General features: G+C 49.9%; 1 protein-coding gene across 1 annotated transcript; it reads right to left on the bottom strand.

Annotated features, from left to right (window-relative positions):
- Positions 1–11,598: 11,598 nt before the first annotated feature.
- On the bottom strand, positions 11,599–54,725 carry FAM167A (family with sequence similarity 167 member A). The gene is made up of 4 exons (XM_025873751.2): positions 54,409–54,725; positions 47,918–48,019; positions 34,450–35,244; positions 11,599–14,882 (listed from the first exon to the last, which is right to left on the bottom strand). The coding sequence occupies exons 3-4, from the start codon at positions 34,816–34,818 to the stop codon at positions 14,619–14,621; spliced, it is 633 nt and encodes a 210-aa protein (XP_025729536.1). The 5' UTR covers positions 34,819–35,244; positions 47,918–48,019; positions 54,409–54,725; the 3' UTR covers positions 11,599–14,618.
- Between the last annotated feature and the right edge of the window lie 16,157 nt (positions 54,726–70,882).

Below are 70,882 nucleotides of genomic sequence, written 5' to 3'. Positions count from 1 at the left end.
GTTTGTGATTCGAGGTATATGTGATCATACGTAAAAGAGGTGTTTTAAAATTTGTAGGGGAAGACATAAGGAGACCCGTGGACTGTTTCCTTGACGTATCAGATTTGGCAGTTATGTTGACAAACCACCCCAAATGTAACGTTAGCAATTCTCAAGTAGCTTGAGGATGTCGGGCTCAAGGCTTACAGCCCCGTACAGAGCAGCACTCTGTTCTGGATTCTGCATGCTCTGTCTGATTTAAATTACTCTTTCCTTTGTGAGTACCACTGCTCTTTTACTTGTCAGATCCTGCCTCCATTTGGTTTTGGAAAACACCATGGTACTTCTTGGAAAACAGAAAATCTGGACACGGATCCTTATCTTCCCCATTCTGTGAGTCACTGGGAGTGAGCTCATGGGATTTCAGTAGGAAGTAATAGTTGGTGTTAGGACCACACACAGGAGAAAACAGGCCTAAGCTGCTCAGGAGGGTCTAGTACTGACTGGTGAGATCCTGGGAGGCAAAGACCGTGTCTTATTCCTTGCCGTTGCCAAATGCCCAGCTTCTAATGATGCCTCACCCACAGAATATTTGTTGAGTTGAACTACTAAGTAAAGCAAACAAAGTGATAGTCACTCCCTTCTTTGAGAAATACATGTGGAATCGCCTGAGCAAGAAAGTGAATGTTATATCACAGTGTACTTCTTAGATCTGTTATCAGTCTGTGATTGCTATGTTTTTGTTGCTGGTGAGTCTAACTAATTACGTGACAACCAAGTTACTTTTCCCAGGGACACAAAGATGGGGGCGTGAGAGAATATGGAAAACCAAGTTCCTTGGCACTTGGACTTGAATCTGGGGTCTGTTGTTTTCTGTGTGATCTTGGGAAAGTCATTCAGTTCTCTGAGCCTCCCTCAGTCTCCTTTTCTGTAGTAACAGAGATGACCCTATAGTATCTAAGTCAAGAGTGGATGTGAGGGTCGAATAAGAAGCGTATGGGAAGATATCTGGTCATGGACCATCAGATCCAATGCGGCTACGGAAGGCTCCCAGTGTTGGTGATTGTAATTGTGTGTGGGCTCGGCCGGCAACTGCTACAGGATATTCCTATTACCCCCCAAATACCCTGTGTCTCATCCCCAGTTAATCCCTGCCTCTGCCCCAGGTAACCACTGATCTGCTTTCTGTCACCATAAATTGAATTTCTCTTTTGTAAATGGAATTATACAGCAGGTATTCTTTTGTGTTTCACTTCTTTTGCTCAGCATAATGTTTTTCGAGATTCATCTATGTTATTGTATCAGTGGTTTATTCCTTTTATTGCTAAGTAGTATTCTATGGTATACCACTTTTTTTTTTTTTGAGAGAGAGAGAGAGAGAGAGAGAGAGAGAGAGAGCAGGCTTGAGCAGAGGATGGAGGGGCAGAGGGAGAGTGAGAGAGAGAATCCCAAGCAGGCTCCCCAGTGTGGGGCTCAATCTCAGGACCCTGAGATCCTGACCTGAGCCGAAACCAGGAGCCAAACGCTTAACCAACCGAGCCACCCAGGTGCCCACCACAATTTTTTATCCATTCATTTACTAAAGGACATTTTAGATTGTTTCCACTTTTTTTTTACTATTATGAATAAAGATGCTATGAGCATTCACGTACAAGTCTGTGTGGACATCTGTTTTCATATCTCTTGGGCACATACTTAGGAGTAAAACTGCTGAGTCATGTGGTAAGTATATGTTCAACCACATAAGGAATTCCCAAAATGTTTTCTAAAGTGGAAGTGCCATTTACAGTTCCACCTGTGGCATATGAGAGTTTGTTCCACATCATTGATACTTGGTATTGTCTTGGTATTGGTCTTTTTAATTTCAGTCATTCTCATTTTTATGTATGTTGTGAAGGCTAGTGTTCACCTTTCTTTCTATATGAATAATATAAGTGTCCAGTTGTTCCAGTACAATTTATTGAAAAGGTTATACTTTCCCCCACTGAATTGCCTTGGCAAGTTGTTGAAAATCAATTAATCCTATACATGGGGGTCTATTTCTGTACTTCGTCTTCCATCCATTGGTCTATATGTCTATCCTTACACTGATATTACACTGTCTTAATTAGTGTCACTACACAATGTCTTGAAATCAGATAGCGAGAGCCTCTAACTTTGTACTTCTTTCCAAGTTTATTTTAGCAGTTGTAGGTCCTTTGTATTTCCATGTAAATTTTAGAATTAACTTGTCAATTTCCACTAGAAAGCCTTGCTGGAATTTTGTTTGGAGTTGTATCACATCTACAGATTAATTAGGGAGATTAAGTTTTCTAATCCATTAAAATGGTATATGTCTCCATTTATTTTGGGCCTCTTTGGTTTCTCTCAGCAATGTTTTATATGTCTCAGTTATAAGTCTTAGCCATATTTTGTTAAATTTATCTTTAATTATTCATGTTTTGGGATGCTAATTTAAAAAGGTGCAAGTTCTAGTTGCTAATGTATAGAAACACAATTGATTTTTTATATTGACTTTGTAACTTGAGACATTGTTTATCTCATTTATTAGATCTAGTAGTTTTTTTGTAGGTTTCTTAGGGTTCTCTGTACACATGACCATGTAGTCTGTGCAAAAGATAATTTTACTTTCTATTTTCCACTCTTTCTGCTTTTTATTCTTTTTTCTTGCCTGATTACATAGGCTGAAATTCCCAGTTTACTGATGAAGAGATGCCATGAGAGCAAGCATTTTTTGCCTGTTCGCAAACAGAGGATGAAAGCCATTCCAGTCTTTTGCCATTAAGTATGAGGTTAGCTCGTAGTGATCTGAAGAGGTATATGCACCCCAATGTTTATAGTAGCAATGTCCACAACAGCCAAACTATGGAAAGAGCCAAGATGTCCATCAACAGATGAATGGATAAAGAAGATGTGGTATATATACACAATGGAATATTATGCAGCCATCAAAAGGAACGTAATCTTGCCATTTGCAACAACGTGGATGGAACTAAAGAGTATTATGCTAAGCAAAATAAGTCAATCAGAGAAAGACATGTATCATATGATCTCACTGATATGAGGAATTCTTAATCTCAGGAAACAAACTGAGGTTTGCTGTAGTGGTGGGGGGGTGGGAGGGATGGGGTGTCTGGGTGATGGACATTGAGGAGAGTATGTGCTATGGTGAGCGCTGTGAATTGTGTAAGACTGTTGAATCACAGACCGGTACCTCTGAAACAAATAACACATTACATGTTAAAAAAAAAAAAAAGAGAAGGTAGCAGGAAGGGAAGAATGAAGGGGGGGAAATCAGAGGGGAAGACGAACCATGAGAGACTATGGACTCTGAGAAACAAACTGAGGGTTCTAGAGGGAAGGGGGATGGGGGGGTTGGGTTAGCCTGGTGATGGGTATTAAAGAGGGCATGTATTGAATGGAGCACTGGGTGTTATACCCAAACAATGAATCATGGAACACGACATCAAAAACTAATTATGCAATGTATGGTGATTAACATAACATAATAAAATAAAATTAAAAAAAAAGTATGAGGTTAACTCTAGGTTTTTTGTATTTCTTTATCCGTTTGAAGAAGTCTTCTGTTCTTAATTCGCTAAGAGTTTTTTACATCAATGAAAACAGAATCTTTTCAATTTTTCTCCCTACATCTATGAAGATAATCTCTAAAACAAAGTTTATCCTGTTATGGTGAACTGTGATTTTTGAATCTTAACCAATCTTAAATAGCTGGGATAAATCTTATTTCCTGTGTATTGCTATATTGAATTTGCTAGTATTTTTTTTCTCATGAGAGACATTAATCTACTTTTTTCTTTGTTTGGAATGTCTTTGTCTGGTTTTGATATTAAAATAATGAGGATCTCATACAATGAGTGGGAAAGTGTGTTCTCCTTTATTTTCTGAAAGAGTTTCCATAGGACATAGGATAGGGGAGGGGTCTTCTTTTTCTAAGTATTTTTTTTTTAAATATTTTATTTATTTGACAGAAACACAGCAAGAGAGGGAACACAAGCAGGGGAAGTGGGAGAGGGAGAAGCAGGCCTCCCGTGGAGCAGGGAGCCTGATGTGGGACTCGATCCCAGAACCCTGGGATCATGACCTGAGCCGAAGGCAGGCACTTAATGACTGAGCCACCCAGGTGCCCCTCTTTCTAAGTATTTGATAGCATTCACTGATAAGACCGATTAGGCCTGGAGTTTTCTTTGTGGGACGACTTTTCATTATGAATTCAATTTCTGTAGTGGCTATGGAGTTATTTAGATTTTCTGTTTTTACTGTAGTTAGTGTTAATAATCTGTGTGTTTCAAGGAGTTTTTCCATTTGTCTAAGTTGTCAGATTTAGGTAGAAGTCTTTTCACGATGTCCCCTTCTTATCACTTCCATAGGAATCTATGGTACTGTTCCCTTTCACTCCTGCTATTGGTAATTTGTGTGTATTCTCCCACTTTTTCTTTAGTTGATCAGTTTAGCTAGAGGTTTATCAATTTTATTGATCTTTCCAATTAACTTACTTTCAATATCATTGATTTTTTCTCTATTATTTTTCCATTTCTATTTAATTGATTTTTGTATTAATGTTTATTGTTTTCTTTCCACTTATATCACATTTAATTTGCTCTTTTTTTCTCAGTTCTTAAGGTAGACAATTCGAAAATGTATTTAGGAATTTTATTTCTTTCCAATAAAAATATTTAAAACAAATTTCCCTCTAATGATTGCATTAACTGGAATATCATGAAGTTTGATATATCATGTATCCGTTTTGCTTGACTTAAAATACATTTTCTCTTTTTTTGGCTTAGTATATTTTCTGATTTCATCTTTGATTTCTTCTTGGACTCATGGGCTATTCAGTAGTATGTTTCTTAATTTTCCAATTATTTGGGGATTTTTCTCAAATAGATAGGTCTAGGGAAGGACAAATTTGCACAGGTTCATTTGGTTTACCTCTCACACCTTCTGGCTCCTCTAAGACATGGTACGCTCAAGACTTTTCTTTTTATCAGTTATCTCTAATGTGTTCTAAAATGATGTAGATGTCTAATGTTTTCTAAGCCTGATTTTCTTCCGAGAGCCAGGTGTGACGTCTTCATACCAAGGATACTTTGAGGTTGGCCATGGCTGGAAGGCCGTCTTGGTTTGCCTTATTCATGGACAATTGGAAGGAGCACCAGCAGAGGGGGCCAGAGACTCAGGCCAGGGGAATTGATCATCCAGCCTGCTTCTGGCTCAGCTCAATCATAACCATTGGACGATGCTATTCTTTTTCAGGATCCAGATAGCCGCATTCTGCAAACACTTGAGGTAGATGAGACTCATAAAATAATTCTGAACCTATTAATTTTCCTCACGTTTATTCAGGACCCTGAACATTCTGGGTATTGAGTTAGGCACTAGGAGTTTAAAGGGGAAACTTCAGTCTTATTGTGGAGTCAGGATAAGCCCAGGAAAAGAGGATCAAATGCGCAAAGGGGCAGAGATAAAATCACACACACACATATTAATATACATTAATCACTGATCTAGAGAGTAGGTCAGAAATATTCTGATGTTAAGAGTTATTGTACAGTTTTGTTGCTTAGAGTCAAGATGTTCACACTTAACAATTTGACATTTGGTGGCAAACATCAATCTGGAATTTGGGCTGGTCTAGAAAGAGACAACCACACATCTAACACCTGAGGTTATAGAGGTTGTTTGGATGGTTTGGGTTGTTTAAACCTCCCTTTCAATCATTTTTGCATTCAGGTTTTGAGAAAAAATGATAGGAATAAATTGCCTTATTTCTTGAACTCGGGTTCAGAGTAAGTTCCAGAAAGCCCCTCCCCCACACTTGCTTTTAACGAACTCTGTCAGTAATGTATCACGTGGACTTCGCTGTGGTGCTAATTTAGATCTTGGTCGGCTGCCAGGGCCAATTAAGGTGAAAATATGCTGTTTGTTGGAATGGAAAGTGGCCATCTGGAGCAAGGGGTGCAAATCTGAGAGGCCTCTTCTCCTAAAGGTTAAAAAAAACCAAAATAAAGCAAGCAAGACTGTAAAATCAAAATGAATTGAGACACATCCGATGGAGCACAATTAGTCACGAGGAAACACACCATAAGGAAGGAAAAGGGCTTGAGAATGTAATCATTTTTTTTTCTAACTCATGGGAAGAAAGACGGAGCGGGGTGGGGGCTGAGCGGACAGTAGAAAGATGGAAGGGGCAAATTGAATTGCTTGAGTCATTGTCTTAGAAAGTTGTCTCTCTGGGGGAGAAAGCCAGGCTGTAGCTGCAGGCCGAGGAAGACTGCTAGAGCTTTGAAACCGAGTGAAGCCAGTGAGGGGGGAAAACCTGGAGGAGTTTGAGCGTTTGGGGAGAACAAGTGACCGAAAGATGGAAAGCTTTCTCCCTTCTCATCTGTAATCTGGAAAATGGCCCCAACAACTAGAAACTGTAGCTTGGAAAAGTGAGAAGGAAAGCCCCAAATGAAACAATAGATTTAGAAACTTCACATACTGTTTTCAGGTTAGTGGCTAGTTTATTTTCTTTATGAAGGATTGCATTCTGGAACGGAGATAAAACATGAGTTTCACTTTATTTATTTTTAACGATTTTATTTATTTGTCAGAGAGAGGGAGAGAGAGCACAAGCAGGGTGAGAGGCAGGCAGAGGGAGAAGCAGGCTCCCTGATGAGCAAGAAGCCTGAGGCGGGACTCGATCCCAGAACCTTGGGATCGTGACCTGAGCCGAAGGCAGACGACGCTTCACCGACCGAGCCATCCAGGAGTCCTGAGTTTCACTTTAGATAGAATGAAAGAAACCAAAGTGTTTGGAATTGGCGCAGTGCTTGGAACAAACTAGATATTAAAAAATATTAGCAGGTTGAGTACATGGTGACAGAGTGCTCCAACTAGAGATTTTGGGTTTTGAGTGGCGGAAATAGTGTCTGAACTTTGAATTTTTAGCAAACATGGACAGTGATGATGGTCGCACACACCAAGAAAGTCAGCAACTATCAAGGTGTAAGTGCCTGGTGTTGCAGAAGCTCGGGGGGGGGGGTGGGGGTGGGGGTGGGGGCGGGGGTGGGGTGCGGAATCCACGTGTGACTTGATTCCTCAGCTTCTCCAGCAGAGGGCACTTTAGGGTTTCTGCAACACAGTGGGTCGCCAGGGCAAAGTGAAAAAATCGTTTGTTTCCAGAACTTCACAGATTTGTTTTCTCAGACTTCTGCGAGGTTCTGGCAAGGGGAAGAGGTTCTGACAAGCGATGGGGAGGTGGACGAAGGCTGCAGGGAAGAGAGGGTATTAGGAAGCGCCAGGATCAGGAAGCATTTCCAGCTCTGTACCAACTGGCCAGTGACCTTGGCCAGCCCCTTCAGCTCCTGGACCTGCTTCTTTGTTTGCACTAGGAAAAGATCGTGCTCTGATCCCGAAAGCCCTCTGCCCTGACCGCATGTGATGTATCCCACCTCAGCAGCTTGGGGTCGGTATGAGGCCCCTTTTATATTTTGGAGGATTGAATTCTGAGCTCCATTTCATCATGGCAAGTCTGTGTCTCTCCTCTCCATTCTTTCCTTAGACTCGTCCCTCCCCGCAAAGATGTCTTGCAGTTCTGCAGTCTGCGACTGATGACATCCAGCCTCCCCACCCCCGCGCCGGAGGAGTCAGACATCCGGTATTAGAGGTATCAGAGAGGCTTCCATACTTTAGAATCTGTAAAGGTGTCGAGACCTCTTTCTTTGGAAGGCTTCTAGACCCCGACACCATTTGCCCACTCCTTCCTAGCGGTCACAGCGGGAGCTGGGGAGGGTGGTCTTTGTCAGGGCCAAGAGTCCTGGCTCACCCTCCCCGAGAGGAGTGCTTGCTGACTTGCCTTTCATCTACTTCCTGAAAGGGACCACTCAGGAGGTTTTTCTAAGGGAGACTCACTGTCTCTTGCTAGAAATAGAAGTGGCTGGAAACTTCTAACAGAAACTTGCTCTTAGAAAATCTAGTTCCATCTCCTGGGGCGCCCTGAGGCATTTTTATGATGGTTCCTTCAGTCTTGTCTTTCCTTAGAGTTAGCAGAGCTCACTCCAACTTTAGGCTGGGGTGTGGGCGGGAGGGGGGATTCAGCAGATGACATTTTGTGTTCCTCTGTCTCCTGCAGGAAGCAGCAGTGGGGACCTCCTCCCTCCCTGTGGCCGGGCCCCCAGGCTCTCTGGGGTTTCCAGGTGCCCCTCCCTCTGTTGAGCTGAGCTCTGGTCATTGCAGCAGGGCCCTGGGGACCGCTGTGCAGGAGGTGGCCTGTCAAAGGCCTGGCAGACAAGAAGAGCAAGCCCTGAGATCAGCCGCTTTGCTCCAGCTGGGGTGTGGACTCCGAGAGGCTGTGGGGTGCCTGGCAATTCCTCTGGCTGCTGGGCCTTGGATCCACGCCTGCCCCCCAGGACTCAGTCTCCGAAACTGTGATTTCTGGGCCCTGTTCTAAGAATCGACCAGGACCTTATTAAAAAGGTGGGGGATTCAGCACAAGAAGGGGAGGGGATTTCATGTTCTCTGACTGGTGCCAACTCTATGCTTTAGAAAATCCTCCCCTCTTTCGCTTTCTCTTGTGCCTTCTTTCTTGGCCTTCTCCCCCTTTCCCCCCATCTCTTCCTCCTTCTTCTTCCTCTCCCACCTCTGTTTTCTGCTCTGTGGTCAAGGGGCGCAGAGCCCAGAACTAACTGGAAGGAATGCTGTATCATTTACCAAAGGACTCAAGTGCAATGACCAGCTGCTGGTGAGGGACCTCTGTCACAGGACATCCCTGTGCGGCCTCTCAGGAGAAAAGCATTGATCCCTGAGTCCCGTGTGGCCCAGCCTAGTGTTGGGCAGCAGGGTAAGATCCAGGACCAGTGTCTGCAGGCTACGGCCCACACGTTTGATGTTGCGCTCCACTGGTAAGAAGTTTTGTGCATATCCCCTCACCCCCGACAGATTCACGCTTCACAAAATGTTACTGTACCAATGCATTATGCCCGTTTAAAACATACTGAACATAGAAAGAAAGAGATGAAAAATATTCACGGAAGTCCTCATCTTTTCTTCTCGCCCCCCACCGCACCGTCTTGCACACTCCCAGGTGCCTGTCCCACTGCTTCGAGGCTGCTGGCCAAGGTGTCCTTAGGGCTACAGGCCGATGGGGTTTTGCAGGTGGCTCAGGGTGAGGTGGGGAAGAGTGGTGGGTGTGGCCATTCCTACCCTGGTCCAGAACATTCCAGTTCTCCTCCGCACTGGGCATGTGGTAAGCTTGCGCTTCCTCCCCCACTGGAGGATTGGTGGGGCCATGTGACTTGTTCTGGCCAAAGAAATGTGGGCAGGAGTGATGTCAATCACTTCCAGGTGCAAGCTGCAAGGGCCAGGGCTAGAGGAAGAGGGAGAGAAAGAGGAACAGCAAGGGTCTTAGTCTGCTGGAGCCATAGCACGTTCCCCAGACCTGTGGCCTCAGTTACAGCCGTGTGCTGTCTCACAGTGCTGGAGGCAGCAAGTCTGGGACCAGGGTGTCTGCAGGGGTGGGGTCTACTGAGGCCTCTCTCCTCGGCTTGCAGACAGCCGCCTTCTCCCTGTGTTCTCACACGGTCTTCCCTCTGCGTGTGTCTGTGTCCCGATGTCCTCTTCCCGTAAGGACGCCAGTCCTTTTGGACTGGGCCCCAGGCTAGTGACCTCACTTTACCTAAATTACCTCTTTCTTTTTTTTTTTTTTTTAAGATTTTATTTATTTATTTGACAGAGATAGAGAGAGAGCACAAGTAGGCAGAGAGGCAGGCAGAGGGAGAGGGAGAAGCAGACTCCCTGCTGAGCAGGGAGCCCGATGCGGGACTCGATCCCGGGACTCCAGGATCATGACCCGAGCCGAAGGCAGTCGCCTAACCAACTGAGCCACCCAAGTACCCCTAAATTACCTCTTTCAAGGCCCTATGTCTAAATACAGTCAAATTCTGAGCTATGGGGCACCGGGACTTCAACATTTGAATTTTGAGGGGACACAGCCAAGCCCATGACGGCGTGTGAGGCCATTATTTCCCGGCCGAGGGCACCTGCCGAGCCTGCTGAAATCTAGCACACTTTCAGGATGACCTCTCCTAGCCACCACTTCCCAGACCCTTCCGATGATTCTGTAGCCCCCAATTCGCTGTGTCAGGTCCTTCCCCTCCTGGAATGCTGGCCGCCGCTTCCTCCTTCCTGCTCCAACCCTGACTGGTACAGGTGTGACAGGATGGACAGTGTTGTTTGGCCCCCGCCCCATGCCACCCTTCCAGGTGAGGCTCACCGTGTGGCGGGCGGACCCTTCCCTGGGTGCCCAGGCCGGCAGCCTGGGGAGGCGAGGCTCCCCCAGGGGGAGCGGAGGAGGCTGGCTTGTCATTCCCTCACTCAGGTTTGCCTTGGGACCCTGGATGCTCTCTGGCAAGTCATCCTTTCTTAGCATTTTAGCCATCGCTGTGTGGAGAAGCGGGGAGGCAGGGGAGTGATGGGGGGGTGCCCTCCGTGAAGCTGGCCCGGGGAGTTTGCCCGCGCTGCCGGTGCCCATCTGGGTTGCCAGAGAGTCAGGAGGGGGGACAGGCTTCTGCTTCTGCTGAGAAGCCAAAGGGAATGTTGTCAACAGGGTTCAAAAACCCCCTTTCTAAATAAGCTAGATAAGATCTGCAGGAGGTTCGGGCGCCTGGGTGGCTCAGTTGGTTAAGCGACTGCCTTCGGCTCAGGTCATGATCCTGGAGTCCCGGGATCGAGTCCCGCATCGGGCTCCCTGCTCAGCAGGGAGTCTGCTTCTCCCTCTGACCCTCTTCCCTCTCGTGCTTTCTATCTCTCATTCGCTCTCTCTCTCAAATAAATAAATAAAATCTTTAAAAAAAAAAAAAAAGATCTGCAGGAGGTTCTGGAAGCCACTGTGGCGACCGACGTGACCAGTCCCAGAGGAATACCCTTGGCTAGGGCCACCGGGCAGCTAGCGTAGCGTCAGGCTGTGTCCCTGAATGGAGAAGCCGCACCAGCCCTGAAAGGTCACTTCTGCTCCCCTCATAGTCTGCTCATCACCTTCCATTCAGTCTCCAGACCTTTAGATGTCAGAGTCTCAGGATATGGTACTTTGCACCTTTCTCTTATGTCCTCTCTCTCCTCCTTGAGGAATTTATACAGGCATGGCGCTTTTACTATAATCCAAATACCCAAATCCGGAATCCCAAATTTATGCCTCCAACACTGGCCTTTTCCTGAAGTCCAGGTCCCTATAGCCAACCACTTACTCATTCCCCACTGGGATGTCTAATAGACATTTAAATGTATCATGCTTGAGACACAGCTACTGGTCTTGCCCCTCTGCCCCAATCATGCTCCCCTCAAAGCATCTTCATCTCAGTAAATGGCAGCTCCTCCAGTCAGCTGCCAGCCAGAGGGTGGTTCTTCATTCCTCCATTTCCTTCACACTCCACATCCAAGCTATTGGTGTATCTTGTTGGCTTTACCTCCAAAGTCTGTCCCAAAACATGTCCCAAAGTAAACCCCAAACCCATCTTTCCTCCCTTCCTCCCTCTCTTCTCCCTCTCTCTCTTTCTTTCTCTGTGTGCTATAATAGGAATGAGGTAAAAGAAAACAAATTTCTCCCCCTTAGATAGTATCTTCTTTTGAAATATTTTTATTTCACTTCTTCTAACAGCAATATAGAAACAAAGAACCATAAAAAATAAGATTATAAATTGTCCATCGATTATGTAATAGCACTTGATATTGCTACAGGGAGGAGGCCCTGGGGCTGGCCCAGGCCCTCTCAAGCCTCCCCAGGCTCCCCGGGCCTCTGTGATCTCTGCTGAGTCCATGAAGGCACCACACACTGCCGTGCATGGCGGTGTCTATGGAGACCTCGTGGTTTATACCCGCGGTCCTTGGGGGTGACACAGAGATGGGCAGATGATGATTTAAACTACAAACAGTATTGTGTACACGTGGTGAGCCAGAAGGTGGCCCCAGGATGCTGGCAACACAGGTTAGGTTGCAGGGGACCCATAGACATCGCTTGAGCCCCCATAAGGCAGGGACTTTACAACAGGGAGCTGACCTGCGGAGTTATTCGTGTTCCCTGTGGGAATAAGGGAGCTAACAGACACTGGATGATGAGTAAGGAGACGCACCCAGTCTACCCCCCTCCACTCTCATCTCTGGTCCCTTCCCCTTTCTCCTCCATCCTCATCCCCAAATTAAATTCTCTTGGGGGTGAACTAAGCAAAAGAGCTGAGATGTCTAACCTATTCCAAAAAGTGTGCCTCAATCTCGGTTTGCTCTCAGAGAACAAAGAAAGGAAGGGGACATTAGGTGAGCTGGACAACTAAATTGCCAAAGTTGACACCAATTCAATTGGATCGACAAAATCAACTAAAGCCACTTCAGTTGAATCCAATTTTTTCAATTCCTGTAATGACTGATTTCTAGAAAGGAAAAAAAAAAAAAAGCCAGTTTGGCATCATTTTCAGAAGATGGAATGGGCTTTCCTGTGTGGGTGTATGTGTACCTGTGTGCCTCTCCAGAGCGGGTGGCGTGTGCAGGCCACCCTGACCCCTGCCATCTCAAGGACGTATCTCAGAGTAGACTGGCGAGAATACCTCGACAGGACTTGGCAGTGCTCGTGCAGAATCCCTGAGGAGAGACAGCTCGGGGTCGAGAAAATCCCCCTCCCTTCCTGCCTCAGGGGGAGCAGGTCTAAAAGGTCTGGCGTCCCACCCAGGTCTCTTCTGTGGACCAGTCCTCTGGGCCTCGGACTTCAGTCACTGCTCAGAGTCAGGCAGAAAACACCTCTTATCTACGTTGTTATACCTTTTGCGAAGGAAGCATAAAGCCTCTGGCTCTTTGAAATCACAAGAAAGAGACCAAGTTCTTTTCTAACTAGGGACCATTCATTCACGTCCTCGCACTGCCAGCCCACAAAAGAAAAACAACCTTCCCAGTGTGGGTCAGTGTGTGTGTGTGTGTGTGTGTGTGTGTGTGTGTGTGTGTGTGTGTGAAGTGTGCGCGGGCCCCAGTGAGACTATACGACAGGATGAAACATGAAAGAACATCAGGACACCTTACTCCGACCATGGAAGTGTGACTGGTAATACGTGTTCTGTGGGTCCACTTTCCAGGCATTGCTCTGAGTTGGACCCAAATATTCTGAATTGCAAAGTGAGAGGTACGCGTTGGGGCTGCGTGAGGTGGAGAGTAGAGGGCTTGGCAGTTTGTGGGTTTGGCAAAACATTAGGACCGTCTTTGGGGTTCAAGTTCATTGATACGTGATCTGTCTAGGCATTCTTAGTAATGATTTAACCTGTTGATAGTAGCCACTAAGGAGCCGTGTAATCTGAGGGAAGTCATCCTCTTTCCCTGGTTTCACTTGACTCCTTTCTGAACAAGAAGGCTTGAACTAGATGACGTCAAAAGGCACCCCCAGCTGGGCGGAGAACCTGCGCCACATGGCATTCCACGAGGCTAACTTTCCTCACTGTTGAGGTCTCAGTCTTCGCCTTGCTGAGCCTCATGCTTGTTGGTAGGGAGAACCTTTTCAAATCAAATCCTAAACTACTGAACTTGACCTACCCAACTGGCATCACCATGTGGACAAAAATCAAACAGTTGTGAACAAGTTAGCAACAGATTAGTAACCGTCTGATTCAATTAAAATTAGTGATTTAAATCAGGCACAGAATGTCAGAGGAGGCTCAGGGTGAGCTCCTGAGCTCCCTCGAGTCTTTCTGGGGGTGGGGGGGCGGGGCAAGAGGGGGACAAAGGTGATACCACCAGGAGAATTCGGTGATGGGAAATCCACGGACAGATTTGCCTAGTTCACTCGGGCACTCCCCTGGAGGTGCAGGGTGGCACAGGGTGGCCACAAAGGGGCTCTTTGGAGATTTGGATTGGGGTGTGTGGCCAGGGCAGGCAACAGAGAAGGTATCTGTGTTTGCCCCACCCACGCTGCCCGGGTGTGTCCTGGCTCGCGCTGAAAACAATCGATGTAGCACCAGTAGTGCCAAGGTCTAAGAGTGGCCACAGCCTGGACCGGCCGCCCAGCAGAGGCACTCCCAGCAGCTGTAGGGCCTGCGGTCCCGAGATCCACTTTGTCGTTCCTCCTGGTTTTCCTTTCCTGGTGGGTCCCTGTCAGGGCTGCTGAGTCACCTGTCTATGGTGAATTTGAGCCTGTACTTAGAGGACAGCAACAGCAGATGGGTTCACCTGACATACCTAATCACCTGCTTCCTGGATGCTCAGTGCCCTTGGGGAAGCTTTCTGCAAGAATCACAGCGTTTGGGGGCCCCTCTCTGGGATCCCAGATCATAGCACCAGTGATTCCAGGAAACAGGAATGGGGTGTCCGTGAGGGGAGGATGGAGACGTGTCATGCTGGGAGCCAGGTCTCACTGAAGATCTGGATGGAGCGGCCCTTCTGCAGAACACTTTGGGTCACGGACAGTCAGAGGGTCGTGGGGCTCCGCAGTTGGGGCCCCCTGAGAGAGCACCTGCCGTGGGTCTGAGGGCCCACGGTTCACCAGCCACAGGGAAGCCCTGCCTCTGGGGAGACCCATTCAGGGTAACGCAGCCTCAACACCCTTCCCATGCCCCCTCCCTGCCTCCCAGACACTCTGCTCTGGCCCCTCCGCCCCCTTCTAGGGCTTCTCAGCACAGAGAGAACCTCCGGGAGTTGATGTTCATCTTGGTGACTCCAATGAGCTTGAGTGGGGTGGAGAGACTGAAGGAGGAGGCGAGTGGGGAGTCACAGAAGAGATCAGACAGCTCGTCCCGTTCCTCCAGCTCGTAGGTGGCATCGTTGAGCATCCTCCTATGCAGGTCACAGGTCTGCTCGATCTTCAGCTTGTTGATGTCACTGCGCAGGCGCATGAGCTGTCTGGCCAGCTGCTGGTCCTGCAGCCGCATCTCCATCTGGAAGGGAGGAGGGGAGGCATCAGCAAAGAGCTGGGCTGGGGGTTGCAGTTCCATAGTCTCTGACAAACACAGACCCGCTGATAAGAGATCCAATTAATGGCTTGCATCATCAGTTGGTCCACCTGGAGATATTGGCACATTCCCTGCTCAGGAAGGTGAAAAGACACACACAGCAAGATGACGAATGGGGACAGATGGGTTTCCCAAACAATACTTTGTGCTAGGCTAGATACTATGTCTAAATCCTTCTGGAAGAGGCACATGTCAGTCCTGGCTTACAGGTTCAGTCTCATTGTTTACAGATGCATACGGGTGGAGTAAGAGTATAAAGGAATGCACGGCAGTGGTAAGTGCCAAGTTCAGGAGCATGATTACCGCTGGGTGGGAAGGAAAGAAGGTGGTTGGGGAAGGTTTAGGGGGGCTTCAGCTGTATGGGTAATGTTTTATACCTTATGTTGGGTGGTGGGTATACTGTTAGATCATTCTTTAAGGCTTTAAACATTTTAGAATGCCTGCAATATATTTTTTAAAGATTTTATTTATTTGAGAGAGAGAGAGCAAGCAGGAGTAGGGGCAGAGGGAGAGAGAGAGAGAAATCCTCAAGCCGACTCCCTGCTAAGCCCTACTTGGAGCTCATGACAATGAGATCATGATTTGAGCCGAAGCCAAGAGTTGGACACTGAACACACTGAGCCACCCAGGCGCCCCTGCCTGTAATATTTCTTAATAAAGTTTCAAAAAAGCCAAATAAATATGTAAATATATGCTAATATTTACTGAATGTTTTACTATGAACCAGGCACTGTTCTAAGCTCTTCAGGTATGTATTAGTCTTCTCAAGCTGCCATATAAAACACCGCAGACTGGGAAGCTTAACCAATAGACATTTATTTTTCATAGTTCTTGTGGTCAAGAAGTTCAAGATCAAGGGGTGGGCTGATTCTATTCTTACTGAGGACCTTCTCCTGCCTTGCAAATGGCCACCTTCTTGCTGTATCCCCACATGATGGAGAGAGAAAGGTCAGCTTTCTTTTCTTTTCATAGGAACATTAATCTCATGATGGGGGCCCCACTCTTATGACCTCAAAATCTAATTACTTCCTAAAGGCCCACCTCCAAATACCATCACACTGGGGGTAAGGGCTGCAACATACGAATTTGGAGGGCGGGGCACAAAGATTTGATCTCTAACGGGTATATCAACATGCTACAGTTACTCTTCACTGCAACTCTGTTAAGTAATATCACCATCATCATCCACAAGTTAGAGATGAAGAGGCAGAAGCTCACGAAATCAGTCACTGTGTCAAATCACAAAGCATATAAATGGCAGAGCTGAGATGAGAAACCCAGACAATCAGACTCCGGAGCCCAAGCCACCGACAAGGAAGTCCTGCCTCTTCAGGTACTGTTGAGTAGGGGGGATATGGAGCTAGTCCCTGCTCAGTGAACTAACAAAAGGCTCATGATCTTTTTGGTGCCTCAGGGTTTTTTGTTTTTTTTTTTCTTGAGGAAGGGAAGTGATAATAACCCCACACCTGGTAACATCTTTACAGTTTCCAAAATTCATCTGTGTGCTAATTTTGTTAGTACTGTACAGACAGCCCCGAAGGATTAGCAGGGCAGCTTGGCTGAGTAGTTTACAAGTCTGGAAGAGTGTCAGTGAATTCTCAGTTTCACAGTTGTGCAATGACAGAGATGGGGATTGGAGCTCACAGGATCTCAGGCTCCCAGCACAGAGCCCTTTCCATTAACAACATTTTGTCACTAAGACAGGTCCTCAGCTCCTCCTACTTGACACGATATTTAATTCCTTCTCACTGTTTACTCTTTCTGTCATTGCAAAGGGTTATTGTTTTCGCAGTTTTGTGTCTTCAAGCTCAGCCATGTCCTTCACCTGGTGCTTGGAACCAAACTGACGTGGAGAAATTAACCATGAGATCCCAGAGGGACCCTTTCTATTGTTATGCAACTGAACACAAACGGTCTCGGTGTCAACTTTTCCCCTGTTAAGATCTGGGATTCAGTGCATTGCCTGGTAGAAAAATAAGCGACTTCACCGGTAAGCATTTTATTGTTCTTTTTTTTCTCTTTCATTTTTTAAATGTATTTCTACAAGTCCCTTTTCTTTCCAATTTTGTAGATGAGAAAAATCATGATAAAATATCTTGCATAGGGATCAGCAAAGTATTTAATGGCAAAATTGGGATTAAAGTTCATAGCCCCCAGTTTCTTAGTTTCTTCTCAATCCTTGGGCATAAAAACCCAAATTTATTGCCAATCAGAAATTCTATTGGGGCGCCTGGGTGGCGTAGTCTGTTAAGCATCTATCTGACTTTGATTTTGGCTCCAGTCGTGGTCTTGGGGTCCTGGAATCCACGCTCAATGGGGAGTCTGCTTGAAATTCTCTCCCTCTCCCTCTGCCCCCACCCCTGCTCTCTCTCTCTCTCTCTCTCTAAAATAAATAAATCTTTAAGAATATTCTATTGATTTAGAGTAGCACCAAATTAATGATGGCAGGCTCATCACAGGGCAGTTGGTCATTCATTCGTTATGGAGCCCTTAGTCATGCCTGGAAGTGGGCTAGGTGTTATCTAAGGTTCTTCTGAAGGAGATGGTAGTCAAATTTGTCTGAAAGACAATGCCAACTCACACCCATTGCTTTATCTAATAGGGTCTTCGAGGAGTCTTGATTGAACCATTTCTCTGGGGGTATTTTATAATTTGAAGATAGAGTTCTTTGAAAAGATAGGAACTTCATGGTTTAGGTTTGAATTTTGGTCCAAAGAATTGGGTCTTAGGTCTGAAAAGATCCTTTAAAGCTGGAGAATTTCAGGTTTGAGCAGGTGTCTGGGAGTATCTGTGAGATATGGCCTGCAGGGGTACCTGGTGGGGGAAAAGGTCTATTTTTCTATGGCCAACAGATCCAGTCAGAGGTCAGAGAACAATTTAGGGTTGAAATTCCATCAGAGTTAGCTGGAAAGAGGGGTGAGTGTAATGCATGTGTCCAGTTCTCTTTGACTGGACAAAGGCCACCTTGGTAGGGTCACTTCACATACTCATTCAGCTTGGATTCATTCAACTCTGCATGAGGGAAAGAAGAGAAATAAGAACACACTTTCAACAGGGCTGAGGATTCTGGCCATTCTGCTTGTTGGTGCCCCAAAGCACCAGGAGGGAGACTGGGAACCTGCTGTTTTCCCAGCAGACCCTGGTTCTGAGAGTACCTCAGTGTGAATAGCTGCCCTAGGAGTCACTCAGATCATATCTTTTGTTATGATCCCAGAATGTAAATCAGCCACTGCATCTGATGCTCAGAGAAACAGTGTTCCAACACCAGAGGGAAAACCTGCCGTGTTGGCCCTATTCTCACTCACTAAGGAATTTTCCAAAGGTGATTCTGTGCCTTAAATATTAATTTGAGCCCTCCACCTCTTAAAATGTAACTCTGCTGAAATCAGACCAAATCCATACAGAAATGAGCTCCCACAGCTAAAAAAAAAAAAAAACAAAAAACAAACAAACAAACAAACAAACAAACAAAAAAACCTAAGCAAAATGTGCAGGTCCCCCCACCCAGAATTTTTTTTCATTGTGGTAAAATACACAGAACATAAAATTTTTACCATCTTCATTACTGTTAAGTGTGCAGTTCAGTGTCATTAAGCGCATTCTCATTGATATGCAACCATCCCCACCATCCACCTGCAGGCCTCTTCATCTTGTCAAACTGAAACTCTGTCCCCATTAAACACCTCCCCATCCCTCCTCCCCCCAAAACCAGCACCATTTCACTTTCTGTCTCTATGAATTTGCTCGATGTGCCTTATATAAGCGGAACCATACAGAATCTGTTCTTTTGTGACTGGCTTATTGCACTTAGCATCATGTCCACAAGGTTCATAGAGCTAAGAGGCTTTTTAGATTTTAACCTTTTCAGAAATGTTCAGTGAACATAAGTCTTTGCTGCTCCTGTTTGCCATGAATTGGAAAAATGGCAGCTCCCAAGGAAGGTGGGAGAGCTGGGACGGGGCCTGGGCTGGGGATGGAGGCCCTCCTGCCTTTTTCTTCTCTGCCAAGGAGGCAGGCAGTGATGACCTCACACCCCATCTTCTGCCACCTACCGTCAGGTGCATTTGTCACGTATTACTTCACCGCATCTGCTCACGGCTCTAGATGAGAGGTATTTCAATTTGTGTTCCAGGTGAGGAAACCAACTCAGAGAAGTTTAAGGGACTGTCCAGGATTGGCCAGCCGGGGTGTGGTGCCCTCAGAACGTATCAGAGCCCAGAGCTGGGGGCCTCTCCATGGCTTCCGCTGATCTGGAGGTGGGCTGGGTCCCAGAAGCAGTAAAAGTGGGAAACCCATTGCCCTGGGGTTAGACTCTGGGTTCCCCTCCTCACTAGCTGTGTGACTTTGGGTGAGTCACTAACACTGCCTGAACTTGTGTCTTCATCTAGAGAGAAGAGATGCTGTCTATTCCAAGGACTATGAGAAGCATAGTAGATAATAAGTGGTAGCCTCATGAGCTGATCGCTGCCAGTCAAACAGAGGTAAGAGGTTCACTCCTCAAGCTCTTTCTCTCTGGGCCAAGGTGCAGACCATGGAAACTGGCCAGAACCTCCCACTTTCAAGACTTTATTAAAGCAACTGAGACGCTGGCCCTAAAGCCTGGTCCCGGTGACTCAACTATCAGTGTGGGTTAATGCTCTCCCTGGCAGACTCTACTGTAGGACGTGCTGATTTCTAACCCCCCTTCCTAGGGTGGCCTGTTGTTCCTGCAGAATAAAGGCGCCTGCTGGATCCTTGGAAGAGTGCCTACAATTGCACTAATCCTGTAATTAGGGCACAGTACTTGGTGAAAGGGGGAGAAATGTCAGTGTGTGGCGGTGACAGGACGCGTTCTACCTGCTGAGGAAGCACACGAAGGAGAAGGTGGCCAATCGGTGGCCTCGTAGCAACAGGGGTGGTCGGCTGGAGCCAACGCCGGTAGGATGGCCAGCCAAGGAAATTCATGGAAGGACCTCATGGGAGAGCGCTCTGCTGGGAGGTCTCTGTGGCCAAGTCTCAGGGGGAGTTCGAAGATGGGCTGACTGCTACCTCTGGGCGGTGTGGGGTCAAAGCCAATGTTGCAGTAAACTGATGTGGAGGCAGTTCCTCAAAAAATGAAACATAGGATTGCCACATGATCCAGCAATGCCTCTTCTGGGTATATCCCTGCAAGAATTGAAAGCTGGGGCTCGAATATTGACTTGTATACTCGTGTCCATGGCAGCATTAGTGACAAGAGATGAAAGGTGAGAGCAACCCGTTTGTCCATCGATGGATGTACAGATAGACAAAATATGGTCTGTCTGTACAATGGCGTATCATTCTGCCATCTTGACATATGGGGGACCTTGAGGATGATATATCAGTGAGAGAAGCCTGCCACAAAAGGCACAAGTACTTTACAATTCCACTTACATGACGTACATAAGTAGTCAAACTCACAGAGACAGAAAATCGAATGGGGGTTGCCAGGGGCTGGGGGGATAGGAGAATGGGCACTGAGTGTTTACTGGGGACAAAGTTGCAGGTGGGAAAGAAGAAAGCCCTTCTGAAGATGGACGGTAACGGCTGTGAATGTACCTAACGAATTGTACACTTAAAAATGGTTAAAATGGTAATTTTATATAATATACATACATTTAACCACCATTAAAGAAACAACAAAAGCTACATATTTGGGGTGATTACTCTGACCTGGTTTGCCCAGGACCTTCCTGGTTTTAGCACCCCCAAGTCCCATGTCCTAGAAGCCTCCCGGTCCCAGGCAAATCCCCTCCCTGAGGCACATGTGGATGCTGCAGGCATTGGTGAGGAGGACCCCTCTTGGCCAGGGGCCCGTCTGTCTGTGAGACACATTCTTTAACTTGGGTGGCACTGGGGACCCACCAGACCCTGAAGGAGGCGGAGTGGTCTGGGAGGTTGAAGGCTTCTCTGAGGTACGTTGGAGGAGCAGGGACCACAGAAGGAGGGGCTCAGACCAACCCGCAAGGGGAAGAGAGTGTTTCGTTCTTTGGCAACGGCCCCTGCAGCATTTGGAGAAGTGGCATTTTTGTGGCAATCTGGATCATTTACTTCCTTCCCCAGCGCTCCTTGCCCACTTGCCCTGTGTTCACTTGCTCAGTCTAAAACCCTGAATGATGTCTTGGTGTTCCAGGGAAGCCCGCAGGTCCATTTTCTTGAATAAAGTCTTAAAAGCATGAGGTTCTGGCTAATACCTTTATTCCTAGTTGCCCATGGGATGTGCTAGAACACTTTCTTGGGTCTGCTCTCTGCAGGTCTAAAATGCCCTGAAGATTTAAGGAGTTTGAAAAAAGTACAAAAGACCGGTGACTAGCTGACCTTCAGGAGCACAAGGAGCAATTCTTGTGAACATGCCGCCTTTGCCCGCCCCAAACCTATCTCTAAAGCTCACCCCAGAGAATGCCCTATGCTTAGGGCAAACCAGAGGGGCTATGAGTGGATTGAGGCACATTGGGATTAGCACAGATCTGGGAAGACAGAAAGAATCCCGAGCTGTTCAAGTGCATTTAGTTTAATCCCTATTTCTGAGGCTCGGATCTAAGCCACCCCAGCCCCACAGTCACGATCAGGCTCTGACTGATGTTGAAGGGAGATGGAGTAGAAAAATCCAGGCCATTTTCTCAGCCACCCATGAAAGGACAGAATGCACTGTATTCTCTATGAGACTTCATTCTTGAACCTTAGAAATAGTTTTTGTAAGCTGTCTGGTGATTTATATAACTTAACCGAAAGGTCCAGCTTATTGTTTTCATCAGTGCTGTGTAGGAACACACTTAGAAGCCCGGAGAAAATATTATTCATTATTTGATCTTGGGTTTGGCCTCTGAGAAAGAGCCAAAATAATGCTGTTAGGAAAGCAAGCAAGTGGTGTCACTGAACTGTGCTGCTAGAGGCAACTTTAGAGTCTGGGAAAATTTTTAAAACATTTTTTTCAAACACCCCTAGAAACCAAACTGCTCAGGGGCTGATTTTCCAGCAAAGCTGTTGACTTGAGGGAAGGCTGGAACATGCTTCTCAAAGGGCTCTACTCCGGTGGCAGCAGAAAACTCTTCCTGGAGCAGCTCATGGCTGCCACTCTGATGGTGCTAGTCTTGGGCCAGTGCCACGCTGTCCCTGGCCCGGGGCGTGGGTGGGCCGAAGGGCACCATGGCTCCCATTACTGGGCAGAAGATGACTCATCTGTCTTCCCCTCCTCCGAGGGGCTCTTGTGCTCCCCTTGGAGCCATTGTCTGCTGGGAGGGAAAGTTTGAGCAGAGCCCAGAGCCAGGACCCTGCCAGGAATGGTCCATCCTCTGTGGCAAGAGTCAAGCTCTACGTATATGACCAGGTCTTTGATTTTCAAACTTGGAAGGTCCAAGGCCAAACTGCATTTTCACCCACGAGGCTGGCCTTTCAGAAGGACAGAGCGATGCATCCTGAATAGCCCCCAGATCCATCCCCAGAGGCTCTGGGTTCCAGTTTGCTTTGGTCTGAATATTTGTGTGACCCCAAAATTCACATGTTGAAACCTTAATGCCCAATGTGATGGTATTTGGTGGTGGGGCCTTTGGGATGCGCTTAAGTCATGAATGGGATTAATGCTCTTATAAGAAACTCCAGAGAGATCCCTCCACCTCTTCTTCCACCATGTGAGGACTCAGTGAGAAGTCTGTGACCTGGAAGTAGGCCCTCTCCTGACCGTGCTGGTCCCCTGATCCTGGCCTTGCAGCCTCCAGACTGTGAGAATTAGATAATCTATGGTTGAGAAGCTACCCAGGCTGGGGTATTTTGTTGCAGTAGCATCAAGAGACTAAGACACAGTCCTAGATCAGTCCCTAGTGAGATGAGTGGCTCTGGGTCGTGATGTGACCCCTTAATGGAAAGGGGATGCTGATCATCTTCCCCTACCTGATAAGACTGCATCCTGGACATGAGGTGGGCCTCGAAGCTGCACACCCAAGAAAGGAATCCTGTGTTCTTTGAGTGAGGGCAGAAGAGATAGGCTCTGTGGCCAGGCTGGGAAGGACAAGCCCAGACTGGCATGCCCACAGTCACCCCTCACCCCACACTCCACACTGTGGGTTCCTTCCTGCTCCCCCTCCCACTGTCTGCACTGGGCCCTACACTCAAGAGGCTGATGGACAGGTCTCCCCCTTCTTCAAACTTTTCAAAGGTACCACCAGCCCTCCTGGCTCTCTTGCTCTCTCCAGCCTCAGCTCTCCCATTCTGAGCCTCTTACCCTTTATGGCAGTCACAATGGGTCCTTACTCCCTCCCCTAGAACCACTCCTTCCCATCCCATCATCCTTCAGGCCCAGCCCTAGCCCCCAAGCCCTGCAGGTTGGGTGACACTCCCCACCATGGGTGCCTCCTACCACAGCACTTACACAAGGCCTTTGTTGACTCATCTGTCCCCCCACCAGGTGGCAAAACACCAAGGAGAAATGACTACCGTGCATTCATCAGGCCCGTCCCAGTGTCTGGTGCATAGCTCTGGTGCTCAAAAGCCATTTGTTGAATGAATGAATGAATGAATGAATGAATGAATGAATGAATGAATCAGTGGACAATACCTCCCCAGGGCCAGGTTTTGATTTTCTCCAGCTGGGACAATCCTAGGGGACCTTTCCTGACTTTCTCGCCCAGGCTGCCCTCCAGGCCTGTGGAGAGGCAGTGAGTAGAGTGAACAGAGCACTGGCTTGTGGGTTCAAAGTCCTCCATTTACCACTCACTTGGTGGTGCAACTCTGGGCAAGTTGCTCAAGCTGTCTGAGCTTCAGTTCCCTTATCTGCGTAATGGGCATAATCATAATATCTGCTCTCGAGAACGACATGAATAACACATATATAAGATACTCTGTATAGGACATGAGGTTCCATAAGTATTAGTCCCACTTTATCCCCCAGAACTGCAGAGCTAAACATTTAGTTATTTCCTATATGCCACTCTCATCTCTCCTACTAAGTTACAGGAGTACTTGAGTGCTGAGGCCCCGTATGATTCTTCTTTGCTCACCAACAGGGCCCGGAGCAGAGCTGGTTGCCAAATCATGCTTCCCACACACTTTGCAGATGATTACTTACACCTGACACCTGTGTCGCTCCTCACACTTAAGCACAGCCCTGTGGGGTTGGCAGGGTGGCGTTAGCACCCCCTTTATCACGTGGCTTATCTGGGTTCATGGAGCTGGTAATGCTAAAGCACTTCAGGATTTGAAATGGAGGCAGGGGACCCTCCCAGGCAGGGTGTCCTTAGTTTGGCCAGTGTGGGGCCTTCCCCAACTTCCCGGCCACTGCCCTGGACAGCCAGCGGGGCGCCTCGTGGGGGCCAACAGCCACTCAAGGCAGGCTGTTGGAGCGAGGCTTCCAGCCAGATTGCAGGGAGGGCTGGCTCCGGGACTGTGTTCCTGCTCCCTCATGAGCTCTTCACACTGCCTTCACATTGTACCTACAGGGAGCGCTACCAGTCCCAGGCGGGCATTGCGCTTCCTTAAGACATTGTCTGGAGAGGGGCGCCTGGGTGGCTCAGTCATTAAGCGTCTGCCTTCGGCTCAGGTCATGGTCCCAGGGTCCTGGGATCGAGCCCCGCATCGGGCTCCCTGCTCCACGGGAGGCCTGCTTCTCCCTCTCCCACTCCCCCTGCTTGTGTTCCCTCTCTCGCTGTGTCTCTCTCTGTCAAATAAATAAATAAAATCTTAAAAAAAAAAAAAAAGACATTGTCTGGAGATCAATCAGCTGTGGCCAGGGCAGCTGTCAATTGAATGAAGGATGCTGAGGTGCCCTGACTTTCATAGAGAGCCCCTAGAAGACCCCTTGAGCACCCGTGTTGGGACTTCTAGACTTCTCCTGGGTTCTGGGCTTCCCAGCTTGGACACGGACGGAGTGGGAGTTTCACACCGGATGCTGAGCAAGCCCACGAACCAGCTAGAAACACTGACCATGAATGAGGATTGCTGCTTGTGGGACGAGAGCTCTCTGGAGCTGGGGCTTGTATGAGTAATCAAGGCTCCCATACACCTGTAGTTTCTATATATAGCTTCTCCCGGTGCCTTCAAGAGGAAGTGAAGCGAATCTATTCTCTGCCCCACCTTCCAGGCATGATGGAGGCCATTTCGCTCTCCAAAGTCATTTCACACTCCATTAACCCAGAGCCTGCCTCCTTGGAAAGAACAGATGGTTTGGGCCTCATCTGCCCGAGGGAACTCGCAGCAACTTAGGGCACCAGGGTGAACGCAAAACCCACCTCAGGAGAGTATTTGCTTGCCTGGGAAGCGGCTGTGACCCAGCGCCACCCCCCCCCCCATAGTCCAGAGTTAGGGCATGAGTCAGGGCTGCCCCTCCCCCACACGCCCCAGGTGCTTAGTAAGGTCACCAACTGGTGAGTGCTGTGGAATGTGGCCAGCAGAGACCCTGTAGGCTGTTGGCAGAGTGTGAGCTGGGGATGGGGGGGTGGGATGAAGAGGGTTGGGCCCAAGCCTGTGGCAGCTGACTGAAGGGCACCCATGGAATCTCTCCGCGTATCTCCTACCCTCAGTGAAAAACCGGGGTGATCAGCCCTTTGGCTCCTTCCTGCTCTAGCATTTGGGGGTTCTGTGCATCCTTCTAGCTAGCACTGTTAGAACTAGCTCTATCAGAGAGGTCCTCCTCAGACACTGGTGCTGGTGGGCGTGCCTGCCCTGCAGTGGGGGTGGTATGGGAGGCCAGGACTTCCCACTGGCTTGGGACTTTCCTTCTCCCCGGGTTGCTGTGGCTCCTGAGGGCCAGGCACTCAGGGGCAGACCTGGAAACCATTTCCCCTGCCGAGGGCTCAGCTGCCTTGAGTGAGCCTTTCTGTCACCTTTCCCTGGCTCTTGACTGCTCCCTGGCTGTATCTGGCTCAGGCCTGTGCCCAGGGACATGACCAACAACAGCCTCTGGGCAGTGCTCAGATTTTTTTGTGAGGGGGGCCTGGTGGCAGCTTGGGAACAGGGGTGGGTCCTGAAGCTTTTAAAATAATACATCCCTCAGAAAGGGGAAGTTCAGCCCAGGGGGATGTCTCAGGCTTGAACAGTCCCTTCTGCACCTGTGTGTGACCAGACCCAGCCTTTGTATTAGAATAATGAAGACTTCTCAGAGGGAGAGGGGAATTCTTGGAAAAAGTGCAAAATCAAGTGAATTTTGGAGAATAACAGCCTAGAGTTCCAGGAGTTGAGAGGATGTGCTGAATGAGCCTAAAACTTCATGAGATATAAAGTGGATTCATGCTCATTCGATTCCAAGAGCAATTGATTGTATAGCAGCCTTTCAAAGCAGGGGTTCTGAGGTCGGGCAGCTCTGGGTTCAAACCCCCGCTCTGCTGGTTGATCTTGGCCAAATTACTTTACCTCAGTTTTCCCATCTGCAAAATGGGGATGGAGCCTACCTTAAAAGAGCGCTGTATTAAATGATGTGATGAATATAAATGTACACAGGACATTTAGTATAGAGTCCCTGACTATCTCGGTAGTCAGGGATTATATACACTCTGCCAGGTAGGTATTTATTAGATCTATTTTACAATAACAAAACCTGGGGCTAGGTTAATTGGTTTTCCTAAAGTCACACAGCTAGGGTATAGTAAAACCTGACCGGAAGTCTAGGTTAGTTACAAATTTTATGCTTTTCCCACTCCACCTATGACTGGTTAGTAATCTAGTTGCATTAGAATCACCCACAGGCACTTGTTAAGTTCCAGACACCGCCCCAGATGTATGGAATCTGAATTTCCACAGAGGGTTGAGAGGGATCTGTATCTTTTTTTTTTTTTTAGAGATTTTATTTATTTGTCAGAGAGAGAGCACAAGCAGGGAGAGCAGTAGGCAGAGGGAGAAGCAGGCTTCCCGCTGAGCAAGGAGCCCAATGGGGACTGGATACCAGGACCCTGGGATCATGACCTGAGCTGAAGGCAGAGGCTTAACCGACTGAGCCACCCAAGTGTCCCTGGATCTGTATTTCTAACAAATGCCCTGGGTACCTCTTCCAATAGTTACTACACACTAACAAATTGTGTAGTTATTATAACCTGGAGGGTGCCCATCAGAGGAATTGGGTTTTCCTTCTTATCGGAAAAATATGGGAAATAAGCAGCCTAATGTCAACCACACTTAAAGACATGGATCTGGTTGCTGAAGGCAGGGATTTGTGTATTTCCCTTTGGTTAATTTCATTGTCCGCTGTGCCTGGCACACAAGTGACCACTCGGCGTGCACCTGAGCTCCCCAAAGCAGTTTCGAACTGTACTTATCATACCTCTAGTATGGCTCTTGTCACATCGTGTCATTGTGTTTTGTGTCTGTCTCCTCCACAAAAGGGAGAACCCCATAAAGATAGGAACCCTGTCCCATTCACCCTGGCCCCCACCTGCACCCAGCTCCTAAACTCAGGCACTCGGTGAACTCTGGCTATACTGATTGAACGGAGGATTGGATCAAAGGTCTCCCCCGCCTGTCTCTTACAGCTCCAGGGCTGCCTTCTCCTGCTATTCTCGGTGGCTACCCCCATCAGGCCTCTGTCTTCCACCTCCAACTCCTTTCAACTGCAAGACAGTCAAGGGAAGGAAAGAGGCAGGACCTGATTCTTGGAGTCGGCTTCATCTCCCTGGCCAACAGTCCCCACCTCATCAGCTCTCGCTGTGAGGGGGGGAATTTCTGGGGATCCAGGCCTCAATTTTCTTATCTTAGTCTAGGAGAGTCTATGCCTTTTTTAAAACCTGTAGATTACAAGGTAAGGAATGTGTACCAATTACACTGGCAAGACAGAGAGGAGCTTGGAACTCTTCTTTTTTCTTTTTGCCTTTCATTTTTAAATCTTTTCCCTTCCTAAGGATATATAATGTATTCCTATTTTAGAAACCTCAGAAGCTATAGAAAAGTCCAAAGAATAATACTGGCACTCAGAAATAAAGGTGAGTGATGTTTTGTCCTATTGCCTTTGCTTATAAATACTTTAGTAATGACTGAAGGGTTACTAAAGTGTGCGGCCAGGAGCCTTCCTCCTGCAGGTTGCTCATGCCAGGCAGGCTAAAAGCTCCCAGCTGCACTGAGAAGACTCAGAGTCGGGCAAAGGAACAGCTGGACTAGAAACTCTGGGGACTCGAATCCCAGCTCAGCCAGTACCTCCCTGGACGGCTCTGAGCATATCCTTATCATAAAATGGCCACAGCTGTCCCAGGCCCTGCTACAGGGTGGTTATGAGGCATCGCTCACCCTTTACACGTGTCCTGATCTGTAGTTAGCAGGGTTTTATTTATTTATTTCCTTTAAAGATGTTATTTATTTATTTGATAGAGAAAGAGAGGGCAAGCGAACACGAGCGGTGGTAGGGGCAGTGGGAGAGAGAGAAGCCCGATGAGGGACCTGATCCCAAGATTCTGGGATTATGACCTGAGCCCAAGGCAGACACCCAACCAACTGACCACCCAGGCACCCAGCAGGGTTTTAAATACAGGCTTTTTGAGAACTCCTGGCCCCACTGACTAGAACACTGAGTATTAGGACCTATACCTAGTACAAAAGGTAAGTGATCTGGATCCAGGGCTAGGAGATGTGGGTCTATGTCCTGGTTTGGCCATAACCTTGCATATGGCCTTGGGCAAGTCACTTAACCTGTCTGCTCTTAGGCTTAGCATCTTTCTGAGCCTCAGTCTTCTCCTCTGTAAAATGGGAGTGGCGAGTACCTCCAAGCCTTCTCCCAGGATACTGTATGTAAAAGTGCTTTGGGGACCATACCATGCTCCCCAGATGGGAGCATTGTGGCTGTCATCAGACGATGCTCGGTGCATTTGAACTGCCGTTTGGCTGTATCATTCAGTGGAAATAGGGAACACTGGCCTTGTTGGCCGTGCCTGGGACACACCAGTCACATGCTTGCCAACCAGGCAGCGCAGGCAAAAGAGGCTTAATCAGGAGAGGCTGAAATCAAGCCGTGGCCACAGAAGGGCCAGCTGAGTTCATGTCCATGACCTCCTGCCATGGCAGGCCCTAGAATTATTAAAACTTGTCAGGTTCCTCTTCCCCTTTTCTAACAAGCATAAACACCTTTTTGGGGGCTTTCTGTGGGTATCAAACACCTGCATGAAACTAAAGGAAACATATCTGCTCACGCCCGAGGATTCTTGCCCCAAAGACAACCCCTTAGGAAGCTGGACTGTTCTGTTTTGTTTTTGGTTTTGGCACCATGCAGGCCAAGTGGAAGATTTTTCCCCTTTATCTTTTGGATCGGCAAGGGGAACATTTTAGCAGGGTTGAAGAGAGGAGACAAGGGAGCGTCCCTTTCCCCCTTGTGCTGCAAGCTCTGGGACCAAGCACAGAGGTTTGTGAAATGTTCTGAATTCCAGACTCAGCTAGAGAACTGAGTCCCACAGCATCTGGGGCGTGCCCTTTCTAGCTCACTCTTTCCTGAAGGACTGCCCCTACCCCTTGGCCACCTAGTAAGGCCGCCCCAAAGGCAAGTTGCTGGAGGCTGGGACTTTCTGCCAACATAAGCAGTCTGGAACAAGCAGAGATGCACCACGGCCACTGGACTGAGCTCCAAGTCTGTCCCCTGCACACAGAGGCCATAAGCCCTGCCTGCCATAGTCAGATGGAGACAGGGGCCTGGGATACTTGGGGACGCCAAAGTTCAGGCCTTCCTAGCTTGGAGGAGCAATGCCAACAGGGTTTGAGGATCTCCACCTTCCTCGTATCCTCCAACACATGAGACTGGAGGAAATATCTGCCCTACTTATAAGTCCCTGGAGCATGTCAGGAGTGACTTGTCATTTTCCCTGTGGTGAGAGCAGAGGGGGAGAGTGAACCCCCAAGGGAGCTCTTAGGATCCTTTCTTGCCTTGGAAATAAGATTCAGGCAGTCACTCTCTGCCTTTGAGCTGGCCTGGTAGGAGACGGACGGGATGGACTAGCCTGTTGGTCCAGACCCAGCCTGGCCTGCCTCTCAAAGGGTCAACAATGATAACCAAGGCCTCACTGGTTTTATCAACGGCTCCGGGGACAGCCCTGTGATAATCACAGAGCTGTTCAGGGCCTGCCCACTACTGAGCACAACCTACTCCAGAGCCAAAACTTCCAACAAATTGAGGGTTTGACCTCCTGGAGGGAAAGCAGCCACCTGATTGTCTGAATTACAGATTTTTAATCTGCTACCTTAGCCACATGAGGAGAAAAGACAAATTTGCCTATGAGCCTACCCAGCTACAGAGACAACTTAACTCTGGGCTTAAAATAAAACAAAGGTTATTTGAAACTACTTTCACTGGGTTCTTTAAACAGGTTAATTTTTTTTTAAAGATTTATTTATTTGAGAGAGAGAGAGAGGGAGAAGTAGACTCCCCGCTGTGCAGGGAGCCCAACACGGGGCTCCATCCCAGGACCCCGGGATCACGACCTGAGCCGAAGACAGACGCTTAACTGACTGAGCCACCCAGGCACCCAAAAACAGGTTAATTTTCAATGACACCTGCAGTGAGTTGACAGATGACAAATTAGGAAAACAAATGACATGAAGTTAAGTGTTTTGACTGAAATTCTAACAATGTGAGAATGCGTTTGCTGTGCAGATGTTGAACTCCGTGTTTTCCATCCAGTCCAAGGATTTTACGAGTTGCCTTTGTTACTATTTAATCCGGAAGCGAAGTGGGCAGAACTGCATGTTCAAGTTGGCCAGCCTGCCAGTCGGCATTTGAGCTGCTTTTGACCGCAGACATACAATCTCTGATGGAATCTGGTTCTTGGACAACTCGGTGTGGGATGCTGGGACTTCCTTCCCACAGGCCCCATGTACTGACTGAGCCCTGAGCCAAAAGGGCAGCTATGGCAGCAGCTCAGCTCAGGGTGCAGGCCTGGGGATCCCTGGGGCTTCCCTCTGAGGTCCCTTGTTGGTTCCCTGGCCCCAGTCCTGCCTGCCTTTCAGTCCTTGCTTCTCAAAGTGTGGTCCGTGGACCAGCAGTATATAGCATTACCTTGGAGCTTGTTGGAAATTTGGAATCGTGGACCCCGTCCCAGACCAACAGGATCAGAATCTTCATTTTACCAGGAGAGCCAGGTGAACTGTATGCACATTAGTTTGGGAGTCACTGCTCTAAGAAGTGCTCCAGAGGGATTTCTGGAGCACAAATCCACCCCTGTCGTTGCTCATTCAGCATGCCCAACTGGGCCCTTCGCGGGAGGACCAGCTCTCCTGCTTCTTCTCCCTATAGCTCTCCACCCTCACTGGTGAAGTCTGAGTTCAAGCTCTGGCTCTGGCACTTCCTGGTCATACAACCCTACGCAGGGCATCTGACTTCTATGAGCCTCACTTTACTCATCTGTAAAATGGAGACAATGACAGCAATCACATGGGTCTGACGTAAGACAAGGAAATAATGGTGTGAGGACTAGGACTCTTCGGTCTTATTTCTTCCTTGGCCCCCACTCCCATGCATTCTGTTCACTGCTGGCATCTTTGTGAATGTACATTTTTAGGAATCACCCAGCAAGATCCATTGCCTTTGGAAGATACTATGTAGCACGGTGGCTAAGAAGAGCGTGGGCAACGCAACCAGATGGGCCAGAGTTCAAATTTCGACTCTCTCTCTGAGCCTTGCTTTTCTCCTCTGTAAAATGGGGTTGACAGGAAAGTGATATGACAATCAAAAGAAGTAAGTAATGCCTGTGAAGTGTGTGGCACACAACACACAATTAGTGACAAATCTCGGTATTATTATTATTATTATTATTATTACTATTATTACCCATCCCCGGTAGCACAGAGAAATGGTGGGAAGGGGTAAATGGGTAAATACCATGCAAATAAACTGGCACAGCCCCCACTCCGGAAAACAGTACGGAGTTTCCTCAAAAAGTTAAAAATAGAGGGGCTCCTGGGTGTCTCAGTCAGTTAAAGCCTCTGACTCTTGGTTGCAGCTCAGGTCATGATCTCAGGGTCGGGAGATTGAGCCCCACATGGGGCTCCGTGCTCAACGAGGAGTCTGCTTGTCCCTCTTCCCCTACTCCCCTCCATCCCCTGCTCTCCCTTTCTTATAAATAAATACAATCTTAAAAGAAAAGTTAAAAATAGAACTACCCTACGATCCAGCAAATGCACTACTAGGTATTTGCCCGAAGACGACAAAAACACTAATTTGAAGGGATACATGCACCCCGACGTTCACAGCAGCATTGTGTACAATAGCCACATTATGGAAGCAGCCCAAGTGTCCATTGACTGATGAATGGATATACACAATGGAATATTATTCAGCCATAAAAAGAATGTAATCTTGCCATTTGCAATGACATGAATAGAACTAGAGAGTATACTACTAAGTGAAGTAAGTCAGCCAGAGAAAGACAAATACTATATGATTTCACTCGTATGTGGGATTTAGGAAACAAAACAAACCAGCTAAGGGAAAAAAGGAGAGAGAGAGGCAAACCAAGAAACAGACTCTCAACTATAGAGAACACACTGATGGTCACCAGAGGGGAGGGGTTAGGGGGATGGGCGAAATAGGTGATGGGGATTAAGGAGGGCACTTGTGATGGGCACCAGCTGATGCATGGAAGTATTGAATCACTATGTTATACACCTGAAACTAATATTACACTGTGTTAACTGGAATTTAAATAAAAACATAGGAAAAAAACCTACTACACCGTATATGAAAAAAAATATCATGCAAATATAAAGCATTATTAATGCTGACATTCCGTGTACTTATTTCAGACAGCCTTTGGCAGTCGAGTTAGTCCTGACAATTAATGCTTCTCTCTCTGCCTACAGAGCATTGCTCTCTACATTACCCATGGTTGTCCTTGACCTGACCCACCTGCTTTCTCTCAGCATATAGTCTGGCCCGGTCACTCATGCGGCTTAGCTTGCAATGGCTGGTCGAGGAAAAGGGGCACAGCCTGCAGATCTACAGCAATGCTTTTCAATCTAGGCTGTGTTTGGAAGTGCCAGGGGTAGAGAGGAGGTGGGGGGAAGGACTTTAAAATCTACTGATGCCTGGGGCCCACCCACTGACATTCATTTGATTGATCTGAGGTGTGTCTAGGTTCTGGGACCCTTTAAGTCTTCCCAGGTGACTCTAATATGCAGCGGGAGTTGAGAGACACCTCTCTCATCTACAGGATGAGGAGGACAAGCTCTAGAAAACTCCCTCCTGGCTCACACACGGGGGAATACCTTCTCTACTCTCTACCCCAAAAGGGGGCCCAAGAGGAACGCTAATTTATTTCAAAAGCAAAGGCCTCCCCTCCCAGAAGCAATAAAACCTCAAATGGGCCCAGAGCCCAGTAATTGAATCCTTGATTGATGGGGATATTTTTGTTCTTTGTGAAAACCAACTAAAGCAGTTCAGCCTCAGGAGTTTAAGGAGCAGCTTTAAAGAGCCAGGCCCACCGCGTGTCCCTCTCGACTCACCTCTTAAACCCCCCAAGAGCACCCCGTGGCAGTGAAGTGTCCAGAGACCCAGCCTGAATCCACAGGTGCCCCATTTGCTGTGCAATCCAACTGACACTTCAGTTACTAAAGACAGACATCATGGAGTGGTGTGTTTTGGGAAGTAGTTTCAACATTAAGGACTAAACATGAAAACCAAAAAAGATTTCCAATGGATCAGAACACCTGAGTCCCTGAGCTTCCCCTCCCCCCTACCCCAATGATTTATTTCAACCCATGAGGAATTCTAGGCCCCAAAGGGGATCTATTTTTCAGGCTTTTGCAAAACGAACCGGGGAGCCCTCTGCCTACCCTGTTGACACAGGAGTTATGAGTGGCTCTCGAAGGCAGTTGGCCGTTGGTTGCTGGCTCACCTGTGGCTAGAGTGGTCTGACTGGGCAGGTGTGACCTGGGCCACAGGTGATGAGGAGGGGCAGGAGTTGAGATCATGGGGAGCATTAGCATCGTGCCCAACTTTGCCAAGGAGCCCTATGCCTGGGACCAGTGATTCTCCCCTGGGCTATGGGCACAAAGCTCTGAACACCCATTCCCTTTCCCACATGCTAGAGATGTCCCTGCTGGGAATCTGCTGGGAGCCTGCTGGGCCCCTGGGCAGAGAAAAGGTCAAGCTGCTGCCCCCCCATCCCCAAGCGTACCTATTGCTCATGCTCATTCCCTCGGATGCCCCCCCAGCTCCTGACTTCTGGGCAGACTCCCACTCAGCCTCCGAGACCCAGCCCAAAGCTTTCAGGCCCCATCAACCACGCCAACCTCTGGGCAGCTCCTTAAATACAGTTCCTCCATAAGTACCTGTGACTAGGGGCTGACTGGCATGTTGATCTCCTGTAACCACACAGTAATGAGGTCCACCCTTGATTTAATAGGACAATGACAGACATGCAGTTGGGAAGGACAGAGATGGGGGAGAGACAGAGAGATAAAGAGATAAAGAGAGACACAGACAGGAGACAGGGAGAGACAGATATATATATATATATATATAGAGAGAGAGATATATAGAGAGAGAGAGACAGAGAGAGAGAGAGAGAGAGAGAGAGGCATCTTTTCCGGGGATTCTTACCAGTTCCTTCCTGAGCCAGGCTATAGCTTCGTCAATACTTTCAAAGCCTTCCAGCTTGCCGGTGGGCTGGGGCCCAGCGTCCTGGCTGGCACTCCCATTGGGTGGGGGATGCTGCCTGGGCTCTCTCCTCGGGGATGAGGGCTCCTCCTCCCCACGCTCCCCCTGCTCAGCAGCTGGCCTTGGAAAGGGCCATGTCGGCTCCTCCAGCCTGGCCTGCCATTCCAAGTAGGAGGGCCTTCGGGTCTCCAGCCTCAGTTTCTCAGTGAGAGCCTTCAGGCTCCGGAGGTGGTCGTCGGGAGGCAGGGCTTCTCCTGCCGTCTCTTCTTGCCCACCTGCCGCTTCTTCTACTTGGATCTGAGGCACAGACATTCTAGAGTCTGCTGGGGCAGCCGAGCATGGGAGGTGGTGGGGGGCAGTGTGCGAATCTTGGTGGGTGGCAAGGTTGGGTCCCACTCAGGAATGGTCTCATCCAGCTGGGGTCGGGGCTCCTGAGGGCATTGCTGGGATGTGAGCAGCTCCCGGAGCTGACGGGGACGGTGGATGAGCCACACGGAGTGCCCTCCAGAGCCGCTGTGGAGGCTCAGGATTTAAGATTCTTCTCGGAGTCCTGTGGGTGCCATGTTTCACAAAAGGGCAGGAACAGACAAGCGTCAGCAGGAATCTTTGGGGGCAGATTTGCCAAGAAGAGCTCTCAGTCCTGGAGGTGCGGGCGGATGGGGGGGGGAAGCAGGACTCAGCTCCCTCCTCACGGGCAAGGGCAGGCGGGGAGAGGCTGCCAGCTGGTTGGAGGAGGCCCTGCAGGAAGGATGCAAATGATGTCAGTCCTAATCCCTCCCCTGGCAGCAGGCCTGCCACATGCCTGAGCTCCTCAGGAGGGGAAACCGAGGCTCAGAGAGGTGAGGTGACAGGGCTGCCTACTGCTCACTCAGGACGAGAAGTGAGGCGATTTCAAGTCTTAACGCAGAGAAGTTAATAATAAATCAATGCTCTGTACGGTGTTTCACCGTCTAACAAAAGGAATTATCACATTCAGTCCCCAAGGCAAGTCTGTAAGTTACTTCTTTCTGTCCCCATTTTACATGCAAGGAACCTGAGGCTCTGCGAGTTTGAATGACTCACCAGAGAGCTCCTGGCAATTAGCGAGGACAAGGCTGAGCTGTCTGATTCTGAAGGGTCAGGTCTCTCCTCTGAGCGACAGCCAGCGACCTGTGGGTCCCCAGGCCGACACAGCTGGCCCCCCCCCCCCCCCGCCCCCCACAGCCCCTGTCCTCAGGCGCTGGCTCTTCCACTCTCAGCTTCTTCCTCCAAGAACACCACCTTACCTCACCTCTTCTGAGGAGGAAGCAAATAAACCTGCAACAGCTGAGGGAAGAGCTGACCTCCCTCAAGGAGGACTGTTAAACCGAGCAAGGATTGTGACTCACTGTTCTAGAAAGATGGTTCCCACATTTACCTAAAATGCCCGCACTGCAGCGCCTCATGGACAAGGGCGCGGCTCTCATCAGATTTGGCCTTCCCAACTCTGGGGAGGTGGTCTGAGCACATGGTAAAGAAGGAGCTCCGGGTCCGAGTGAGAGACCCCAACCTCCCAGCCACTTCCCTGCACCCACGGGGTCCAGGCAAGTGGAGATGGGCACATCAGAGTAGGGGACATTTGACTTGAACCAAGGAGAGAAGTCCTTGGTTCTCAGGGTGATCTTTAAAAACATGTGCTGAGGGCATGCAGAAAAAGAATGAATTCATGTGGAATGATGTCCAAGATAAAGCTAACACGAAGAAAACAAACAAGACATTCATAGTCTGGAGAGTGTGCTGTTGGTGTGGAAAGGGAGGAGAAGGGACAGATTTTTATTGACTTCCGTGAGCCTAAAAAGATCTCTGCAAGGAGAAAAACTAAGAGTTCTGATTCCTTGTTTGGGTGATGGGAACTGGGCACAGGGTGTTGGTGGACAGACAGAGGAAGAGGCAGAGAGTTGGGCAGGGGCAAAATAAAAACATAGTCTCAGCGCCCCAGGGAAGCTCTGGGGCTTTTCTCCCACCCAGCAATGGAGATGTTCAAGAAGAACAGACTGGGTGGCTCAGTCGGTTAAGCAAGCGTCCACCTTCGGTTCAGGTCATGATCCCAGGATCCTGGGATTGAGTCCAGCATCAGGCTCCCTGCTCAGCGGGGAGTCTACTCCTCTCTCTCTCTCTCTCTCTGCCCCTGCTCACACTCTCTTCCTCTCCTTTCTCTGTCTTTCAAATAAATAAAATTTGGGGGCACCTGGGTGGCTCCATCATTTAGGTGTCTTCCTTCAGGTCAGGGTGTCCTGAGATCGAGCCCCATGTTGGGCTCCCTGCTCAGTAGGGAGTCTGCTTCTCCCTCTGCCCCTCTCACCCCATTTGTGCTTGCTCTCTCTCTCTCAAATAAATAAAATCTTAAAAAAGAAGAAGAAGAAGAAGAAGAAGAAGAAGAAGAAGAAGAAGAAGAAGAAGAACAGAGCTTGCTGTTTTTTTGGACTGTTTCTATAATCCCTGCCTGCAACTCGATCTGACCAAAGGAAGTCTGGCTGTCTTCCCCATGCTCTGAGTCTGGCCCATTTGGGGGCATCCCTGAGGAATGAGGAGGAATATTCTATCCCAACCAATGGCAGAGAAACCTAGTTCTCACCTCTAGCCACCCAGATGGGAATTCTCAGAGGAACTTCCACAAAAATGAATTTTCAGGCTCCACTCCCAGGGGTTCTGATTCAATTAATCTGGGGCAGCACTCGGCCATCAGGGTGTTTTTAAAGCCCCCCAGGGGATGTGAGTGAGCGGCCAGGGCTGGGAACCACTGGTCTTGAGCTAGAAACCCTAGACTAGGGATCAGATGGCCAAACTGTAGGTGCTGTCAGGCTTGCTGAGCCTCAGTTTCCTTGTCTATAAAATGGGGGTGATAATACCAGCCTCCTAGGTTTGGGGGATTGGCAGAACTAAGTTTCGTACACACTTTCTGCAGGTTTAGGATGCTTTGCAAATGCTGGGTGTTCTCAGGAGGGGCTTCCTGCGCAGTTTCAAGGTCACACAGGTTTCTTTAGAATCTCTCAGAATCTAGAGACCTATTAGCAGCCCCTCCCAGGCGCTGGAGGCCTCTTTGCAGAATGTTTTGAGTGTGCCTCGGGGTGGCTCTACCTTACAGGATTCTTTCCCCCCCAGACAGGGGAGCTCTGATGGTTTCCAGTGAAGCTTTGTGGAGAGGATCTAATCGCAGACAAACCGTAAGTAATGCTCCCTCCACACCGCAGTTGTGTGAGCAGATGACACGGACTGTTCTCTCCCTGAGCTGCACACTTCACTGCAGAAGGCAGGGGCAGCTGTGGCTGGAGGGAGAACCTGTTAGGGAAGGGTCTTCCCTTTGGAGTGGGAAAGAGCTATGACTCCAGGACTTTATGAGGCTGCCTCCAAGGGTAGGGAGAGTTTATTTTAATTGGCGGTTTCTAAAGTAATCCAGAGAAGGCCTGTGAAGACGGTGTCAGAAGGACTTGGAGGCATTAACAGGAGCGCCAATGCACTGTGAGTCAGCTAATGATGATCCTTTGATCTGCTAAGCTTAGGGAGTGTGTGAAAGAACCCGTGTACGCATACTCTCTCTCAAGCCTCCCAGTGGCCCCGAGGAGCAGGTGGGATCACCCCATTTCACAAATGAGAAAATCAAGGTTGGGAGGGGTGAAGTGAGTCACCCCTGACCACAGACAGGTGCCGGCAGCCGGATTTGGGTACAGTCTTTGGACTCTGGCTGGCCTCTGTCTACTCCAGAGGTTAGACCCCCTGCCAAGGGCGCCCCGTTCTGTGATCTTGGACATGTCGCTTCTCGACCACTCTGTGCCTCTGTGTCCTCTTCTAAGGAGAGGAGATAACCAGGATTGTCTACAGAATTTGCTGGGCTCGGCGCAAAATGAAAATGCAGAGCTCCTTGTGGAAAAGTATTAAGAATTTCAAGATGGCAACTGCAGAGCATTTCTGCAGGCACGGGGCCCAGTGGGGCTGCCCAGTCCCCTCGCTCATGAAGCCGGCCCTGATGGTAATAATATCAGCTTCATGAGCCATTTCCAGGATTGAAGTAACAAATATCGAGCCCTTCCCATGGTGCCTGCTCTATGGTAAGCCCTAGACAAAGTTATACTTTAAAGCTATTATTCTTAAGATGATGAAACCTATGAGTGCTACATCAGTCATGTGACCAGATAAACTACTCTGTGCTGCACTGAGCAGTCACCCCGTTCATCCCAGACCTGCTGGGTGGCCTGAGCCACTACCTGCACCCTGCATCCTTCCCTCAAAGCTGACTGAGATGACGTCGATTGGCCCCAACTCCCCCCAGATGTTCAAGTCTCCCCCTCAGAGTCTCATCATGCAGCGGTGACTAGCAGGTCTGCCACAGGAAGGAGAAGAAAAGCCCAGCTTGGAAAACACCATTCTCCATAGCCCTACTCCCTTCGCTCCCTGCTCCTATTCTAAACACCCCTGTCCACCGCTCAGGGCCCCAGAAGTGACCATCTTTTTTTTTTTTTAAGATTTTATTTATTTATTTGAGAGAGAGAATGAGAGACAGAGAGCACGAGAGGGAAGAGGGTCAGAGGGAGAAGCAGACTCCCCGCTGAGCCGGGAGCCTGATGCAGGACTCGATCCCAGGACTCCAGGATCATGACCTGAGCCGAAGGCAGTTGCTTAACCAACTGAGCCACCCAGGCGTCCCAGGAGTGACCATCTTTGACAGTGTGTTATCCACATGGTAAGAGCAAAGGCAGGGGGCTGAATGCCTCAGCTCTGGCCCCAGATGTGCTCCCCAGAAACCCAGTGCTGGGGCTCAGCTCTCTCCTCTCAGCCTCCGTTTCCTCCTCTGTACAAAGGGGCTTCCTACCCCAACCCGCCTCATGAGGATGCTGGGAGGATCAGCTGGAAATCTGGTGCATGAAAGCTCTCTGCAACCTTTGAAGATCTGTACCCACCTGAGGATTATTATTAGCATCAAGGCATGTGTGGGGTGTGGAGCACCCTGAGTCAGGGACTCTCCACTTGAGGTGTGTGGTCACCTGTAGCAGGCAGGGACGGAGTCCTAGACTGCTTCCCACGGCCCCCAGCACATGCAGGTGGTGTGGATTTGCTGAAACAGGACCCGTTCTCCATTCTCCTGGTCCTCAGATGGTGTCCCGGGGATCGCTGCCCCTCTGGATGCCCTGGTGCCCAAGAGCCCCTGTGGAGTTGCTCCCCCTCCCCTCCAGCTAGGCTGCCAGGAGCTCAGCTGGAATGTCACGACTCAGGTCACCACAGGGATGTGGGCACTTAGTGGGCACTCAGCTGGGTGCAGGGAGCAGAAGCCAGCCCTGGACGGCTCCCTGGTCTGAAAGAGCAGTAGAGACTTCCCTTTCCTCTGCACAAACCGGGGATTTGGGAGCACAGGCGCTGGGAGGAAGAGCCCTCCAACACCTGGGCAAAGGGGCTTGCTTTATATCTAACCTAAGTCCTTCCTGCTGCTGGGGAACACATTTTCTCTCCCTCTGAGCCTTGCAAAGGTGGACAGCCTGGGGAGGAAAGCTAAAGGATGCTGGTAGAACCAGGCGCCCAGAAAAACAAGGTCAGACCCTAATCCCACCACGCCCAGGCATGCTCTGCCAGGCGGGCCACCCGGCTGCCGGGGGACGTGAAATTTCCCGCAACAGAAGACAAGCCTCAGGGGCGCATCCACCTTATTGTGGTAGAGACAAGCCAGCGCCCGGGGACCTGCGCTGCCTGGGAGGACTGCTGCTCGAACACGTTCCTGGCTCACTCCAGCCCACGGTTGGTTCAGGGAAGGAGGCTGTGCCAGCCATGAGCTAACTCCCGGGCTGCTGGAGGAGCCAGGTGGGTGCAGCTCAGTCATCTGGCCAATTATGCCCTGTGTCATCATAACCTAGTCTGTTCACTTGGACCACTTTCAAACCCACTTCCATGGGTTTGGGCTCCATGGAGGGCAGGGGAGCCATGCAGCGGCTGCTAACCCATTCTCTCTGTCTCTCCCTGTCTCTGTCTCTCTCAAGGGTGAAGGTAGCATGAAGATGAGCCCGTTGCCTGACTGCACTCACTCCCTATTGCTCTACATTCTAAGACACTCGAAAGCCACCCTCGCCCTGTTTGGATCCCCAGGCTCATGCCTGCTCCCTGCCGTCTGGGGTTCCTTGCTAGAACTGTTTCATTTCTTCTCCACAGTATGCAATTTCCCCACCGCTCCTGTCCCATGGAGCAGCACGCTCTCTCACCCCCTCGGGGCTTTGCACAAACTGTTCCCTCTGCCTGGAACACCCTTCCCTCCCTCTACCCCTCACTTCCCAGGGGGTTCCTTTTTCAGGAAGTGTTCCTTGACTCGCCCTAGCTGCGTGTGCCTGGGATGCAAGGAGAGCACATCAGAGAAACAATTATCTCATCACAACAATATTAGCTGATTCTTACTCAGAGCGGACCACGCCAGGCATTGTTCGAGCAGCGTTGCATGTACCAACACATAAGTCCTCACAACAACCCTACAAGGCAAGTAGTGCTGTACCCATTGCACAGATGAGGAGACTGAGAGACACAGAGAGGCTGAGTAGCAGAACTAATGAATGGGAAAGCGGGGATCTCACCTCTGCTGTCCAGCTCCGGGCTGGCTTGTCAACCCCTGGGCTTACCGGCCCTCTCAAGCCATAGCACTGCTACAAGGAACTTTCCTGGTGCTTCCTTTACCAGACTCTGAGCTTCATGAGGGTGAGAACACGCAGCACTTAGCACCGTGCTGCTCTCTCTAAACGTCTGTAGAATGAACGAGCAAGTAGAACAGATTCCCCCTTGGGCCTCCTCCCCGTGCACTGTGGCCTGTGCTCGCTCCAGTCTGAGCCGGTCCGGACAGGCTCACAGAAGCAGAGGCGACCTGGTCCCCTCACCACCTGTCCTCATGAGACCTGCCCTGACCTCAGAGTCCCAAACACAGGCTGTCAGGCCCTAGGAAGACAGGAATAGCCCCGTCCTGCTTCAAGTGCCAGGACTGGGAGCTGGTGCGCCGGGCCATCCAGCATCACCGCTACAGTTGGAGAACCTCCTCTATGTCCAGCATCGTGAGGTACTTTCCACCCCGTGTCCTTTCTCTCTTCTGGAAAGAGCATTTGTCTGTGTGCTTCCTGTTGAGTAAGGGACAGGTGGGGCTAGGTAGGGAGAGATAGGTAGGGGGCTAGGTGATCAGGCTCACCAAAAATCCCAGAAATGCTGGGGAGTAACAGAACCAGAGATAAGGGAACAGAACCACACCACCTCGTCTGTCTTAACCAGCAGAGCCGAGAGAGTCAAAGGAGAAGTAATCATGGCGCTATCAGGGGTGACATCAAGAAGATTCAAGTGCCTGGCCAATGTTCTATAAGAGACAGACCGTAAAAGCCCTCAGGGGTCCCTATTCAGGTCCCCTCTCACTCTTAGGGAGCTTTTTTTCTTTCCTTTCTGTTCTCACCCTCACTGAATAAACTTTCCCTTCACTTCACCCTTTTGTGTCTGTGAGACTCATTCTTCGACTCGGTGAGACAAGAACCCTGAAACCCTTTCAAGACGGGCATGCCTTCTCGGTCCTGAGTAGATGGTCACATGACCCCAGCTGGGCCAATCAGAGTCCTCCTAGGTTTCTGTACCAGAATTATCCAGAAACCAGCCATGTTCCATGCAGACCTGGGGCTCCTGGGGGCCATCTTGGTCACCGCAGGGAGGAACTGTGTTTCTGATGTTTATAACCAACATAAGCATGTGTTGGACAGAGAATATAAAATAACACAGTGGATATTTGTTGCCATTTGTCTTGTTTGTTTACCATACACTGCTTTCAGGGGGCTCTTCATCTTGTGCTGGACAGCAGGCTGGGTACCTCTCCTCTGAGCCGAGAGGATCAGATCCTCCCTCCTTCCTGTCCCACGCCCTGACACCCAGGTGAGAGCATGCGACTTGAGCTTGGCCAGTCAGATGCTCAGGCCCAGGCCTCAGAATGTGGGGTGTGAGGTGCCTGCGTGGCTCAGTCGTTTAAGCATCTGCCTCCAGCTCAGATCATGATCCCGGGGTCCTGGGATCGAGCCCCTGTTTTTCCCTCTCCCTCTGCCTGCTGCTCCCCCTGCTTGTGATCTCTCTCTCTGTCAAATAAATAAATAAAATCTTGAAAAAAAAAAAAAAAAAGAATGTGGTGTGCATGAGGCCCAGAAGCAGAAATGGTTAGGATTCATTTGTGGCCACATGAGCCTTGGAGGCAGATGTGAAGTGCAGGGGAGGTGGCATTATCTTAGCCAGATCATCCCTGCTAAAGGGCTGTTGGAGGACGTGATATATAATAAGAAATATAGATTTGGTTTCCAACCCCAGTTTCTGAGACAGAACTCCTGTAACCCTTGGAATGTCCTAAGTGATGAGAGCAGTAAGAATATTTCTTGTTGCAATGTCTGGGTTTTGTCTCTAGTTCTTGAAATAGCTCTAGAGCCAGAGAGGTGAAAGGAGTGTCTTACTATTCATAACAAGCCCCTTTCAACCGCACCTGAGTTTATGTTAATGCGGGGACTCACTTGAAAGCCCACTCTGTGATGAGAAGGTTGGAACTTGCAGCCGCGCCCCTGCCCTAGGAGGCAGGGGAGGGGGGAGAGGGGCTGGAGATTGAGTGGATCGCAAATAGCTAATGATTTGATCAATCGTGCCTATGTAATGAGCCTCCATAAAAACCCTACCCAAAGGGGTTCAGAGAGCTTCTGTTTTTGTGCACACATGGAAATTCTGGGAGGGTGGCGCACCTGGAGAGGGCATGTGAGTTCTGCACCCCTTCCTCCCACCTTGCCCTATGTACCCCTTCATTGGCAGGTGAATGAAAGTAAATGCTTCCTGAGTTTTGTGAGCCATTCTAGCAAACTGGTGAATCAGAGGAGGGGGTTGGGGTCAATTCCCAATGTATTAGCCAGTAGATCAGAGGTACCAGTGACAAGCTGGGACCTGTAGTTGGCGTGGGAAGCGGGGACAGTCTGCGGGACTGACCACTTGCGCGGTCTGACACTGACTTTAGCTCGATGGTGTCAAAATTGAGGGAGCTCATGGGACACGCAGTTGGCATCTGCAGAGAGCCAGAGGGCTGTTTGGTGTGGAAAAATCACACATCTGGTGTCAGAAGTGTTTTGGGGAGTACTGTGTGAGTAAAAACCTAGCACCCCACGGAGTCGGTCTCAGACAAACCATTTAATTCACAGGGCCTTGCCTCCCACTCTTTGTTTTCTGGAGCTGCCTTGGTTCTGCCTGTTTTCTCCTTTGGGTCTCTACCTCCCGCCAATTCTGTGAACTCCTTACAGCAACACTGTTTTCTGGTGGTTAGACCAAGAGCCCCAGCTGAAAGGAGAGGGGGGATGTGTAATTCATCTGGGGAGACAGAATCCATCCCTGAGGGCTCAGCAGTATCCTAAAACAGCATGCCATCCAAAACACTCTCCCCTCCCCACATTTCCACGTGCCCCTGAGAGGCGGGTGGGGCCCCCTCCAGCTGAGAATCACAGGGCCCCCCCCTTTTGAAAGTGGGGTTGTTGCAGTGTCCACCCTGCAGAGGTAGAGGAGGATGAGAAGAGAGGGGAAAGGGCTTGGCGGACTATCATGCATCTTAGAAACTTTAATTCAGGGCAGCTCAAGCCACAACTCACACGTGAATTTTATTCTTTCCTTTTCTAAAGCAACTAATTTTTTTTTTCCCCCAGGAGGTCTGGGGCGTGGAGGCGGAGCTTTGACAAGGCGGCTTGTCCAACCAGGTTTAATCATAAACCCACAATGCTTATCTTAAATGGGGCGGGGGGGGGGGCAGGGAGGAGAGACTCAGGCCTGACCTCCGGTGGTGGCCCACACAGGCTGTGAATTTCTAGTGCGTGCTCTGCACACTGGCTCGAGTGCTCATGACCCGGGCTGAGAGGCCGGGGGACACAGCCCTGCGCCTTACAGGGCTGCCCAAAGGAGCCAGGGAGCTTGGAGGAGCTGCCAGAAAGTGGGTTTTCTCTCCTGTCAGAGGTTGCCATGGTGACTGAAGCAGGAGGGGACACCCGCTGGTCTGGCCCTACATAGCTCATCTTTATTCCATGTCTTGGTCTGAGCCGGTGTTGGGAGGGAGCTCCTGAGATGGGGGAATGACATCTTGCAGAGACTGGACCCTAGTGGGGGTGAACTGCCCTGGGACAGTGTGTGTGTGTGTGTGTGTGTGTGTGTGTGTGTGTGTGTGTGTGTGGTGGGTTACACTGTTGCATGTGTGCTCTAGGTGTGTGGTGGGGGATAATAGTAAGGGAAGGGGGATGGTACCAGGGTTGTGCATGTCGGTGGGATCTTCCTCAAATGCCCCCCCAAGATCTACAGACCTCAGGGGACAGCCCACCTGTAAGGGCCGCATGCTGCCCCCCCTAGAAGAACCCTTCATTTCCCACTTCCTGGAAGTCATCTCTGCTGCCTGGATGACTCCTCCTGGCAGCAAGTCACTGTGAGAATCCAGCCATTTCGTCTAAGAGTCCGAGACGCTGCTGCCTGCCCTCAAGCCTCGGCTCGGTCGGCTGACTGATTGCAGGCACCCACTTCACGCATTTCTGCTCAGATGTCCCTTCCACATGGAGACCGGCTCTGACCATCATGCCGAGATATCCTCCCTCGTTTTACTCTGTAGCTGCTATCACTCACCATACAACTATGATATTATATGTTATTTGTTTACTTGTTTATGGTGTGTTTCACCCCCTAGAACGTAAGCTCCGCGAGGGCAGTGATGTTCTCTTGCTCATTCCTGTGACCCTAGCACTCAGAACACAGTAGGTTCTCAGTAACCTTGTTGAATGGATGAATGGCCTGTCTGGGACCTCCCTGCTCCTTACAAAGACTAAAGCTCTGCTTTCAAGCTCAGCTAAGGGGTTGCTTCCACTCAAAAGGCCTCAAGGATGCCTCGCCCGCCAGGTCATTCTTTGAATTCCCCCCCGGGACTGGCCTCCATCATGCTCACCACACATTTGCCTGTTCGACACTCCTCAGGGAGTGTTCTGCCTCCCTGACCAGACGTCTAGCTCCTCAATAGGAAGAGCATTGCTTTCTCTTGCGTCCCGAACACAAGGCTCTACAAACAGTAGATGCTCAAGAAATGCTGACATGGCAATGCCGTGAATTAGTGAACACATTCCAGCTGGAGTAGTTCTACCTCTGAATCTGCCCAGCAGACCTCCTGCAAGTTCATAGGTAAGACTTTCAAGGTCAGAATGAGTCTGAGCTGGGAAGTGGGGTGGCTTGGGGGGGCTGGCCTCAACTTGATGTTTTATCCTTCCTCCATAACCTCATGTTTGAATATGACCAAATCTTGGAGCATACTTCAAACACCACCTCATTCTACAGCCTTCTGTGTTCTTTCCAAATAGAACCGATTGCTTCTTCCCCTAACAAATTTTTTTTAGGGCTTTTCTGCACCAACTAGTCTAGGTATTGGCCACTTCTCTCCTTGGATCACATTAGTTAGTTACATTTGTGATGTACCCGTTAGGTGGACAGATATCTTCAGCATCCCTTCTGTGAGGCCTATCCCAGTGTCATTTCAGTGTTCAGAAGGGACTGTGAGTCCTAGCTCCCTGCCCATCACCCCCACCCCCAGGGATGTTCACGTGACCCAGACTTAAACATTTGTTTTAGCCCTTACTCTGCCTAGAGTAACTGGTCCAGTGGATGTGTGCCCGGCCAGGCAAGTCCAGTCTGAATATTTTCATGGGATTTAAATATAGGCATCTGAAGAAACAAGGTAGCTTTTCAGCCTGGAATTTCCAGGATGCATCTTTCTCAGCCTCATGGAGAAAACTCATTTACATTGAGAAGGAATAAGCCTTTAGGAAGGAGAACCAAAAGAGAGGCAGAGATAGAGAAGGTCAACATATTCAGAGCCATTGGATCCAACAGTGCCCAAAGACAGAAACTCCCCACTTCTATGCACTAATACATTCTCTCCTTTGCTTGGACTAATTTAAGCTGGACTTCTGTCCCCTGTCATCAAGAGGGGCCCAAGTCACCTCCCTGTACTAACTGTGGGATCTGTCTAGGAACAGTCTGATTCCAATTCTTCCCCATACTTCTTATAGCTACTTGTTTGGTAACACCAGTTCAATTTTAACACATATTTTTGGTATAAATAAAGGAATATATATAAATGGCCATTTCCTCTCTGACTGAGTACATCACCAGTTCAATTTCAACACATATTTTCGGTAAAAATAAAAGACATATATAAATGGCCATTTCCTCTGATTGAATACAGGAATAAAAATACAAAATCCTAGAATCAAGAGGAAGAGGGGAAGAGAAGCATTTTCTAGTGGCTACCGTGGGCCAAGCACAGTGCAAACGTCTAGTTGAACCCTCGAAATGGCCCTGAGATACGAATTGTATTCTCCCTGCCTGACAGGTCATATACAGGTGAGTGAAGAAACCACCATTTGAGCCCAAGTTTTCCCAACTCCACCATTGTGACCATGCCCCCAAATAGCTTCATTTGTAGAAAATAACAGGACACACGCTTTAGAGTATTTCAGTGTTTTAAAGCCCAGGTTCTTAGGAATCCCAGGGGCAAATAATGCCATTTAAATAGTCTTACGGCAATGCTTCATTTTCGTATTAAACTGATCTGGGCAGTCGAGGAGGATGAGACCCAAGCAGCTAGACTCAAGTGCCCCCCCCCGCCCCCCACCGCCACCCCTTGACACTGGGAAGCCAAACTGCTGCAGCATGAGGGTCTCTCTCATGGGCTAGAGCCCGCCTTCCAGGGCAGGGCCTGGCAAGTGAGGGGACCCGAGCCTTACTCAGGACAGTTCTGCCGTTCCTGACTGTGATACCCTCCTGGACAAGTCACATGCCTTCCTGGAATGTGAGTGATGCGCCTGGCATGGGAGACAGAGCTCATTTCTTTTGACCATGGTGTTGCTGTTGGGGGCCTGGTGGCTCCCAGGCCCGTCCCAGGGGCAGCTGGGATGCCCAGACCTGAGACTGCCGACGTGGGGGGATGAGCTGTTGGAGGTGAGGCCCAGTCTGGGATCCTGGGAGGTGCAGGGAGGCTCAGTGGGCTGAGTTCCTTACTCCCCTGGACTTTCCTGCTCCAGGCAACCCCAGACAGCCTCCCAGCCAGGGTCCCAGCCCTGCTGCTGGTAGATGGGAATGAGACAGCCATTTGCGGCAGACCCAGCCCAGGGTGGGAGACAAAAGAGCCCCTCACCTGAGAGTCAGCTCCAGGGACCCTGTCCCAACCCGAGCGACCGAGGCGACTTACTTCCCCTCTCAGGGCTTCTGCTTCTCCCCTGCAAAATGTGCAATGTGGGTGCAGTGGCCTCTGCACTTCCTTCCACCTTGACACTCGCAGAGTCTAGACCAGAGCAGCCGGTGGGTGGTCACCATGTCCCCGAGCTGCACCCATGAGAGTAGGGGGGCAGAGGAACCCACTTACCCACACTGCCCCGGGGGGTGTCTCCCGGTGAAGCTCGGTTTCCAGCGTCCACTGCTAATGGTTGTTACCTTCACTTATCATTCAGAGCTTCTGTTTCCACACCTGGAATAGCAAGAAATATCATAATGATTTCGAAATCACCCTGTACACAAAAGTTCACAAGTTTTTCCCCATACACTATGATCTGGGCTGGAGAGGCCTTCCTGAGATTTCAACCACAGACAAACTGCATACCAGAGACGTCTCGAGACTCGCCTGGGGTCACACAGCTCCATTAGTGGGGTTGTCTGGGCTCGGATTCCTCTTCTGGCTCCAAGTTGAGCTTTTACTGTCTAGAATACCTGGAAACCTTGCTTCATTCCACTGGGATGTTGTGAGGCAAGATTCTATAAAAAACCCTTGTTCAGACCTTTGCACATTCAAAGTGCTCGGCCCGTGCTGAATAATTGATGGGCTCTGCTCTGGGGTGCTCAGTGCAGACGCACAGGCCTCCTGCCACACACAGGGCTGGGAACGTGGAAACCTTTCCTATCGTTTTGCCCAGTGAAAGAAGTTGCTCAGAAAATCACCAAGAAAGAGTTGTGCTCCCTGTTGCTGCGGGGAGAGGCCCCGGCTCCTCGGCCCTGCAGATCTAATTTACTGCCTCACTGAAAGGAGAGGAGAAAGCGCAGGGCTGCTGCAGGGAGGGGGCTGCTGGGCCGCCCAGGGTCAAGGCCACAGTGTCCCCTCCAAGGCTGCGAGGCCCTGGGAAAGGGCTGCTCTGCTCTGACAGGCAGGGAGAAAGGTGCCTGAGAATCCTCAAGTCCGGTGAGGGAGGAGGGGTGCGGGAGGAAGGGGGGAAGGGGCCATGGGAAATGCAGAGTCTGAAGCAGGGGCCCTCCTCCAGGGAAAGCCAGAGGAGGCAGAGACGCCCAGGAGGGGACTCAGGCAGCCCGTTGCCGCCCCAGCCCACTGCTGCATGTGACCACAGCACTTTTCTGGCCAAAGGCCATGGCATTGGGGATTACGGGGTAGAAAGCGGACACAGAGTGGCCTTTAAAGCAATTTGCAGAGATCAAAGTAGAACGCGGTTCAAGCGGGTGTTCTGGCTGTAAAAGTAGGGAACACTTCACAGCTGACTGAAACTCGGGGTGCCATTTCACAGCTAAGGGCGCTGGGGTGTACATCGTCCCCCTGTGGGGTTCGGTCCACCAAAGCGTCTCCCAACGAGGATGTGTCTCAGCCCCTACACAAGGCAGATCTAGAACTATCCAAATCCACAGGATAATTGGCTTCAACTTCAAATAAGCAGAATCAACGAAGTCCAGCTCAAATGGGAATTTGTTTTGATGATGGGCTTTCTATTTTGCTCTGCATTACAAGTTCCAAAGCCTAATGGTTTAGCAAGGACTTCCTAAGAAGTTTCATGGTGTGCTCTGTGCTTAGGCAAGTCACTTCACTTTCATACTCTGTCTGGGTGTGCTGACCTCTCCAGGGATTGAAGGGCCCTTAGAGTTTCCCTGTGTTTGGGCAGGGCCTGTCCGTCCTCAGGAGCTGGGGATGGAGGGCGGGGGTGGTTCAAGCCTGAACTCAGCCTGCCTAGCAATGTCCAGCGCTGCCTGCAGCTAACCCGAGGGGTAGGACTGTGCCCACACTGGGGTTTGGAGGGAACAGTTGGTTCAGGCAGAACAGAAAGTGGGATGTGTGACCTTTCTCCCCATTCATGTCAACTTGAGCTGTGCGTAGCTGAGGGTAGGAATCAGCAGCAGAAGAAAGAGATAGAGCAGGTTAGGGATGGTGCAGGGCTGAGTGTTGGGGGACAGGGGTTGATAGCCCAGTCCCACCACTTACTAATTCTACCACCTTGGGTAATTGATTTAACCCTCTAGGCCTCAAGTTCCTCATCCATGAAATGGGGTTCATACTACCTCAAAGCTTTGGAAGGTCCCAATGAGACAGAGTGTACGTGAATTCTTAGTCACGCCTCTAGAAGGACTATCCCCTCTCATCCATGACAACGCTTGGCTGGGCTTCTCCTTGGCCTATCAAAGGGCGGAACGGCTGCCAAACCGTTCAAGTTAGCTCATGTACGTCTGTATGCTCCAGAATGCTCAGAACATCACTTTCCTGTCAGCTCAGTACTCTGGGTTGCTCCAATGGTCTTTTCTAACCTGCAACCCTGATCAGACTGCACACTTCTTGAGGGCAAGACCATTGTCTTATCTGTGATACAATGTCTACGATTGATCTTAAAACCCTTCTGTGTGGTTTCATTAGGCTAGCTGCAACAAGGGTGCATTCAAATCGGGACTCCCACTTCTGGCCAGCAGCCTCAGGCAGAGGGTCTGCGCTCCAGAGGGGGCTATGGCAGGTGCTTTGGTTGTCTTTCTCTCTGCTCAACACCAGGCATTTGATAATTTACAGAGTAAGTGTTAGAAATGCATTCTCCTTGGTGAAAACAGAGGTATTCAAGATATGTGGGTTGGCCAGAATTACCTGAGGCATTCTTGACCTGGAAAGGCAGGGTGAAAGAATCTAGTGAGCTCTCAGGGGAGGGGTGGTCAGGACACCTAGAGAGACAGATGGCTGCGACCTCACCGAGTCCACAGAACAAGCTGTATAAATTCTGCTGGGCCTGTCTGCAAATAGTTGTTCAAAAAATGTCTACATAGGGGCGCCAGGGTGGCTCAGTCGATTAAGTGTCTGCCTTCGGCTCAGGTCATGATCCCTGGGTCCTGGGATGAAGCCCCATGTCAGGCTCGGAGCTCAGTGGGGGTCTGCGTCTCCCTCTCCCTCTGCCTCTCCCCCTGCTTGTGCTCTCTCTCTCTCAAATGAATAAATAAAATCTTTAAAAAAAAAGTCTACATATGTGGCAGAATGTGGTCTGAGGCTTGCTTTCATCCAACCTGCTAACGAGGTTCACCTTCACCTTCCTCAGTGTTTGCAGTGGTTGCCCTCCAGCAAATAAATGGACAACAACCCAGCCAAACCCTAGAATCATGACCGAACGGTGTCAGTGCTCAAAGGACTGAGGACGTAGTGTCACTTTTCACTTTATGGGGGTGAGGGGAGGGGGACAGTCAGGGCTCCGAGAGTCCTCCCAGGCAAGGATCCTGACCCAGGACTCATCACCCTGAGAGTTCCCTGGCCTCTGGGCCCTAAGTGCCCGGCATACGCTCAGAGGCTCTGTTGGCTTCCTGGAATGAGGAAATGCTGCTCGGCCTTCAGTAAGCCCCGAAACTGTGGCCACAGTGGAGGCCACTGTCTGGGCCCATTATGTACCCGGAAAACCAGCTCTGAGCTGGGCCTTTCCTTCGAGGTCTCAAGGGACAAGCCCTACGAGGAAGTCTTCTTGGGACCCATTACTACTCCCACAATTAGATCAGATTCTGGGTGTGTGTGTGTGGGGGGGTAATTTCTGGCCATATTGGAGAGATTGTCTTGAAGAAACGGTGCTCAGGCTGTACCCCGGATAAGCTGAACCCTGGCCCCTTCTTGGGGCTCTGCAGAGGCTGCTGGGCAGGGGTCCTGGGGTGAGGAGGCCCCTGATGCTGGAGTGCTCGCTACTCCTCTACCCCTTGAGATGAGAGCCCTTCCTCTAGGAGCGGTGGCCACAGGGAGGTGGGCAGCTGCCCTATGAGCTCCCTTCTCTAAAGGCTTTTCCTGGGTGGGTGCTGTTGCAGGATTGGGGAGCATTCAGGAGGAAAGCAGATGGTGTGGGGAGTGCAAGCCTCTAACCTCTCCTCTTGCCCACCTTCTTTCTCCCTTTCTTTCCTTTCTCTCCCACACTTCTCCAGAGAGAAACGGGGGTGGCGGGGTGGCTCTGGGCTTTCACACACCAGGGCAACTGTGCTGACCATGGAGAAGCTGACATTTGCAGCCTTCCAAACTCATGTTGGCAACTCAACCCTCTAGGGCAGCCCAAACTCTACAGGCTGATTGCCAAGTTCCTGGCTAAACCCCTTTCCAACCTCCTGGCTCATCCTCCCTGCTCCCACCCTCTCTGTAGCCCCTCCCTGTGCCTTCGAGGTGGGCCTGAGCACTGCTTCAGAATTTGCCCCTTCCTTCCTTTCTCCTCACCCCAATCCACATCCCAGGGTACATTTGCATATTGAGAGCCATCCAGGCTAATCCCAGGAGATTTCCAATTAGTAAGAACTCCCTCAACCATGTTCTATAAACCAGGGAGCAAACCGTTCAGCTTATCATTCCTCTTCCAGCTTTCCAAGTAGCTCAACACCCCTGTTAAGCCAAGAGTCAGTTAGAGCATAGCGGCCAGAGGGGTCTGAAAATTCCAGATGCTTGTGTGGGGGCACAGGAGTTTTCCACTAGCCAAATTTACCTAGAGAAAAACCACCTGAGTGTGTGGGGAGCCTCACAAGCAGTTTCTTCCCCCTTGGCGAGAGGGGGAAGAGAGAGCGAGAGGGGGAAGAGAGAGAGAGACCCACAGAGCCCTCTCTGTGGGTCTCTCTCGGCAGACAGTTAGGCATTGCCTTAATTTACTTCCCTGCCAGAGTCCTTTTTTGGAGGGAGGCCAAGCTGGTAGATACGGAAGCGGGACTATTCATGTTGTGGAAATCCACGGGTGTATTTGGGAGGCAAGACAGGAACAAGTGCGTGACAAGTTGGGGGACTTCGGGTGGGCAGGGGGGAGAAGGGGGTGAGGGAGAACCCCTCTCTCCACTTCAGGCAAGCACCAATGAAGTGAGCCAGGCTGCACTGCCGAGCCTTTCAGGCTCCTGATGCAAGAAATGAATTTCTGGGCTCCACAAGGTCCCTCAGGATGGTAAGGGGCGGTCCCCGGACACAGGATGAGCCCTGCCACACAGCTCTCAGTTTCTCCAGGTGCAAATGGTTTCTTCCCCCTCTCTGAGCCTCTCCCCTCTCATCTCCTAAAGCAGCCTTCCTTTCATTTTTTTTTTTAAAGATTTTATCTATTTATTTGAGAGAGAGAATGAGATAGAGTATGAGAGGGGAGAGGGTCAGAGGGAGAAGCAGACTCCGCGCTGAGCGGGGAGCCCGATGTGGGACTCGATCCCGGGACTCCAGGATCATGACCTGAGCCGAAGGCAGCCGCTTAACCAACTGAGCCACCCAGGCGCCCGGCAGCCTTCTTTTCAGAGCACTGCCTTAGGAGTCAGGCACCTAAGGCTGACTCTCAGGCTCTTTTCACTAGTCACCTGAGCCGAACAGAGTTACTGAGTCTCTTGGAGTCCCATCGGCAAAATGGAGATACAGTGTCCCCTCCGAGGTCCATGGTGAGAATAAAATGACCAGTGGATGCGAAGGGTTCTCAAGCAGTGCCTGCTCAGTAAATGTACTCAGAAAAGAGCTGTCATCTCTATCCACTCTAAGCACAGCTCAGGGCTGCTTTGCCAAACCTCTTAAAAACATGCTAGCAGAAACGAGCGGACGCCGTCGGGGAGAGGCGCCATGGCCGCCTCGCGTCTTCCAGGACTTTGCCCAGCACTCTCCCTTCTCCATCCCTTGCCTGGCGGGCGGCAAGGACCATCTCTGGGGCATCGGAAGGGAAGCTGCTTTGGGACCCTGGCTCCCTTGGGCACTTAGGGGATTCCCCTGTTGATGGGGACCTGGCTCATCCCACCTGGGATTCACCAGGAATGTCTGGGAGTGGATGGCAACTTAATCTGGGAGAACATGCCTGTGGGTTTAAGAGGAGGTTGTGGCCCACCAACCTAGAATCAGCCTCTCTTCCAGACCTTCTCAGGAGGAACCACCCACCACAGAGAATGAAAACCAGATACAGACAATAAGGGATTATTTTAAAAGCCGAACATGCGACCTGACTTGGTGGAGGGAGACACCTGTGCCCTAGCCAAGGACCATAGACCTTCCTGCCTTTTCTTAGTGACCCCCCCTCCCCGGGCCGGGGGCAGTCTCAAGGCTGACCTGCTCCTTCCCCTGGGGCCCTTTGGGCTGCGCAGTTCCCTCTGATCACACTGGCCTCAGTCCTTCAGAACACCCAGGGCCCAAGTGGCCTGGGTTACTTCTTCTGAGTTAGGGATTGCTTCCTTGGGGCAGGAACTTGATGTCACCGTGCCTGAAGTAGGTTGGAGGGGACAGGGTGGCCTTAGAGATGACAAGCAGTCTGAGAGTAGACCTGGAGAGACTGAGTGGGGCTCCTCCCTCTCAGACGGTGTACCCCAAATCTCCAGCCAGATCTTAGCCGTGGAACGGGCCAGCGAGGAGGTGGGAGATGGAGTCCAGCAGGCTGTCCCACTCCCCATGAGACAAGTGAGCCCCCCCAGGGACGGTGAGGCAGAACCCTGTTCTCCTGCGGGAGGGTTAAGGGGTGTCCACTCCAGGGTGGGATCGGTGCTCCCCAGCCCCGACCAGGCTGTTCTCTGCCAGTGCCTGCTCTGGGGACCTGCGGCCCCGAGCCCCCTCCCCTCCGGATGCCTCAGGCCACAGCCCCACCACCCTCAACTGGGCGCCCAGCCCCGACCCCGACCCCAGTCCTGGGAACGTCCCCGCCCCTGTCGCGAACCTACCTTCCCTGGCGCGCCAAGGCCCTTTCCAAGGGTGTCACCCAGCTCCCCGCCTCCTTCTCCGTACGCGGGCTCCCGGCGCCCGCCGCAGCCTCTGGCCCCGGCCTCGGGAGCTGAGCCGGCTTCTGCCTCCCTTTCTCTTTGCTCCCGTGAATTCTCGGCACTATTCTTTTTTTAAGGGACTTTTTTTTTTTTTTTTTTTTTTCCTTCCTCGTTGCGTCGGGGCGGTTGCCTGGAGACCGCGGGGCTCTTCTGCCGCGAGCGGTTTCAGTCCGATCCCCGCCAGCGTCTCATTCAAGCCTCTCCGCCCGCCGCTCCGGGGACCCGGGACCCGCGGGGTCCAGCAGACGCGCAGCCGGGTCCTAAAGCCCCGCTAGTTGCTCCTTCCCGCCAGGACCTGAACCGGTGCCCCAGCCCAGCCGCAAGGAGAAGCAAACCACACGCGTTTGCCAAACCCTAGACGAAACCAAACCCAAATATCCCTTTTTTTTTTTTTTATTAAACCTGAAACCAAGGCAGTTTTTCCCTCAAGCATGGCAACGTGGCTTTGCCACTGTCAGCAGTTGGCCTGCGTGGAGGGGGCAAAAGAACGACCTTGCAGCTCGCGTGAGCAAGCCCAGAGCCTACAACCCATCCACAGGCGGCCTGAGTTCAAACTCCCGGCAGCACGTCCCATTGCTGAGTGCCTAATATATGAGACACTATCCCAGCGACTCTGCAGGGCAGATGTGGGCGTTTCCAGCTTACGGATGAAGAAACTGAGGCTCAGAGCAGCTCCGTAGAAACCAGAGGTTAAGTAGAAACAGACGTTCTTCCAGATCGGTCTCCCAGACCAGCTGGGAGTAGTCCAGAGGGGCCTGCCCCAGAGCATGTGTTTTCCCCACAAACCACGGGGTGCCTTACGGCATGTACTTCTCTGTGCTGTGTCAGCCACTAGAGATGGTTATATTCTAAGGTCCAGTTCCTGCTGCACCGGAGCCTACAGCTCCAGGCACCTACAACGCATACGGGACCCAGCCAGGGCTGCCCCATCCTGGCCTTCAGGGTCAGTCCTGCCTGGAGACCCAGGGCTCCGGTCCAGAGCTCCTGGAACCTCTGACCCCAGGGCTGATTACCGGCAGTTGGCTTCATTCTTAGGGTGGCTTGGGACATGGCCAAGTTCCTTTCTTAAGACACTTGAGGTTGGCAGGATGCTTCAAAATGATCTAATCTACCATCCTCACAACAACATGGGATGGGGCGGTGCAGGGCAGGCATTGTTTTCCCAACTAACAGATGTACACACTGAGGTTTGGGGCTGTACAGTGACTTGCCCGGGTTTCGTGGGCTGGTCTGGTTGTGGCAACTCAGGGGCTGAGCCCCTTGTGCTGCGTCCCGTGCCCCGTCCCTCACCGTAACTCCCCATCTGTGCGGTGTCCCACTTCTTCCTTTCTGCCTTCACTAGGACGTCTGCCAAGGGAAGTTGCCTGAGGAGACATCCTGCTAATGTGAGCACCTCTTCATGCTGGCAGGTTAATGTTTCTAGCTCAAAAGTGTACTTAACGGATTTTTTGAAAAGTCCCATCATCAACCCCACCTTGATTCTAGAAATATCGATCCAATCCTTCCACTTCTTCCCATGTCCTTTGCCACTACCCTGGTCCAAGTCACCGTCAGCCTGCCCCAGCTCCAGCACAGCCTCTTACTGACTGTGCTGCACCCACTCTTTGCCCCCGCCCCTGAGCCAGGACTCGAACACAGCCAGAGCACACTCTTCAAAATGGAAATCCAACCTTGGCTTCTCCCTGCTTAAAGACCTCCAACAGCTCCGTTCCTCCCAAGATTAAAACCCAGCATGGCCCATCATGCCTGCGTGGTCTGGCTCTGGATTCTCCTTGGATTCCACCTTGCATTGCTGCTCTGCTTTCCAGACAGACATTCTTCTGGGTCCTTCACCTGCTCCTTCCACATGGGGCTGGCCACACTTCTGCCCTCTGAGGGAACCCCAGGTTATATGTCCTCAGAGCCCTACCTATCTCTCCTTCATGGCCCAGTTGTAATTTTTATCTTTATTTGTGAAGTATTTGATTAATATCTGTCTCCCTCCGAGGCTGTCAGCTGAACAGGACAGGAGCCATGTTTGCAGGCAGAGGGCTTGGTCTAGACTCAGGGACTCAGCCTTCTCTTTGGCTGGGTGTACCTGGCCACACGGGCCTGTGCTGAATACGTAGCATTTGGCCCACTGCTGTCCAGTGTTCTGGCCCCAGCGTGTGGTAAGTGCTCCAGTGTCTTCTTGGTGGAGCCATCCCACCGCATCTAGAAACGTTTTCTACAGTCTTACCCTCCTAACTCCTCAGTTGGCATGGGACTCCTGTTTAGCTTTCTTATGAGTGCACCGTCTTCTGTCTTCACGTAGCCAGGCAGCCTGTCCGGGGCAGTGATGGGGTCTTACCCTGTGCCTCCCATTCAGCCTGGCATATGCCTAGGCAGGAAGGTAGTCAGTGATGAAGACCAGGAGAGTCAGTGAGGAGGGTGGAGTAGAGGAGGAACCAGGTCTCTGTTGGAACAGTCTCAACCCTAATATCTAACCCTACACAGTGGTCAAATGAGTTATGTTTAGAGCTCTAGCATAGGGTAGTATGTAGCCATACAAATATTTTCAGGGGCGCCTGGGTGGCTCAGTTGGTTAAGCAACTGCCTTCGGCTCAGGGCATGATCCTGGAGTCCCGGGATCGAGTCCCACATCGGGCTCCCCGCTCAGCAGGGAGTCTGCTTCTCCCTCTGCCCCTCCCCCCTCTCATGTGCTCTCTCTCTCTCTCTCTCTCATTCTCTCTCTAACGTCTAGTTTTTTTATATGTGGAGAAAAAAGATAGGAGGATATATGCATATATGAGCTGTGGATATCTCTGGGTAGTAGGCTAACAGGATTTAAAATTTCTTCTCTAGACTTGCATTAATTTTTCTGTGTTTTCTACAATGAATAGTTTTTGTGAATAGCAACATCAGGAAATACTACTATGAACTAAAAACGGCCCTGTGTTTAGGGTAGCTGATGTCTCCTGCTTTCTACGGCCTTTTATGCCTCTTACGTGGGGTGCTGTGAGGCTAGGCTGGAGCCCAGTGATGGGTCGGGGATCCCCAGGGCCCAGAGTGGCAAGGCCATCTGGGGGCTCTTCCCCGCAGTTGCCCATGTGGACCAGGGAACGCTGGGCCAAGCCTGCGAGAATGAGTCAGGACAGCATGCTCGTTCTAGGGCTGCGTTTTGGGGCGGTCCGGTTATCCGATTTGACTTTCCTGGGGCAAGGCGTGATGATCTATGAGATGGCTGGCCCCGGTGTCTGGAGCTCCTTCGTGAGCGCATGTGCCGGCTGACGGCAGCTTCACTGATATCAGCCCAGCACTTTACAGGTTACGGAGCCCTCTCCTTTCCAGCAGTGCCGAGAGGGGTGGGACAAGAGCTGTGGGAGTTGACACCAGGGAGGTGACGTGGTGGAGGTACTGGGGCAGATCCTGTGGACCTGGCAGACCATGGTAAGGCCTCGCCTTCCTCCCAAGGGGATGTGCAGGATGCACGACTCAGCCCTCCCTCACGGCAAAGCTTTATCTAAATTCATCTCACCTGGGCCTGCTGGCGTATTTAAGCTACTCAAGGGCAAACTCTGTCGTCTAAGGCTCCTGCGGATCCCTCAGGGTGATTCAGATTTGGTCCCCATTCACTGACTGAGAGAAGGAAGGAAGAAATTTCTGTTTGGCCGGATTGTACGGCCACACCCTCTCCTGCTCCCGGGAGCAATGAGGACTTGCGGCCCTGGGCCAGAGTCCACCAGCTTCCGCTGTCTGCCTTTAGGAGAGACTTTCCCATCCGGGGGCCCAGGGTGTCAAGAGGATCCAGGAAGTGTCAGTCATTTGGCATCGACACTAGCAACAGTAATGGCTCTTTTCTGCCCTTATCTCTCCGAAGGGGATAATTCAAACTGGACACAGAAGGGAGATGGGAGGAGGGTGGGCAGTGTCCCCTCTTATGGGGAACTCGTTAGTTCAATGAGCGTTTGTGAGCGGCTCACTCTGTGTCACCGGGTGCTAGGCATTGGGGTAGGGTACCTGTAGCTGATGAGTGTAGAAAGATAATTAACAAAGCTTTGACCTTAGAACTGGAGTCAGGGAGGTGATGGACACCTTGTAAGCCCAGATGAGGATGAGTGGGAGCTGGTTAGGAGAGGTTTTGGGGAGACGTGAGGTGCAGTGCAGCAAGAGGGGGAATCGTGTGCAGGACAGAAATGCACTTGAGCAGACTGTGAGAGGGCATGACGGGCCCAGATAAGTCCTCTGGGCATGATCCTGACGGCAAGGGGTTAAGAAGGGAGCGTGCCATGGCTTTTGTATCTCAGAGAGGCTGAGTGGATGTGGGGACCAGATAGGAAGCAAGGCGACCAATAAAGAGATTGCTTCCATTTTACTGGGGGTGAGAGGCCCTAAAAGTCTAGACCACGGCAGGGAGGGGCTCACTGCATTTCCCGGGTGAGGATGGGTGATGGGGAAAGTAGCATGGTGAAGAGGAACTGTCTGGAGGCAGGCAGACTGAGAATCATTACCTAAAAGATGCTGCAGAGAGTATTTCTAGGCCCAGCACCGGCACATCCTAGTGACGACCAGAAAGAGGCCTTCCTGGGCATGTACAGCATTTGAAGGAAACCCGAAATGATTCCACTAATATGGCAGTGAAGCAGCTCTGATGGGCAGGGGAGAGCCTTTTAGATTCTTCTAAGCATTACCTCACCCAAGAAGCCTGGTTCCTTTGAATGATGGAAAGAGCTCTGGATAGGAACCAGGGGATCCAGACTCCAGTTCTGGATCTGTAACCACGTAGACATTTGTCAAATCACTTCACACCCCCCTCCCCTCCCGCCCTGCCTTGGATGGTTTCCTTCTCACCAAAAAGAGGAGTTCAAGCTCTGGCATATTCTGACCCACCATTCCGTGATACTCCCCACCCATCTGTCATGCTGGGCTGTGTCACGGGGCAGGGCCAGAAACTGCAAAGTGGGAGGGTCTGGCAGCTACCGCATGTCTGGACTGGCAAGGGGTCCAAGCCAGCTAGACAGAGGCTAGGATGACAGCTCGCAGGTGAGGCACTCATGAACATATCCTGAAGGAGAGCCTACTTGTTCTCTGCCCTGCTTTAAACTGGTTGGGGGGCTGGGTGGGTGATGAGGTGGTCACAGAGCCACAGGCGGAACGAAGATATCTAGGGCCTGCCAAAGAGCTCTGCCCCTTCAGGAAGAGAGCAGAAGGATGCCCAGCTGCTTCACAAACTGAACATTGAGCCCAGCGGCCAAGCCAACAGCTATTGCTAATGAGTTCATTCTTTTCATTTCCACCAGCCAATGTCTGATGGTACCAGACGCCAGGGGTGGGTGTCAGGAGGAGACATTGTCACACACAGACATGAAGTTGGACTTAATCATTCTGTCACCAAGAAAACCTAGACCATACGCATGGGCTCTCCAGGCAGATCCAGACCTGCTCACGGAAGGTAACAGAGTGCTGGTCATCGGTCACAGAGCCCTGGGGAGGGATTCTAGGAGAATCTGATCCGGGGGCCTTCATATTCAGCCCCTTTCCAGGAATTCTATCCGGAGGACAGAACTCCCTACCTGGGGCCAGAAACCCCCTTATATTTATCTGCTTTCCAAACATCAGCTCAAACCGACTTCCCCATAGGTGTGAAAGCAAGTGGGATACACACTTTCTCTCCCGCCCCAACCTGACCGGTGAGGTTGGAAAGAAAGTATATTGTGGTGCACAGTTCAGGCTTCGGGGACCCTGGGTCTTGTCCTGGCTCTGTCATTTGCTGTTGGACTGCTTGGGGCCAATATTTAACCCTTCGGACCCTAGGTTCTCATCTACACTTTGGGGGTACCAGTATCTTCCACCGTGGGTTATCGTGAAGATTAGAATTAATACCTATAAAATGCCTGACAAATGTTTGGCACAGAGTACGCACCCAAGAAACGATGTTTCCTCTGTTGTCTCTGTGCCAACTGATATTCGATGGTGTACCGTCTGAAATGAGGCGTGCCTGTAGCTCTTTCTAGTCTAATGCACAGCGTGAGCAAATGTTAAACAATCAAGCTGGCCGTCCTCCCGAATATCTTAGCTGCCTTGTTTGTCTTCTTCGGACATGAGGTAGCTCTGTTTGGAATCTGACATCAGGAAAACAGGACAGAGCTCCGGGCAGACGAACATACCCCATGGCTGGGCCACAGTTTTCAGGCACAGACTCAGAGCACTTTCTGGTGGGGGATGTAGCAAGCCACATCGGCAGGGTCGGCTGCCATTCTACTGACTGGCGTGTCATGATGAGGACTGTTCCTGGTTCACAGAGAGAACCAGGCAGGAGACAGAGAGAGAAGAGAATAGAGGTAGGCACACAGAGACGGGCTTGCTTACTGCCCTGCAAGGTGGGAGAACCCAAGGTGCAAATGACAGATTGATGAGCGCAGAGAAATCACTTCTGCGGGGTCCCCCTGAGAAATCACTTTCAGGTTCATGTTTCATGATCCGCTCAAAATGTTCAGCAAACCAAATCAGCCCTCCTTGAAAATGGTTGTTTGTGATGATGTCATAAGCCTCTAAGAAGGAAGGGGAGAGGAAGAGAGAGACAGAGAAACGAAGGTGGAGAGAGGGGGATGGAGGGAGGGAGGGGAAAGGGAGAGAAAGAGAGGGAGAGGGAGAAAGGGAGGGAAGGGGGCAGAAGAAGAAGAAGGAGAAAGGAAGAAAAGGAAGGTGTTCAGAATGGTGCTACGGTCTGCATGTGTCCCCGCAAAATTTATATGTTGAAACCTGCCCCGCAATGTGATGGTATTCGGAGGTGGGGCCTTGGGAGGGAATTAAGTCATAAGAGTGGAGCCCTCATGAATGGGATTAGAGCCCTTATAAAGAGACCCCTGAGAGCTCCCGCTCCCCTCCTCCCATGTGAGGACACAACGGGAAGACAGTCAGCCATGACCCCGGAAGTGGGCTCCCACCAGACACCCAATCTACTGCTGCCTTGATCTTGGACTCCCAGCCTCCAAAACTGTGAGAAATGCATTTCTGTCATTTACCAGCCACCCACCTTGTGGTATTTTGTTAGAGCACCCCCAAAAACCGAAGACAGTGGGGTACATTCTTCCTCAGTGGCCTGGTCTCCTGGAGTCAGGAGCCTCTGTAAGTGAACACGACACAGCCAGAATGGACCAATAACTTCCTCCTGATTCTTCCCACTGCCCCTCCGATGAAGGTCTTGGTCCATGTAGGCCCCAGGTGGTCTAACTGTCATAGGAAGGGCTGAGTCAGCCCAGGGCTAAGGGTTATGCAGCTAAGCCTTAGCCACAGTATACACCCACCTCAAGACAGCCTCACCACGCCTTCTCTCTGTAGGACGCACTCTGTTCTCCTTGAACCTGACCTCCATTTTAAGAGCCAATTTCCCCACATGGGCCATTCCTGCATCCTTGCAAGTCGGGGCTCATGGCGCTGGGAAGAGGTTGGGTTCTCTTAGAATATTACCAATGGGTTGGGGATGACTTGTTGGCAGTAGGGAGAGAAGAGCTGCTTAGAGCGACTATACAAAATCCTCTCAAACCCCCCCACCCCGCCCTCCCCCACTGGCCCTTCTTACCCTGAAGTCCAGCTGTCCAAAAGACCCAGACCTGTGCAATCTCAGTGGCTAAAAGAAATCAGATGGAGCCCAAAAGGAAGTAGTCAGAGGCCAAGTTTAAAATAAGACTCAAACTTTAAACATCATCGTCCTTCTGAACAATGTCTTTACAAAAGATTTCTTGTCATCAGAAGAACCATGAGATTTTTAAAACCCGCTCACATAAAACGTGCCCACGCAAATATATCTCATACCTGCAAATTACGAGGTTCTAGGCTATCTATACTTGTGTGATCTACCTTAAGTGTTAGAAGGGAATAGAGATGTTTGTTTAAATAAATCTGGTCAGTGCACCTATTTGCAGATCCCAGAATACATAGATTCTCCAGTCTCTCTCTAAAATGTGTTAATTCTGCTTCTGTCTTCCCCCAAGATCCACCCCTCTAACTGGAATTGGTGCCCCTCATCTATGCTTCCCTGTCACCCGAGGCAAACAGCTACCCTAAGACTTCACCCTGAGGACATGGGTCTCTTGTGCATATCTTCTATAGATCCCGAGCCCTGTGAGGTGAAGGATGGTGTCTTACTTCTGTTCCCAGGGCCTGGGACTGGGCTGGCACTTGGTGGGCCCCTAATCAGTGGTGCTTGTGTAAATGAACAAATGAATGAATGAATGAATGAATGAATGAGTGTGCATTCTTATAAAGCCTTGTGCTTAATCTCCTCTACAAAGAAGAAATGGGAGGGAAATGAGCTAAGTCAGGGATGCCAGGAATGTTCTAGATGGGCAGCTGGCGATGGGATGGGTGGTGGGAGGGCTAAGCCATTTGTCCTCTCCCACCTAGGAATGAGCTTGCTGGGACTCCCTTAGTTCATCTCAGATGTGGTCTGGCCACCACTAGCCTCACCCACTCTGACTCAGGGAAAGACAGGGAGGGGTCTCTTCCCTGTTATTAAGGGACCTGTGTGATTGCTTCTCTTCCCAAGGAGCGACAAGGAGGTAGTAGATTACTTCATTTCCTTTTCCAGGAAATCAGCAAGAGGCAAACTTTGCCATGTCCTTTCTGCAGATGGAGAGGCTGAGGCTAGAGAGAGTCACTTCCCAAAGTGAAGGGAAGCTGGCCCTTCTCTAGTCCTGCAGCTGGTCCAGTACTTCCTTCCCCTGCAGCCTTGAGTTCAAGAGTAAGATCCGCCTGGCAACGTTTTCCATTCAGGAGTCACCACCCGGGAAAATTCCACGGCTTGCCCCACCTTGCCCCCAGGCCCAGGCAGCTGAGGTATTTGCACCTGGGTATCTGGATGTTCCTGAGCCAAGCAGGGGGCTGAGCAAGGGAAAGCGGCCCCGGTGTGTTTTGGGCCTCGAATTTATTCCTGTGATGGTTGTCCCTCCTGATGGCTTGAGCCAGGCAGTGGGAATTTAGGCCCCCTCAGATTTTAGGCCCTGTGTAGGCCGGAAACTCTCCTGTGTGTTTGGGACCCTGTTTGGGGCCGTAGTGTGGGGCCCAGGGCTGAGGCCAGGGAAGTTGGTGGGAAAGAAATAGGCTAGGTTGGACGGTGCAGTGAGAGCAAAACTGGGGTGATCCGCTTCTTGAGAGGCCCGAGGGGAGAAGCGAGGTCCAAAGGCCAAGGCAGCCTGGGTCTTCCTGCGGCTGACTCTGGGCCCAGCTCTACCAGACCCCGACCTGCTGGGTCACCACAGAGACACCCCCGTTCCTGGGGGAGTCCAGGGACAGAGGTTTTGGGGCCTTCGGTTTTAGTTTTGGCCCTATTTCTTTGCAGATGTGGGAAATTTTAGAAACAAGGAAATCAAAAGTTTCAAAAAGAAAAGAACAATCGTATGTATTTCTACTACTCATAATTATTATCAATATTTCAGCATATTTGCTTCTACATTTCTTCCATAGTATATATTATCTTAACAAGTATACTAGTTATAAGTAGGTCAATTCTTTCTTTTAAAAAATTAGAACATTACAGGTAAGGCTAAGTCCCTTTTGACCAGCTGCTGCCACTTGCCTCTTTCCAGGACTATTTCTCTCCCCTCCTTCCAGAAATAACCACTGCCATGAGTTTGGGGTACATTTTCCTTATTCGTGGTTTTACTTTTGTACACATATGTATACAAAGCACACACACACAGTTTCATTTTGTTTGTTTTTTCCCCAATGGCATAATCCTGTAGGTATTGTTCCGCAATTTGCCTTTTGCCTCCCCAGTAGGGTTTGGTGATAATACACGTGGATCTGAGCCACCTGGATCCACTCCCTTCTTGATGGATATTTCCATTTTTCCCCATCACAAGAGTGCAGTATCATCCTCATCTACCTGTGCTGCTCCAACATAGGTCCCTGGGGGTAACATTGTGGGTGACTAGGCCTTTTCCTTTTTGCTAGTCTACGCACAGATTCTCCTCCATATAGGGATGTAACCATTTACGTCCCAACCAGTAGGACCCATTTACCCATTAACCAAGCCAACACCTGGTATGGTCTGACATTTTTGTGTGTGTTCTGAGAAAATGGTATCTTGCTGTTAGTTTTATTTCTTTGGTTACCGCTGAGGTTGAGCATATAATTTTTTTTCCCCTACCTGGATGCCCAAATACTCTAACACCATTTATTGAATCATTTATCCTTTACCCACTGGTTTAAAAGGCCAACATTTTAGTATAGTTTATGTTCATATATACACAGATCATTCTAGTCAGTTCTACGGATCAGGTTGTCTACTCCCAAATCAATCATTGTCACACTGTTTTAATTATAGCTTTATTATATTCCGGTATCTGTCTCAGTCACTCTGGGCTACTGTAACAGAACACCATAGATTGGATGGTTTAACAATAAACATTTACTTCTCACAGTTCTAGAGGCTGGGAAGTTCAAGGACAAAGTGCAGTAGATCTGGTGTCTGTTGGGAGTCCTCTGCCTGGTTTGCAGATGACCACCTTCTCATGGTGTCCACACATGATGGAGAGAGAAATAATCTCTCTCATGTTTCTTCTTATAAGGGCACAAAACCCATTCATGAGGGCTCCACCCTCATGCCTAAGCCCCTCCTCCCAAAGGCCGCATCTACTAATACTGTCACATTGTCGGTTAGGATTTCAGCATATGAATTTAGGGGGGGATGCAAACATTTAGTCCATAACAGTGCCAACATTAGTTTGCTAATCCTCACAGAAATTCTGTGAGGGTCATTATTTTCTCTTTTTTTTTAGATGAGGAATTGAAGCCCAGAGAGTTAACATGAGTCGTCCATGGTCTGTCTCATGGCTGACATGGGCTTCAAATGGGTTTCTGTTGATTCCCCGGCCTGTTTTGTTTTCCTCAGGCTTTGCCACCCTTTGGTGTGACCTGAACTAACCACGGTGCACAACAGAAAACAGTCTCATCCCTGAGCTTTTGTGAGGAGCACTGAGGAGTTTTGTCCTACATTATATAGTGTTCTGTACCCCACTCACCCCAAGAGGACCCACCAGATAACTCAGACAACTTTGAAGCATTGGGTGGACTTTTTTGTGACCTCAGCCTCAGAAGAACTGAGCTTCTTTGAGCCACTGGTTTGGTTTTCTCTTTTGGACATTGTGATTCTTGTGTTGTGGTGCTGTGTTCTTCACTCTGGGTTCTAGAAGACTCAGAGCCAAGTGTGTGGCCCTCCTCAGCAAGTGGGGAGGACTTCATAGTAGGCTTTGGGCCTACTGTCCTCATTCCTGGCTCCACCTTACTTTTCTACACTTTCACTCTTTTGACTAATTCTTCCCCCATCTACTTTTAAAATGTTTTATTTTAGTGTACTGTTGATGTGTATCTTTTTAGTTAGATTGCAGTCCCTTCTGGAACAAAGTAGTAAGGTGATCTATAAATGAAAAGTTAAAGTAATTCAGATAGAGGTAGGAGCTATTTGGGACCTGATCCCAGTGAGTCAGAAGTTTCCAAAGTTGTGTGGGGGCCTCTTCCACCTCAATGGGGAGAATTTTCCAGATTCCAATCCCTGCAGCCACTGAGTCTCCCCAGCCTCAGCCCCAGAGCTGGCCCGTCCAAGGCTTGGTCTGTGTTCCACTGAATTGCCTGTCTTTGTCTCAGCTTCTGCTTACTGCCCTGTGAGAGGCCAGGGCCCTCTTGGGCACTCATCCCTGAAACAGCTTCCACTGACTCAGCCATGACTCACCAGCAGCAGGACCCCAGCAGGCCTGGGGGCCCCCGGGGGGGGTATTTGGGAGGGCCAAGAGTTGCCAAGCTGCAGACGTTGCTGACCTCTCTTTAAACTACTGAGAAAGTCTGATTTGTGGAAGCTCAGCCTTCAGGGTTTGAAGCTCCTGGAACATCTGCTCTCAACTCAAACCAGTCATTAGTGGGACTGTGGAATGGAAGTCTGGGAAGAGTTTTCTAAGCAGCCAAGTGTTAGAGAGAAAAGAGGACTGCACTGTGGGTCAGGAGACCTGGAGTCCAGTCCTGGTGTTACTGCTTGCCAGCTTGCAGCCTCGAGCAGATATCTTTCCTTCTCTTAACCCTGTAAAATGGGGATGATAAGACCCAGGTGAGGATTCCTTCAATTATTCAATAACCATGACCAAGCACCTTCAATGTGCTAAGGACTGTTCAAAGGGCTATGGATATAGTGATGGATGAGAAGGTAAGACCCCTTCTTGTGGGGCTTACCTACACTCTAGTGAGTGACGACATGCAGTAGCAACCAAATAAACCAATGAACAAGGCAACCTGGGCTATTGCTAAGTACCATCAAGAAAATAAAATGGTGGCTCAAAGGAGAATCCTGGGGAGAGGGGAGTTAAAAGCGCCAGAGAGGGCCACTGATGCTTTGTACTGGAGTGATAGCCATGGGGGTGAAGGTAAATGGGCAGATTCTAGATCACATTGGAGGCAGTGCTCATAAGATTTGCTGGTTGGGATCAAGAGGATGACTAATAGGCATTTTAGATTGAGTAACAGAGTCAGTGATGGTACTGATTCATCGAATGGGAGAAGTGGGTCTGGAAGGGAAAATCGAGAGATTGGTCATAGACATGTTGACACCCAAGGGGGGATAAGCTGAAGGTAGTCGAGCACCCTATTTCAGAGTGTGGTGTAGAGATGCAGAGCAGATTCAAAGGGCTCGCACAGGGTGAAGGGCTAGCAGAAGTGTGGGTGCGGGTTTCTAGGGCTCTTTACATATGTCCCACCCATTCCATCCCCTTTCAAATGTCCTCTCACTGGCCCCCTCTCCCAGTGCCTCAGGCATCCCTGTGCTGGCCCCAAACTTCTTCCGTAGCTGGCTCTGGGGCTGTTCTCACTTCTCAGCACAAAATCCACACCTGTTACATCCTGGGCCCGTAGGCCCAGTTAGCTGACAAGTAGGAAAGCAGCTACAGACTACCTTTTGCTGAAGATCAGTGACATTGGGCATCTTTTTCTCTGGTAGGGTATTTTTTCCCTCTCTTTTTGGCGGGGTTGGGGGAGGGTTCATGTAGGGGCAAAAGAACAATGCCCCAATCCAAAGGTATTATTGATGAAGTTGTTGGGATGTTTTAGGTCAGAGCCTGGCTTTGAGCAGTTCAGTACCCTCTGAGACCTTAGGATCTCTGTATGAGGAGCTTTCTGGGGCAGGGGAAGGCTCTTTTCCCTGAGAGAATTTTAGAAGACAAAAAGGCTGCTGGCTCCTGGTAAAGGGGTGTCCCAAAGACCCCACGTGGCAGCTCTCATCCTTGCATCAGGCATGGAAGTTATAGGTCTGGTTTCTGGCGATACAGCTAAGTCAGTGAACTCTGGGATAAAGAAACATCTTAGCAACTCTATAGCTAATAAGCTCCATTGTTTCCAGGTTATACTAAAGTGATGGGGTGCCCAATGAGCATCTGCTCCTTGCCCAATATGAGATCCTCTTCCCTGTCATTTCTTTTTAAACCCCATAATCAGTCTGTTCAGTAGATATTGGCATCTCTATTTACAGTTGAGGGGCAGGATGGCTGACTAGGAAGAGACCTAGGGATGTTGGCCAAGTTGGAATCTTTACCTCATCCACAGGGCGAGGCCTGGGATCTTTGCAAGAGGGCAGGTGAGCTTTGACCTGCCCAAGGGTCCAGCAGAGAACAGTTCATGCTCGGGGACTGAGATGGGACTCGGGGGCCAGCCCCATCTCAGTGCTGCCAAAGGAGGCCAATGGAGAGTAGAGGATGCCAGTGTTATTCCATGGAGGGTGATTTTCAAATATAGTGCATCTGCTGCCTCATCCTTTGGGCACTATCACGCTGAATGACGCAGCTTCTTTGTCCTCTGCCTGGTGGGGAAAACACCCCCCCAGCGTCTCTGGCTTAGTGCCCTCTGCAGACTGCATGGGTGTTAGAGCCAGACTCTCTGGGTATCTATTTAGCTCAGCTTTTTGCTAATCTTGTGACTTTGGGTAAGTCACTTAACCTCTCAGGGAATAGTGAAAGAAACCATCCTATAGAGTTATTTGAGAACTAAAAGAGATAATATCCGTATAGGACTTAAAACAAGAGGTGGACATAGTAAGGTGCAATCAAAGTTAGCTGTCATTACTGTTATCTCTACAGCAATCAAGGGGCTCTTGTTGGCCATGCTAGCATCTAAGACCAATCCTTGTTATCAGAGAGGTAGGGTATTAAGGCTGGTCAGGCCCTGGGTCGTTGCCCTCCTCCGTGACCAAGGAGCATGTCTCCTACCAGAAGTAGAGGGATGGGAAATTTTGAGAGGCAGATAGAAAAAGCCAACAGAACAAAACAAAAACCAAAGCAAAACAGAAAACAACTTCTACAATCTTCCACAGATTGCCCCAAACTGTTTTGTCTGCTGTCTTAGAGAACAGTAGGCAACTTAAATGGACTCTGCAGCAGCACTTAGCTTGTGGCTGTCGATCCAGAGTTAAGTGTCATGGAACTCTGTATTGGTTGTCTAGGGCTGCCATAACAAAATACCATAAACTGGATGGTTTATACAACAGACATTTATCTCAGTTCTGGAGGCTGGAAGTTCAAGATTAAGGTGTTAGCAGGTTTTAGTTCCAAGGCCTCTCTCCTTGGCTTGCAGATGGCCACTTTCACATGACCTTTCCTTTGTTCATTTGCATGTCCTGTGTCTCTTTTGTGTGTTCAAATTTCTTTTTTAAAAAAAATTATTTATTTGTTTTAGAGAGAGAGAGAGCATGAGCATGTGCAAGCAGGGAGAGAGGCAGAGGGAGAGGGAGAAAGAGAATCTCCAGCGGACTCCCAGTTGAACATGGAGCCCAATGGGGGCTTGATCCCAGGACCCTGAGATCATGACCTGAGCCAAAATCAACAGTTGGACACCCAAGCGACTGAGCCACCCAGCTGTCCCTGTGTGTTCCAATTTCCATTTCTTATAAGGATACCAGTCAGATTGGATTAGGACCCACCTCAGTGGCGTCATCTTAACTTAATCACCTCTTTAAAGGCCCTGTCTCCAAATACAGTCACATTCTGAAGTGCTGGATATTTGGGTTTCAACATACGAATTTAAAGGGGGGCACAATTCAGCCCAGAACTAACTCCATCCACAGAATTCTGAGATGTACAAAATACACAAATTTTCAGAAGTTTTCAGAAATCACCAGCAGGAGCTCAGGAGCAGCCAGATGGAAGAGGCGCAGAGGGCAAAGTACGGTGAAAGGGGTTGGAGCTTCCATGCCTCTCCTGAGGAGATACTCTCCCCAAATCTCCATGTGTTCATTTACGGAGAAACACTCAGAAGTATGTCCTTTTGTTTTTTAAAGATTTCCTTACATAGACACGAATGATTAAATCATTGGCCATTGGTGATTGAACTCAATCTTCAGCCCCTCTCCACACCCCAGAGTTTGGATGGTGAGACTGGAAGTTCCAACCCTGTAATCACGTGGTTGGTTTCCCCGGCAACCAGCTCCCATCCTTTGGCTATCTAGGGGCTTTCCAAAAGCCACCTTATTAACATAACTAAAGATACCTTTGTCATCCAGCCACTTAAGAAGTTCTAAGGACTTTAGGAGCCCCGTGCCAGAAACTGGGATGAAGACCAAATATATATTTCACAATATGACATGAAGTCTTGAACATTTGCCAGCCGTCTTTAGCCTGAGTCCACCCCCAGCCCCCCAGCAACCCCTGGTTTGTTTTGTTTTTCAGTCAAGACTTTTTGCTGCAAATAACTGCAAACTCACCTGGAGGAAATTTACAATCTCACACCAGTGGAAAGTTTAGAAGTAGGACAGACTTCAGGCTTGGTTTAATCCAGCAAGCCAACACCATTGCAAAGGACTGGTTCCTTTACCCTTTTCTGCCCTTCCAGCTGCATTGTTGGCTTTGCCCTAATCTTGCTCCTCTGTGATCTGAGGGTAGCTACCGTTAGCTCCCAAACCACATCACAGAAAGAGAGGGGTAAGTAGAGAAAGTAGGAAGTTCAAATCAAGCTCTCCTATCTTATAATTCCAGACGAGAGCTCTCCTATTTACCCTGGTTGGAACGACTTAGAACAACTTCTGCCATTTAACCAAGGGCTATGGTCTCAGGGATGGGGTATACTGATCAGTACTTGGGTGATTTGGGGCCTGATTCCTTCAAATCACTTGGACTTGAAAAGGAGAGGAGATGATCCCTGAAAATCTGAGTTTTATGAAAAGGGGGAAGCAGAGTGGATATTAGCTAGGCAACCACAGATCTTATGACATTTCCCAACTCTCTCAGCTGCTCACTCCTGGTATTCTGGCAATGATGGGAGTCCTCACCCCTGTCTTTTGGGTGTGAGAAATGTACAAGTGCAAAATTTGCTCCAAACTCTTCTCGGTTCTCCCTAGCAGACATATTTGATGAATGTCTTGTATCTACACCTGCCACTCATTTCTTGC

This window comes from Callorhinus ursinus, unplaced genomic scaffold, assembly GCF_003265705.2.
Source record: "Callorhinus ursinus isolate GAN/ISIS: 27379988/994484 unplaced genomic scaffold, GSC_fseal_2.0 scaffold4, whole genome shotgun sequence".
NCBI lineage: Eukaryota > Metazoa > Chordata > Mammalia > Carnivora > Otariidae > Callorhinus > Callorhinus ursinus.
Note: the sequence above shows the minus strand (reverse complement) of the source record. Positions and strands in the feature narration are given on the sequence as shown.

What these genes read in the sequence shown, in the direction of transcription:
- FAM167A (XM_025873751.2), bottom strand. Translation starts at nt 34,818, where the DNA reads ATGTCTGTGCCTCAGATCCAAGTAGAAGAAGCGGCAGGTGGGCAAGAA. An exon ending in CCTGGCTCAGGAAGGAACTG is followed by an intron (nt 14,883 to 34,449) that starts GTAAGAATCCCC and finishes CCTCCCTTCCAG; the next exon opens with ATGGAGATGCGGCTGCAGGA.